The sequence below is a fragment of the Vitis riparia genome, unplaced genomic scaffold, assembly GCF_004353265.1.
Source record: "Vitis riparia cultivar Riparia Gloire de Montpellier isolate 1030 unplaced genomic scaffold, EGFV_Vit.rip_1.0 scaffold756_pilon_pilon, whole genome shotgun sequence".
NCBI classification, from domain to species: domain Eukaryota; kingdom Viridiplantae; phylum Streptophyta; class Magnoliopsida; order Vitales; family Vitaceae; genus Vitis; species Vitis riparia.
In genome coordinates this window covers 16,662-82,707 of record NW_023269770.1, presented here as the reverse complement: position 1 = coordinate 82,707, position 66,046 = coordinate 16,662, and the positions used below count along the sequence as shown (strand labels likewise).

The window sequence follows — 66,046 nt, the reverse complement described above, 5'->3', positions numbered from 1 at the left end:
AATATAATCGTGACCCAATAATTTTTTTACTTTAATGAATGATTTGGTTCTAAAAATGTGACATCATATTTGGATTGAAAAAACATGACATTATATTTTGTATGGACCCATAAACTTTTACACTTATAAATCCAATTTTAAAAATATGATATCATATGTATATAGGATAACATTTTTAGTTTTGCTAGGAAAAAAAAAGTCAAAGATCTTATATTTTAGAAAGGAAAATATTTTACAACATCACATCACATGATAGATCACAGAATAAGATGAAAGCACTTATATTTTAGAAAAGAAAATATTTTACAACATCACATCACATGGTGGATAGGTTCATAGAATAAGGTCAAAATATTTATATTTTTAAAAAGAAAATATTTTAGAAAATGAAAATATTTTACAACATCACATCACATGATGGATGAATTTATAGAATAAGTTAAAACTGTGAAGTCTTACATTGGATATAAGAGAAAGTTTTTTATTTTATATAAATATGAACTCTTATTAATCATGTAAATGCATTTTAAAGTCATGAAGATGCTTTTTGACTTTTTAGGTGGGGGTCCTTATAAAGACATATTTTTTAAAAAAATATTTTATAACATCACATCACATGTTAGATGGATTCATAGAATAAGGTCAAGATATTACATTTTACAAAAGAAAATATTTTTACAAAGGAAAATATTTTACAATATTACATCACATGACGGATGGGTTGATAGTATAAGGTCAAGATAATTATATTTTGGAAAAGAAAATATTTTTCAAAAGGAAAATATTTTACAACATCACATCACATGGTGGATGAGTTCATAGAACATTTATATTTTAAAAAAGAAAATATTTTAGAAAAGGAAAATATTTTACAACATCATATCACATGGTAGATGGGTTCCTAGAATGAGGTCGAGACACTTATATTTAAAAAAATATATATTTTTAAAAAGGAAAATATTTTACAACATCACATCACATTATGGAAGGGTTCATAAAAACAAAATCAAGACACTTATATTTAAAAAAAGAGAATATTTTACAACAGCACATCACATGGTGGTGGATGGGTAATAGAAATATAATAACTTACATTTGAAAATGAAAACATCTTATAATATCCATATAGGAACAAAACAAATTTGAATTTTAAAAACAGGGGAAAAAAATCTTATAAATGACATGTGGGTCCATAAAAATAATTTATTTTTTATAAAGAAGACATTTATAAACTGCACATGACATTAATTTACAACGAAGAGTAAATAAATCAGCAAATGGTTTAACTAAAGAAGGTTCCTAAGTTTAAGACCAATGTTAAAATACATTAGTAGCTTTCTCGTCGCTTAGTACTCCATTTGTGAGGGTTAAAAGGTTTTTTTTCTCTAAGTTTTTTTAATAATGTATTTAATTCAATTGAAAGGGTTATTTAGATTAATGACATTAATTATGACTTAAATTGATTACCAAGAAGTATGAGATTGTGATGAAAAATACCTAAGAGAGAATAGGAGAGAGAGTAATGAAAATAGTTGAAAGAGAATGAGAGAGGAAGGAGGCAACCAAAGACGAATAGAGAATGGAGATGGTTTGGAGACTTGGAAATAAGAAGTCTATCAAATAAAATAATAATTATTTTCAAAGTGGGGTTAGGAACTTATAGAAAAAAAAATCATACAAATCTATCTATCCAAAAGAAAAAGTTAAATTAAATTTTGGGTTAGATTAATACTTGGTGATGTTTTAAATTAGACTCCCACTTTTTTTAGCCATATATTATATAATTTTTATTTATTTATTTAACATAAGAGTAGGTTTTTTGTTATAATTTTTCTAAAAGATATATAAATTTAATTTTAACTCAATTTGAATGAACATAACCAAATCAAACCCAATCCATAATGTTAAATTAAATTGTTTTTGAGTTAATAAATAATCAATTATAATGACTTCAATTTAATTATAACCTACTAATTCCACTCTATTCTCCAAGTCATTAAAGTTGAATGAATTTTAAAATAGTCCAATGCCTAAGTCCTTGTTGAAGAATATTTTTATGATATTTTTTAAAATAAAAGTTTATTTAGAAAAGTAAAATGCTTTTAACTTGTTCTTTATATTTTTAAATGTTTTCTTTTAAAATATTTTTTATTCATAATATTTTATTTTTAATTATTTTCTCTATTTATAAAATTATTTTTAAAAAAGTAAGTAAAACCAATTAAAATATATCCTAAAAAACACACCATTTTTAGAATATGTTCTCAAAAACTGATATTTGTCCAATTTTTTGAGTTTGAAAATTCAAATAATTTTTTATATTTAAAAATAGTTATCAAATGTGTTCAAACCTTGAGCGTCCATTAGATTCCATCTAGACTGTTCCCTCACCAACCGTGGACTGACTTGGAGAGTTGGGCCAAGTCCAACCTATACATACAAGGGCTATTACTTTATGTTACATGGTGGCAATAAAATAATTCCTTTGTGATATTGTCTTTATCCTTATGACAGCTGGTAATCAACTTAGCTCTATTGACTAATGCTTCTTTAAAAATTGTTTATTGAATTGGTGGTGCATGTGATGGTGATAAGAACTAACACCATGTTTGGTATTAGGGATGAAAAATGGAAATAAACATCTCATTTGTTCATGTTTGAATAATTTAAATGATAATATAAAAGGAATAAGAAGAAATGAAATCTCACTCATAAATGAGATTTTAATTTATCTCTAATATAAGGTATTTTGATTTCCTTAATGTAAGAAATGATATAAAATATTTTAAATTACTATTTTACCCTTAAAATTTTATTAGTTTTATATGAGTTTTTATAATTACTTTTTATTTATTATCTTTGTTAGTAAATATTAAAATGAAAACAAATAATCATTCAAACCTTAAATCAATAAACAAACAAATTAAGATCATTATAGCATATCAAACTATTACATTCATACGTTTAGGTCATGCATTAATAAGTCAAACAATTATATCGTAGAATGTTTTAACTTTATGGAATAAGGTAAATAATTTATACCATGTAAGCAATTAATTGATGAAAAAAATATTTAACCTTTTCTCTATTTTTATTTTTTTTTCATTTTTTTCTTTCTCCCTACAAAAAAATTCAACCACATCAAAATAAACAAACACTTGTGAACTAATTAACTCAAAAAATTTCCAAAAAAAAAAAGAAAGAGGAAAACAAAAATAGGTAATAGCAAAGAAATAAAAAAAAACTACACTATGATTAGTATATGAAGAAAATCAGTCATACCTGCCTCTGTTATATTTCTGAGATGAAATTGCTAGCCAAGAAGAATGAGATTGTGGTGAAAATACTTGAGAACAGGAGAGATAGTAATGAAAATGGTTGAAAGAGAATGAGAGAGAAGGGAGGCACCCAAAGATGAATAGAGAATGGGGAGTGGTTTGGAGACTTGGAAATAGAAAGTCTATCAAATAAAATAATAAATATTTTAAAAGTGGGGTTAGGAACTTATAAAAATAAAATAAAATCATACAAATCTATCGATAAAAAAAAAGTTTAATTAAATTTTGGGTTAGTTTAATACATGGTGATGTTTTAAATTAGAGTACCACATGTTTTTGTCATATATTATATAATATATATTTATTTATTTAACGAATAGGTTTTTAGGTTATAATTTTTCTAGAAAATATATAAATTTAATTCTAGCTCAAACTAAATGAATATAACCCAATCAAATCAATTCAATGATGTTAAATCAAATTGATTTGAGTTAATAAATAATCTATTACAATGACCTCAAATTAATTATAATTTACCAATTCCATTCTATTCATCAAGTGGTTAAAAATGGGATGGATTTTAAAATAGGGCAAAGCCTAAGCACTTGTTTAAGAATATTTTCATTATATTTCTTAAAATAAAAGTTTATTTGGAAAAGTAAAATGTTTCTAACTTGTTATCCATATTTTTAAAAAATATTTTTTTAATAATACCTTATTTTCAATTATTTTCTCTATTTATAAAATTATCTTTTTTAAATATTTTTTAAAAAATAAATGAAAACAATTAAAATACATCCTAAAAAAAGGGCCCGTTTTTAGCATATGTTCCCAAAAACTGATTTTTGTCCAATTTTTTTGAGTTTTTCAACAATTTTTTATTATTAAAAACAGTTATCAAAATGTTTAAACCTTGGGCCTCCCTTAGATTCCATCCAGACTGTCCTCACCAACCGTGGACTGACTTGGAGAGTTAGGCCAAATCCAACCTATTCATACAAGGGTTATTACTTTATGTTACATGGTGGCAATAAAGTAGTTCCTTTGCGATATCGTCTTTATCCTTATGACAGCTGGTAATCAACTTAGCTCTATTGACGAATGCTTCTTTAAAAATTAGTTATTGAATTGGTGGTGCATGTGATGGTGGCAGCCATCAATATAAAATAATGAAGGTGATAAGAACAATCAAGGTAATAGCAAAGAAATAAATAAAAACTACACTATGATTAGTATATGAAGAAAATCAGTCATACCTGTCTCTGTTATATTTCTGAGATGAAATTGCTAACCAAGAAGAATGAGATTGTGATGAAAATACTTGAGAATAGGAGAGACAGTAATGAAAATGGTTGAAAGAGAATAAGAGAGAAGGGAGGCACCCAAAGATTAATAGAGAATGGGGAGTGGTTTGGAGACTTGGAAATAGAAAGTCTATCAAATGAAATAATAAATATTTTAAAAGTGGGGTTACGAACTTATAAAAAAAAAATTATACAAATCTATCCATCCAAAAAAAAGTTAAATTAAATTTTGCTTTAGTTTAATACATGGTGATGTTTTAAATTAGAGTACCAGATTTTTTGTCATATATTATATAATTTATATATATTTATTTATTTAACATACGGTTTTTAGGTTATAATTTTTTCTAGAAAATATATAAATTTAATTTTAGTTCAAACTGAATGAACATAATCGAATTAAACCAATTCGATGATGTTAAATCAAATTGAGTTAATAAATAATCGATTACAATGACCTTAGATTAATTATAACATACCAATTTCATTCTATTCTCCAAGTAGTTAAAAATGGGATGGATTTTAAAATAAATAGGGCAAAGCCTACGTACTTGTTTAAGAATATTTTTTAAAATAAAAGTTTGTTTGAAAAAGTAAAATATTTCTAATTATTCATATTTTTAAATATTTTTTAAAAGTAATTTTTTAATAATACTTTATTTTCAATATTTTTTCTATTTATAAAATTACCTTTTTAAATGTTTTTTAAAAAATAAGTGAAAATAATTAAAATACATCTAAAAAAACGCCCCGTTTTTAGCATATGTTCTCAAAAACTGATTTTTGTCCAATTTTTTTGAGTTTGAAAAATAATTTTTTATTATTAAAAACAGTTATCAAAATGTTTAAACCTTGAGCCTCCCTTAGATTCCACCCACACTGTCCCTTCACCAACCGTGGACTGACTTGGAGAGTTGGGCCAAGTACAACCTATACATACAAGGGTTATTACTTTATGTTACATGGTGGCAATAAAATAATTCCTTTGTGATATTGTCTTTATCCTTATGGCAGCTCTATCGACGAATGCTCTTCAAAAATTATTTATTGAATTGGTGGTGCATGTGATGGTGGGAGCCATCAATATAAAATAATGAAGGTAATAAGAACAATGAAGGCTCGAAAATAATGTAACACCATGTTTGATATCAGGAATGAAGAATGGAAATAGATATTGGTGGTGCATGTGATGGTGGCAACCATCAATATAAAATAATGAAGGTGATAACAACAATGAAAGCTCGAAAATAATGTAACACCATGTTTGGTATCAGGGATGAAGAATGGAAATAAACATCTCATTTATTTTCGTGTTTGAATAATTTAAATGATAATATAAAAGAAATAAGAAGAAATGAAATCTAACTCATAAATGAGATTTTAATTTATCTCTAATATAAGGTATTTTGATTTCCTTAATGTAAGAAATGATATAAAACATTTTAAATTACTATTTTACCTTTACAATTTTATTAGTTTTATATGAGTTTTTATAATTACTTTTTATTTATTATCTTTGTTAGTAAATATTCAAATGAAAACAAATAATCATTCAAATCTTAAATCAATAAACAAACAAATTAAGATGATTATAGCATATCAAACTATTGCATTCCTACATTTTAAGTCATGCATTAATAAGTCAAACAATTATATCTAGAATGTTTTAGTTTTATGGAATAAGGTAAATAATTTATACCATGTAAGCAATTAATTGATGAAGAAAATATTTAACCTTTTCTCTATTTTTTTTTTTTTCATTTTTTTCTTCCTCCCTACAAAAAATTCAACCACATCAAAATAAGCAAATACTTGTGAACTAATTAACTCAAAAAATTTCCAGAAAAAAAGAAAGAGGAAAACAAAAACTGGTAATAGCAAAGAAAAAAAAAAAAAAACTACACTATGATTAGTATACGAAGAAAATCAGTCATACCTGCCTCTGTTATATTTCTGAGATGAAATTGCTAGCCAAGAAGAATGAGATTGTGATGAAAATACTTGAGAATAGGAGAGATAGTAATGAAAATGGTTGAAAGAGAATGAGAGAGAAGGGAGGCACCCAAAGATGAACAGAGAATGGGGAGTGGTTTGGAGACTTGGAAATAGAAAGTCTATCAAATGAAATAATAAGTTATTTTAAAAGTGGGGTTAGGAACTTATAAAAAAAAAAGAAAATCATACAAATCTATCGATACAAAAAAAAGTTTAATTAAATTTTGGGTTAGTTTAATACATGGTGATGTTTTAAATTATAGTACCACATTTTTTTGTCATATATTATATAATATATATTTATTTATTTAACGAATAGGTTTTTAGGTTATAATTTTTCTAGAAAATATATAAATTTAATTCTAACTCAAATTAAATGAATATAACCCAATCAAATCAATTCGATGATGTTAAATCAAATTGATTTGAGTTAATAAATAATCTATTACAATGACCTCAAATTAATTATAATTTACCAATTCCATTCTATTCATCGAATGGTTAAAAATGGGATGGATTTTAAAATAGGGCAAAGCCTAAGTACTTGTTTAAGAATATTTTCATTATATTTCTTAAAATAAAAGTTTATTTGGAAAAGTAAAATGTTTCTAACTTGTTATCCATATTTTTAAAAAATAATTTTTTAATAATACTTTATTTTCAATTATTTTCTCTATTTATAAAATTATCTTTTTTAAATATTTTTTTAAAAAATAAATGAAAACAATTAAAATACACCCTAAAAAAAGGGCCCGTTTTTAGCATATGTTCCCAAAAACTGATTTTTGTCCAATTTTTTTGAGTTTGAAAAACAATTTTTTATTATTAAAAACAGTTATCAAAATGTTTAAACCTTGGGCCTCCCTTAGATTCCATCCAGACTGTCCTCACCAACCATGGACTGACTTGGAGAGTCGGGCCAAGTCCAACCTATATAATTATTAATTGAAGTTTTTCCTAACACAATATAATTATTAATATTCAATTATTTCTAAATGTTAAACTCATTTGAAAACCATAGAATACTAGTTTAAATCATTGAAAGTGAGCAAATTAAATAAAAAAGTAATGAAATAAAAAGAAAATAAATCGGACCATGTTCTAGATCGGATGATTGATAGAAGGAAAGAAGCCTAGGACTTTGCATTTCTTTAATTTGAGCAAGAAGAAACAAATACTTTTAGGCTAGGGTTGCTTTGAAGAATTTGAGGGAAAAGAATAGTGAAGGTAAATTAAAAATGATTTTAAAGTTAATAAATTATTTTTATGTATTACTTTAAATTTAATAATTTAAAAATAGATAAATTTATAATTAATTTTAATTATATTTTATTTATTTTAATATTTTTCACGAAAAATCAACATATTTTTTCTTTTTTTAATATTTTTCTTAAATCAAATAAAAGGTGAATGACAATAAAATAATTGACATAAAGAAGAATGAAGTTTTATGATAAAATTTCAAAATAATGATGGAAAAATATATTTAGCCTAAACCACATAAAATGAAATTAATCCCTTCTTGATATCATAAAATGATATATTAATAGAACATAATTTGGTGGGAGGGTTAATGGCAGAAGGCCCAACCTCAAAATCAAAAGCAAACTCGTAGACCAAAAGGCAAAGAGGATATCAAGGTGATATCAAAAAAATTAAAAGTAAAAATTGCATGCCTTATCTAATCCGTAATATGTCATTAAAATTTAGACATATTATGCTGTCATTAAAATTTCATACCTTCTCATTAAAATAATAAAGTTAATAAATAAACGACAAATTTACATCAGTGTAATATATCAAACTATTGCATTCTTACATTTTAACTCACGCGTTAATTACTAAAACTATTATATTATAGAATATTTTAACTTTAGCTAATAAGGTAAAATAAATTATGGGGTGACATGAATTTTTTATTTTTTTGTCACTTCTTCTTCGTCCAACTACCATTTTCAACCTTATCAAGATAATTAGAAAAAATAAAAATAAAAATAAAAATAGTGAAAAATAATAAAATAATAACAAATACAATGAAAGTGGATATTAAACCCCAAACAAGACCCTTTACCATGAACATGACTATATCTAATCTAAATTTGCTAAAAATTCATATAAATTTTAAATTAGTGTTATTATATTGTGTCAAAATTATATTCCTAAAAGCGGAGAATTACATGATAATGATGCTACTCAAAGTGTTGTACCGGTTTAGTCAAGGGTTTTAATTTTTAAAAAATATGTTTAGGTTAAAATAGATTTTCATCAATCTATATTGTTTATAACCCACAAATCAAATTGAAGTTTTCAATCTTTTTTCTAATTTAATCCAATAAAATTTAAAAATTTTGAAAATTTTATTTAATTTAATTCAATTTGACTTTTTTCAAGTTCGTGTTATTTGCCATTCTCCCACGCCTATAAGTTAGTATAAAATAATTACCATTTTATATGATATACTTGCTTACCTCGACATTTCTATAGATTGGCCATTTTTCAATCATCTTTTAACTATCTTTGCTTTTAACTTCTCTACAAAAAAATAATTCTCTTTAAAGTATTTTGTTTATATTATGAACACAAGTTCCTTCAAAAATTAGATACCCTTAATTGTAATTCTTTTGATACTATTTGAGAATTGAACCATCCCAAAACACCTTGAGGTGGTTGCTCTTCTATATATATATATATATATATATATATATATTATTTTTAATTTTGTAGATACATTTTAAAGGTACTAGAATCCTCTTGAACTAATTTAAGACATTGTGTTTGCATGTAGATGTCCTTTTATACCCAAATTAAGTAATATTTACACAGTTGAGAATGAGTTTATTATAACCTCCTCCTATTTCTTAGGTTAATAATTGTTGGAATCCGTGCAACTATTAATAGCAAAAAATAAAAAACTAAAACAAAAAAGAATTTGCAAATTTAACGTGGTTGCTAATTGCTTACGTCCACGGGAACAGAGAAAAGAGGATTTTTCACTATGTATCAAATTAGGGTTACATAAAAGGGTATTTATATTAACTCTTAGGAATAAAAATTTCAAAAATACCCCTAAACTATATCGCAGAGGGCAATACCCCCTCCAACCTATCGTTCACCCACAACAATAGAAGTACAAGTCTGAATAGCAAATGCTTTCACTCTAGCATTTGCTCCCTTTTCTTCATATGTCTTTCACTCAAATATGAGCCACATACTACAACAATAATTAATAATAGATTTAAATAATCATTAAACCTCTTTTACCATTTATTTATTTATTTATTTATTTTTAGACCATTAACATTAAGTTTTAAAATTGCCTAATTATTTCAAATTTGAAATTTAAATTTAATTTAATTACTTTCTAAGTCAAATAATTTTGATGAGATTGGAAAAATAATTTGGTTACTTTCTATAAATAATATGATAGAATTTTATGAAAATTAATTGGTCAAATTTACAAAGTAATTTGATATATTAATTTTGTTTTTCCCTAACTTAACCAATATGAATTTGATTATATTTAATTTTACAAGAACCTTTACCCTTCATTCCTTACGCTAAATTGCAACCCTAATAGTCATATTGATTCATGTTGATAAATTTAAATTTGAAAAAAAAAAACAAAGAAAAAAAACTTGTCCACGACCTGATAGCATGCCCCATATGCATTGGGTATCACCTTCTATTTATTTATCAATTTATCAAGAAATCATTAGTTGTATCAATTGCATACCAATATGTTACTTTCAAATGTTTATTATCTATCTCAAGGTCCTTAAATTAAATTACTTCTTGTTTCCTCAATAATTTTAATTTTGGAGTGGATCCATGCAGTGGCGAATTAGGTTGGGTTATACCGAATCCAGTGGAGGGATCTGAAAATTCAGTGACGTGCAACTGCACCTTCAACAATAACACCGTCTGCCACGTTGTTAGCATGTAACCATATATCCTTTACTTCTCATAACATTTCTATATATCTATACCTACATATCATACTAAATAATATAATATTATATGGTTGTTGATGATTATTAGCTTTGTGTTGTTTCAATTGATCTTGCAGCTCCATGTAAGACAGGTTTTGAGTATGAAAACATAGTTGATAGAGTCAAGGGTTTGACTTGAGTTGGGTTTGGGATGGGCTAGGTTTGGCCCAACATGATGGGTCTATGTTCTATATTTGGGCCTCCAAGCCCATGGCTACTAATGATGGTACCCATGGGAGGAGGATTCTCATATTAGGGTTCATGGTATGTTTTAGTAGGGATTTGAATTTTGTAAGGTCCATTTTCAAATTCCACTATAATGGATTTAAGTTTTTTTCTTGTCACTGGACCATAACAGTTGTTAGGGTTTTAATCATAGTCTACTTGATGTAATATTGACTCATTACTCAATAATTTCAATATTTAGGTTATGTGATAATTTAATAGGACAAAGTCCCATTTTCAAACTGTTTTCTACATTAGAAAATTATATCATTTCTCTATGAGGAGTAAAAATAAAATTGTGTTTGTGTCTACTTTGGTTTGTGTCATGTCAAGTTAAAAGATCCATTCACTTATATATTAGTAAAAAATAATTACAACAAGATTATGACTCATTTCACTAATTCAAAGATTATGACCAATCTCGATGTTTTTATTTGAATTGTTTTTGGGTGAAATATTTTTCTAAAATTGATTTCAGGCAAATCACCATTCAAATTCATCATTAGTAATTTTTTAATTTTTAAAAGTATTTTTTAAATCATTTTTCTTTAGAAACACGTCTTTAGGATAAAGGTACTTTTTAAAAACAAAAATGAGAACCTCGACCATGCAATTCCTTGGATATAATCATATAACTAAGAGAATTTAGATACAAAATGAAACCCTAAAAAGGAACTCCACAAATTGCAGAGTGCTCAAAACTCAGAATCTCCCAGGGACAGTCCCCACAGAACTGGTGAAGCTTCCTTACCTGCAGGAAATGTGAGTATCTTTCTAACTTAATTTTTATGCCAAATTTGCCCTCACCCATTTCTTAAATTGCCCATTTAGGACTTCAACTAACTTTAACTGTAATTCATATTCTTCATGACAGTGACCTCACTCGGAACTACCTTAACGGTTCAATCCCTGAAGAATGGGGTTCCACGAAAATAGTCAACATGTGTGCTTAATTTCTCTCTCTATCTTTGATGGGTTTTCAATAAGAATCTTGAAGCATTAGATTTTTTTTTTTGGGTGAATTCACATGTGGGGTGTGTTGCAGTTCTCTTCTTGGGAACCGGTCAACGGGACCGATCCTGAAAGAGTTGGGAAACATCAGCACTCTTGTAAACTTGTAAACTCCTGATTACCCATTTGTTGCCGTCTTTGTATGTGAAGTTTTTAGGTTTTGTTATTTGAAATTTTGAATGAATTTGATATGTTTAGTACCGTGGAGTTCAATCAGCTTTCGGGTGTTCTTCCTCCAGAGCGGGGGAATCTGCCCAGTAAAGAGAATATGTAAGGCCCTTTTCTTTTGTTTGGTTGTGATTTGAAATTTGTCGATTTTATGAGATAAAATTTGTTTGACATTAGGGTTTTATTCAGAGGGGTTGTGCTTTATTCGTTTGTTTGTTTACTTATTTATTTAATTTTTTTGGGTTATTGAAGGCATCTCACCTCCAACAAGTTTACTGGGGAGTTGCCGGAAACATTTGCAAAGCTTACCACATTGAAGGACTTGTAAGATTCAAAAGTGTCTTTCCCATTTAGGGTTGTTTGTATTCTTGCATTGCCAGCCAGTTTTTTGAATTCTAAAATTGATTGTTGCTTTTCCCATTTAATGCAATGCAGTAGGATTGGTGATAATAATTTCACAGGAACAGTGCCCAAACTCCTCCAGAACGGACAAATCTTAAAAAATTGTGAGAGATTTGATGTGTTTGATGGACCTATCATTAATTCTGGAAGTTTGTTTTTGGTTATTTATTCAAATTAAAATTCGGTATTGACAGAGTGATTCAGGCAAGTGGTATGAGTGGGCCTATTCCTCCTGAGATTGGTGTTTTGGCAAAACTATCTGACTTGTGAGTTGAACCCTCCTATTTTATGGCTATAATCATTTCAAATGGAAGAGAATTTGTTTTGTGTTCAGTCTTTGTTGAATTTCTCGGTGCAGGAGAATCAGTGACTTGAAAGGAACTGAAGCAACTTTTCCACCATTGAGTAATATGACAAACTTGAATATACTGTGAGTTGAATGCTATAATCTGTATTAAAATTGCAATTTTTGGAACATAAATTGGCCACACATGATGATATGTGTTTGATTCATTGGTAGGATATTGAGGAGTTGCAATCTCAGTGGAGCGCTACCTGACTATCTTGGGCAAAGGACAGGCTTGAAAACTTTGTCAGTATATATTTATTTTCTTTTCCTCTTTCCCCTTTTCAGATAAAGTACAAGTTCTTTTTGTTAAATTCTTTTTCAACTCCCAAAGACTATTATGTTCTTTACATCTTACACAACTCAAAATTCTTTATCAAGTTAATGGAGAACTTTCTGTGAATATTCATAAATGACGAATCTATCTACAAAAAATGAATGTAAGTAGTGTGCAGAGGATCGAAACACTTATGACCAAGGATCCAGCCAAGAATTCTTTCTTCTGAGGTGAACTAAACTTATCAAAGCCTTATATCAAACTGTTGAGGTCTACTACATCTTGAGAACCATGCTTTCCATTACATCATTTGCCCTTGTATTTGTTTACAAAGGCTTTCCTTTTTTAATTCCTGTCTCATTGCCTTCCCCTGTTGTTCTAGCACCTTATACTTGAACAATGAAGATCCTTACTGTGGCAATCTTTTGCCCTTGTTGAACTTGAGCAAACCATCCCCAGGGGCTTTCCTAAATGTCCTCAATTGATGGGAACTCCTCTTGCAAATGGGTTCACTTAATTTTCTCCTCTCTTGAACTGTAGACATAGCACCATCTTTGGAAGGTTTGCCTGATTTCATAGACCATGCATATATATTTTGTTTCTGTGCACTTTTGCATATATGTCTATATTGTGAACTTCAACATGGTATACTGCTTTACAGTATTAGATTTACTATTTTCAAGGAAATGTAGTTCTTTTGGGGCATAACAATTTTAATTTTCTTTTGTTTATGATTTCTCTTGCAGAGACGTGAGTTTCAACAAATTAAGTGGAAAAATTCCAAACAGCTATCTTGGTATGTCAAAAATAGACTACATGTAAGCAGTTTGTTTTAAAGTACCCTTCAGGTACCAACTATTGACAGTCAATTTTTTCAATGACTCTTGTGCCATTCAAGCTGATTCAATGGATGAAATTATGCCAAATAAGCCATGATTGAACTGAAGACCAATTTAATTAGCTAGAGATTTTAGGAGCCACTTGATCAAAATGATCAATTAACTAAATTATGTAGGTTGGCATTAAAAAAGCTCTCAAGTGTGTTGAATAAATGCCAACCGAAAGGGCAATTTGATGGCCTAAAGTGAACCAATAAGCAATGGTTGAATGAGAGGCCAATTTAGTGGCTTGAATGAAAACAAGAAATCTTAGAAGCTGGTGAATTGAAATTGAGGGACCAAATTAGATAGGTGGCCTTGAAAGGCCTCAAGTATGTTAAAACAAAGGTCAATCTGATGCCAAAGTCACCTTGATTGACCAAATAATTCTTTCAGAACTTAGATTTGAAATCCAAACGCAACATTAAGGTATAGTTCATAATGTTGTGTTGGGGTGTGGGGTGGTTAACATGTCCTGAGGTTGGTTTAATGTTGAAAGATAGTTAGGGATTTCAGAGATCAACTCCTTAAGCTGAGGTAAACTTGAGAAGACAAAGTATAAATATGTGGAATGTGATAATTAATTGTAAGAACTCATGTTGAACTAGTAAAATAAGAAAGTTGCCAAAGATAGAATAGCTTCCCTTGAGAAGGACCAAGTGGCCACATTTAGTAAATGAGAATTAGAGATTGCAAGATGGATCTATTTGAAGAGCATGGCCTGATTGAAAGACTAATTGAGCTATGGTTGTTCCAAGGAGAAGTCTAGCAAGGAGCATTTCCTCCTTTAAGAACACTCAACCCTATACTTAAAGGCTTTTGTTTTCAACTACTCGGGATTGTCTATATTAATCTAGATTTACTAATCCACCCCATTTGGATGCGTACACTGTAAAACACCACTAGTGACTTGTCTTTTATTGGTTGTTACCTCACTCTAGTAGCACCTTCAACATGATCCATGCCATTCCTTTTCACTAACATAGTTATCAATTTTCATTCTCAATGCTAAACCATCTCAATCATGTTATGTCATCTTATCCTCGATTGGTTTCCTCTCTACTTTTCTCATGAAATTATCCGTGTCTAATTTTGTCATTTTTGTTCTAGTTAGTGAATTTGTCCATTTTAGTATCTTTTTTGTTATCACACTCATTTTACGAGAGAATGTTGTTTTCCAGAAGCCCAACACTTTATTACCCGAACCTTGACTGGTAGTATAATATTTGCATATAAAACTTTTCCTTCAATTTGATTGTATGATGTGAACCACACAAAGCTTCTAAAGTAGTTCACCTCATCCCACCTGCTAGCATCCTTTTAATTTCTTCCCATACCAACACAATCTCCATTTTACCTTTAAATGCAATTCTTTTGGTACAACCTGAGAACTGAACCATCCCAAACCACCTGAGGTAGTTGCTCCTGTCTCAAAAGACATTAATTTATGTAGTGACGTTAGCTAAATTTATTTTCAGTTTTAATGGCATTATGGCATAGAACCCTACCACACCAAGAATGACTCGTTTGTCACATTTCAAGCAACAATGGTTAACCGGCCTGATGTTTTTCATGGGAGTATTTAGGTGTTATTTTCTCCTTCCTCTTTCATTTTTAGGTTACCAAAGGGTCAATAGTACAGTAGTTGATGGTACAATGATTATTTTAAGTTTTCAAAGGAGGAAAACATCTAATGTCAATGAGATACATTCAGGGATGCAATGAAAAACGACTTGTTGATAAACACAGAAAGCTGCTGTCATGACTATTCCTTGTCATGTTTTTTTTCCTTGTTTTCGTTGGTTTTTAATTATGCTCTAGATGAAACTAAAACATTACTGAATTGGTGCTACTGATGTTGTGCAGGTATTTGACCGGAAACTTGCTAACTGGACGCATACCCGATTGGATTCTGCAGAAAGGAGAAAACATGTAACTTCCTCTTTCAAATCCTCTCTGTAATGCCTTGGTTATGTTGGTTTAACTATAGATCACATGGTGAAACATCAGTTTTAGTTTTAATTTTGTGCCTTGACTTCATTGTTAGTTGTAGTGGATGCATAATTGCCTCCATAAGTCAAACATTTGGGACTTGAATATTGACTCTGTATTTGGTCTTGACTTATGGCTATTGGTTTATGTCTCACTCATCTAAGTAGCAAATGTTGTGTTTGATATCTCTGCCCAAAAAATGCACTTCCTGCTACTTCCGTACTAGTTGTTTATACCACTATCTTTAATTTGTAAATTCATCTTTATTTCTCTTCCTGTGAATTTAGATGTTTTATTTGCCTACATTGCTATATTTTTGAAGTACCACATTTTCGTAGTTGAACTTGAAAGAAATATGAAGTTTGTCTTATTCTGTGCTTTCTATAATATAACATGTAATGCCAATAAAAAAATAATAATAATTTAACATGTAATGCCCTTAAAAACACATAACTTGGAACCTGGTGAGCTGATCATGCTGCGTAGTGTCAAAAATGATAAAAAAGAAGGAAAGAATGACATTGGAGGGGAAATGTTCTATTTCCATTTTCTGTTGCATGATTGTTTGAATCCTAGCAGAAGAAAGAGCCATTTTGTAATCCATTTTTAGATTTGAGTAATGATATATGCATTTAGAACTTGAAGTTGTTTATGGTCACTGCCAAATGATGAGCTACTTGCCTTGTGTCGCTAAACTAAGAGGAAATAATACATCTTATCTTGATGGAGATTAAGTAATTAGTAATTATGCAATCTCCTATTATAAACATATATATGAACCATTATAATACAAAATTCTTGTGGTTCATTATGCTGTGTTCAAAAAAATGATGAGCCAAATTGTAACTACTGCATGCAGTGATCTTTCCTACAACAACTTTACGAGTGAAAACTCAGAACACTGTCAGACTCGGACTGTGTAAGGATTATTTTCTTTGATTTTTTATTTTTTAGATATACTGTTTAGAAGCTAAATTTTTTATTTGTCATAATCTCTAGGAACTTGTTTGGAAGCTCTTCAGGGAGCAATAACTCGTGAGTCTCTAATTTACCTCTTTAAGAACTAGTGCCATTTTAATTTAATTTTTTTTTTCTTCTATTTTTCTGAAACCCAACAATCGTTTCCTAAGCACAATGGTGGTTTATTTCGTTGTCATGTTAGACATACTCAATTATGAGATTATGATGCTGACTTGTTCTGTACATCACATTATTCTTTCAGTGGAATCATTTCATGCGTGAGAGGCTTACCTTGTCCAAAAAGTAAGTAAAACAATATCAAATATTATCTTGATACTATTGATGAAGAAGAATAAAAGATGACATACATCAAAAAACATCATCCCGGTTTCTTGTCATTCCTCGTGTGGTACAAGTGAAGAAGGGACCAGTTTGCACTGTACCTCCTTTCATGTCTCACGTTAAAGCATATTATGACCGCAATTACTTTAATTTATCATATGATGCACAATATATTCTTAAAGGGAATTGTGAAAACAAACAAATAGTTGCAAATGTTTTTTCTTGGTGTGGTGTATCTTCTTGTTAATTAAAGTAACTTATTTTTCTTGAACTTTTCATTTGTTTTTGTTCCCTCTTCAATGTTTACACTTTTGTTGTTGCTGATCCCAGATTATTACTCAGTCCATATCAACTGTGGTGGAAAGGAAGTAATTGTTGACAACACAACATACGAAGATAATACATATTCATCTGGAGCTTCCACATATCACAAAAGTGAAACTAACTGGGCGTTTAGCAGCACTGGTTACTTCATGGATGATAGTATTAATACAGACTCCTATATTGCAAACAATAAGTCTATACTCTTGATGAATAATTCTGCACTGTACATGAATGCGCGTCTTTCTGCCCTCTCTCTCACTTATAATGCATTCTGTCTGGGAAACGGAAACTACACGGTAAAACTCCAATTTGCGGAGATTATGTTTACTGACAACAAAACGTATAGCAGCCTTGGAAGACGCATATTCAATGTTTACATTCAGGTTGTGAATTACATTATACTTTCATCTTCAGTAGCCATTTTGATTTTCTAACTTGCCCCTATAGAAATTCAGATACTTCTATTGAGGTTCTGGTAAATTTTGGAATTCATTTCAATTTTTGCCAGCAGGAAATTTCAGTTGTTATTGGATTGTATTATGCAGGGCAACCAGGTTCTGAAGGATTTCAATATTGAGGATGAAGCAGGAGGGGCTGGCCAAGAAATCATAAAAAATTTTACTATAGCCGTGACTAGCAGAACATTGGAGATCCGCTTCTATTGGGCTGGGAAAGGGACGACTGCCATTCCTAGTAGAGGGGTTTACGGTCCTCTTATATCTGCTATTGCTGTGACCCCCAGTAAGTTGGGCTCTCTTTACAGGCTTTCTAGTTTTTATCAGTTTGAATAGTTGGGATACATGAAATTCTTATTTCCTATTTTGCAACTTTCCTACTGGTTAGATTTTCTGTCTTTGTTCATAATTTACTTGAAAGTGGATGCCATCTCATCTCTGCATCTCCACTGTTTTCTTGTTCTCGATGCAGATTTTATACCTCCTGCAGAAAATGGAAGTAGTATATCTGCAGGTGCTGTGGTTGGTATTGTGGCTGTAGTAGCACTTCTTCTGCTTCTGGTTCTAGGTGTCCTTTGGTGGAAAGGCTGTCTAAGACGTAAAAATACAATGGAACGAGGTACCTACAAAGCAGTTTCAGAAAATCCGAATATTACTAATTAAGAATTAACTTCTTATATCCCCATTATTTCTAACTTTGGATCAAACCAAAGAGTTTGTTATGCTCTATAGATTCTCCCTTCTTTTTGTGATTTCTTTAGAAGCTTTTCTGCAACCATATCTGGTTTAACTGGTATTTGGGGATCAGACAAAGTAACTGGGTAAGGATCATGTGGTGGATTTGTTGATTTGATAGGATGTGGAGGGTATTATTTTCATCTCTGAAATCTCTCTCAATGTGTCAAAATTATTGTTATTCTTTTAGGTTTATTCTTATCTTTTTCATCTTCTTCTACAGATTTAAGGGGCCTAAATCTGCAAACTGGTACATTTACCTTACGGCAAATTAAGGCTGCCACAAACAACTTTGATGCTGCTAATAAGATTGGAGAAGGTGGTTTTGGTTCTGTCTATAAGGTGCTCCACAAAAAAACTAATTTCCCCTCTCATTACGCATTTAAGCTCTTCATATTGGTTATTTCCCTTAATTTTTTTGCATTGAGGATGAATGTTATTTTCTCAAATGTAGGGCCTATTATTGGATGGCACAATAATGGCAGTGAAGCAGCTTTCTTCCAAATCAAAACAAGGAAATCGTGAGTTTGTGAAAGAAATAGGCATGATTTCTGCTCTACAACATCCACATCTTGTAAAGCTGTATGGCTGTTGTATCGAAGGAAATCAGTTATTGCTAGTATATGAGTACATGGAAAACAACAGCCTTGCTCGGGCATTGTTTAGTGAGTGTTATCCTCATGTGAAGATGTGCTTTACTTGACTGCAGGCAATGTCTAACATTTCATTGATATGATGATTCATAGGCCAAAAAGATAGCCAATTGAAACTGGATTGGCCAACAAGACACAAGATTTGTGTTGGTATAGCAAGGGGTTTGGCTTATCTACATGAAGAATCGAGGCTGAAGATTGTTCACAGAGACATAAAGGCCACTAATGTGCTGCTCGACAAGGACCTTAACCCCAAAATATCCGACTTTGGCTTGGCCAAACTTGATGAAGAGGAGAATACCCACATTAGCACCCGGATCACTGGAACTTTGTGAGTCACCATGCTCTAATTTCACTAGCAGTTTTCTGAGATCTTACATGGAAATTTATAATGCATAATATTTCAATTTTGCAGTGGATATATGGCACCTGAATATGCAATGAGGGGGCATTTAACTGAAAAGGCAGATGTTTATAGTTTTGGAGTCGTCGCTTTGGAAATCGTTAGTGGGAAGAGCAACACTAGTCACATTCTAAAGGATGGCTGCGTGTATCTTCTCGATTGGGTATAATTTTAAAAGCATCATTTCTTGCATTTGTTGTTTATGATTTTTCTCTGTTTTGAGCAAAGTCCTTGATTTGCTTATAGCTGTAATTCTCCAAAATGATCAAAAATCACTTCAATATAGACAGGTCCAGGAACATCTTCAAGGATAGATTTCTTCCTATCCTCGTTAAAATACTTTTTCATAGCCTAGAGTAGATGTCAATATATCGGTAACTGATCAATGTTATCCTTATTCATCAACTCTTGCTGCAAATAGCTACATTGCAATGGCTTACCATGCTTTTTTTTTTTCCTCTGGGTTTTCCATTTCTAGGCACTCTTGTTAAAAGAGAACGGCAATCTGTTGGAGCTAGTTGACCCAATACTGGAATCAATTTCAAAAAGGAAGAGGTTATGGCGATGATCAACGTAGCTCTTCTATGCACCAGCTTCTCTCCGGTAGTTAGGCCGACCATGTCATCAGTAGTGAGCATACTTGAAGGCAGAGCTCATGTTCAGGAAATCTCTTCGGGTTTAAGCATGTCCAGTGATGAGATTAAGCTCAAGGAACTGCGGCAACAGTATGATCTCTACCATGCAAAGAACACCAGTGAGGGCCAAATTCCATGTTTGTCAACAGATGGGCCATGGACCGCCTCTTCCACCTCTGGTGCGGATCTCTACCCCATCACCATGAATTCTCAGTACTGGGAGAATAGAGATCAGTAAAAAAAAAAAAAGAAAAAAAAAACAGTAATGTAAGTTCTGCCAATCCATAGTATAATTTGCTTTCGATTTTGGGTGATCAAATACATAGTACCTGTTACAAACCGTACGAAGTCTCATGATCTTATAACATATGTGCATATATCAAGGCTTGCCTCTTACAAGGCAGGAGGAACTTCTTTCAAGAGGATATGTGATATTATTGTGTTATTTATCGAATCAATATATGCTTATGCTGAGGAGGTCTGTCATAACTGCTAAATCTTGTAGGAATGAGGATCTTCTTCCTAGAGAACTTGGGGATTTTTGAAAAAAAGCCCGGAATTTTAAATAATATTTGTTAAAATACCAGGTTTTTAGCTATTTCTGAATTTATGACACTTTTTTTCTAAAGTTTAAAAATTATTCCAATGTTGAGAATGTAATTTAAGAATATTGGAATGGAATAATGTTATTACAATTCGATGATTGCTAATTTATTAAATTTGAAAATATTCAATATATATATATATATATATATATATATATATATAATAAATCATATAGTATTTAATTGGTTATAAATGGAAAAATTGTAACCGATAAAAATTTTATTTTAATTGTTTTTTATTGTTTTTAAAATGATTGAAAATAAAATACTACCTCTGAAAGTTAATTTTAAAAAGCAGTTGATTTTTTATTCTACAAAATAAATTTTGGAAACTTTGAACAACATTACATGTAAAGGAGGGCAACATCAGACGGATAGGGTGTATGAGCGTAAGAATGGGAGACTTGTAATTTAAAAGTTACCGTTATGGGAACCATACAATAAACTTTTTAAGTCCATTTGGGAGGGGTTTTCTAGAAACATTTTTTAAATTCTTGAAATTATTTTTCTTTAAAATTAAATGTTTGGTGAAGTTTTATAAATCACTCTTAAAAACACAAAGAATTATTTAATGTGATTTTTGGATTAACATTTGGTATTAAAAACATTTTTGTATAATTAATTTTAGATAAATAATTGTTATTGTAACAATCATAACATTGCTTTATTGATAAAGTGCTTAAAAAATCAACTTTTTTATAATGTGGGAATTAGTTTATGTAGAGTTTCTCCATGAACATTGCTTCATCATTTCAAATTAAAATTATATGATATTATGAAAATAGCAAATACAAGCACAATATGATAAGTAACTGAAAAATAATATTTCAAGAGTAATACAAATAGATAGAAATAGCCTACAATTCGGCTTAAATCACACAATGAAGTTTGGAACTTTCAGTTTTTTGAAGTTGTTCATAAAATGATCAATGTAAAATATTAAGTTTTTGTGCATTTTACTACCATGTTGTCCTTTCCAAGAATCTTCTCGATTAGAATTCATATTGTCTCAGCTATCAACTACATCACACAAAAGATAAAAGTTAGTCCAAGTCAAATAGTTTAAAACTCATTCCCAATATAATGTTATAATCAATAAAATAAAATTGATAAAATGCATTAAGATTGTAAAAACTTAATAAGTGAAACAATATATTAAGGTAATCATGTATTTGAAAGTTTTAAATAATGTCATAATGAAGATAGGGAGATCTCACCGTTGTGATATTTTGTTTGAGAATCTTTGATAAAGCAGTTGACTGGGATGCCTTGTTTAATCCCTGTATCATACAAAAACAAAAATTAATATAATTAAAATAAAAAATCATTTCAATATAAGTATCTTCCAACAATGTCAATGTTTATTATAGTTTTCATGCTGGAGTCGCCTACACTTCTTCAAAAATATCTTCCGATTCTCTTCTCCTATATACGGACTACATGAAACCAAAAGAAAACACAAAAACAAAAAAAAAAAAAAAAGTATTTAGATAATCTTGCCTTGGTATTTGGTCAGATAAATGTCTTCAACAAATCAATATATATAAAATTAATAAAAAATGACACTTACCCAGAGAAGATCTAGAATATAAGAAGGTAGGGGTTGAAAAACAAATTGGGCATGAGGATGTGTATCCCATGCCAAGCTTTCCCACCAGTTTACTTCTCCCATGATTTTTTTGAGGGGCGATGTTGAAGCTCGTCTTTCTCCATCACCATCGGTTATATGCACCGAAAGAGGTAGCCTTCTAAGCTTTGGGCAGTTCCATACTTCAAGTTCTTGCAAAGAATCATGAGTCATTGTTCCCTTCCATATGCTCTTCAATTCTGGTAAATCTAGCAATGTCAACCTCTTTAAGTTGGGGAAATAGAGGAGGAGATTATTCATTTCATCAATTTCTTCCCCTTCTTCTTCAATCTCTGTTGCTACTATTATATCCTCCATTTGCTTGCAACTGTTGACATAGATGGTTTGAAGATTTTGGAGGTGGTGATTCACTAACTCATGTGTGAACAAGTGCTTGAGATTGCCACAACGCTTCACTTCCAAGTGCTTGAGACTGGAACAACTTACAATATTTATTGGTCCGGACTTGAAGAGGACATTTAAGTCTGGCAATCCATCAAGGTACAAACTATTTAATGAGGCAACGCAGTCCTCCATGCACCATAAGTGTTCTACCCCCTTGCATTTTGATATGGAACATACTTTCAAATCTCTGGCAATCTTTAGAGATGGAGAAACATCCAGTAGGCAAGTTGGAAGACTACATTCTGTTATCTCCAATAGCTGGATATTGGTAGGAAGCATAAGTTGGCATTCATCATTGTCTTCTCTTCCTTGATTCAGCTCACATCTAAACAAAGCTATTTCTTTGCCAAGAGAATTTCTAAGTCGCGGACCTCCATCCCATCGTTGGTAGTTGTCTACTTCTCTGCCAGGGGAATTACCAGGTGGCCAAACTCCCCCACATATTTGAAAGTAGTAGTGGGTGAGTCTCTGGTAGTGCTTTGTTCTCATGTAGCTATCAAACTTGTGCAGGCTAGAAAGATTGATACAAAGGATCTCCAACTTTCTTAATCCAATCAGCTCCTCTATTCCTACAATGAAAAATCTCATATCATCAAGTCTTAGACACTGCAGATGAAGAAGATTGGGCAGTGCCCTATTTAGAGACATATCTTTAATGGATAGGCCTCGGAAAGCAAGACATTTAAGGAGGGCCAATTGCTCTATCCCATCAGGTAACTCTGTCATTCCACTCTCACTAAGATCCAACTCCCTCAACTCTTTAAGCTTTGCCAATGAAGGTACATGATTTAATTTGTCGCAATGGAAAAGAAATAGAGCTCGAAGATTCACCAAGTTGGAGATAGAATCTGGTAAAGAAGAAATGTTTGAATATGACAAGTCCAAAACTTTGAGGCTCGGCATATGCACAAAGAAGGCATTTGGAAGACCTTCATCTGGACCAGACTTACTTACAAGTATCATGGTAGAAAGCTTAGGGCAGTTTGGTACTGATTTCAATGAAGAAAGTTGGCTATTCAATAAAGAAACTCTTTCTAGATCTTCTAACCATTGTATCTCACTCGAGAGGTCATTTAGATTTCTACTAGCTCTCACCATGAATCGAGAATTCCTTTTTGAAATGTTGATAACCATGTCTCTAATCAAATCGTGCATCTTTACACATTTTCCATTCTCACATCTTTCTAACAAACACACATTTTCAAGTTTGTTTAGTATTGCATGCCCTCTATCAAACTCTGCTTGCCTTGTTGGGATTTCTCCTACCATCCCCTCACCAATCCAACATTTGATCAAAAACACCCTTCTAATCATATGATCCTCCGGAAATAATGTACAATACAACAAACATTCCCGGAGTGTTTCATCATTCAAGCGATTGTAACTGAATTCCAAGATCTTGAACACATCATTTTCAATGTCAATTGTGAGCCCTTGCGTACGTCCCCTCAATTCATTCAAAGCATTCCTCCATTCACAAATATCATACACACCCCTCATGCTTTTGGCTGTTGTGACGATGGCAAGAGGTAAACCGGCACATTTCTTGACAATATCTTTAGCTATTTCTTCTTCTTCTCCTTTAAGTGCACTGTATCGCCCAAGCGTCTTGTTGAAGAGCTCCCATGATTCCTCTATACAAAACGACTCAACTTTGATAATTTCTTCGCACCCTATTCTTAAGCAGATATTTCTTGACCTGGTGGTTATGATCAGTTTTCCTCCATCAACTCCAAGAGGAATTCCAACCTGTTCAGGTTCATGAACTTCCCACATATCATCAAATATAAGAACAAATTTTTTTAGTTTCTGCAATGCTTTGAATAATAATGCAGACCTTTTATTGTCATCTCCCTCTTCTGAAAAATCTATATTTAACTTTTTAGCAATAGCATCCTGCAAGTCGCGAGTACTTGATTCTTTGGAAACAGTCACCCAATATACATGGCCGAAAGTGCTACTATTTTCCAAGAGGCGATTGTAAATATGGGTAATGATAGTTGTTTTGCCGATCCCCCCCATTCCCCAAACACCAATGCTTCGGATTTCACCTTTCTCTAAGCATGCCCAAATCTTCTCCAAATTTCTTTTGGCTGTAGTTTCACCTATTAGCTGTGTTGTTAACAATGTCATTCCTTCATCTTGATGCACATCAATTAAAATCCCATCAGGAAATTTGCCCAACTCAAGCAGCTCATCTACCTTTTTAATATTGGCTTCAAACTGGCTTAAGAACCTTAATCTTGAGAACCATCTTTTCTTTGTAGCTTCTTGTTCTATCTTCTGTGTGCGATCTTTCATATGTTGCAGTTCAATCAACCAATTTTCAACCTCTTTCTTTTCCTTCTTTCGGTGATCATATTGTGCATCTTCTAATTCAATGTTGATATCATGTTCACGACACTTGAGTCTTTCCATTTTCTCTCTTAGAGTTGTGCAATTCTCATCAAGGATTTTCTGATAATTGAAGCAATCAGAAATAGATGACCACATATCTTTCAATAGCCCAATGCTAGTTAGTATTGCATCCACATATTCCATTGCAAACCTGACTAATTATAAGAAAATTGTGTCATTAATACTTTAACTAACAAAATAAAAGATAGCAAATCAAATACCACAGATCTCTAGTAGTTTGATCTTTGCTAACAAAAATAAATAAATTAACCATTAAATTAATCTTTTATTTGAGACTAAACTTTTTCAATCTCTAATTCATCACATTTCTCTAAATTAATAAAAAAAAAATTGTTTGCATTTTTTCATATTTTATGTCAACAAGCAATACAAATCTAAAAGGACAATATAGAATTAATAAAAATGCGCATGCGGATTCCTTAGTTAATTGAAAAACTATAGAGATTTCTTTTCAAAGATTCTTTCTTGAGGGTTAGTTGCAAAGACAGTATGAAAATCATAAACTCTTCAGGGCATTTCCATATCATATTATAAAATATAATATGTAGCTTAATGAACTAGGATGTGGTTTCCATGGTATCCTATATGAAATTTTTGTATTGGTGACTTAAATGAACCTAAAAGAGAAGGTTGGTGAATAGGTTGCTCCTCCCAATTCTAACCTTTTACTAAACTATTCAACATGAAAACCTTTGAGGAATCAATAGCTTTTAAAGGAAAAACCGTAGGCTTAGGGCCATGGAAAACTACCCAACTGAGTTTTATCTCCTTGGTTTATATAGGATAAAGTATAATTCACTGGATAGATCGTAACTTTGTCATTTGTCAAATACTTATAATTTTTTGCCGTAAAAGATAAGAATGCAACCCTAAAGTTAATTGGATGATGCAACATATACCAATTTTCAAATGTTACTAACAATTTGGTATATAAACATGAAAATTTTTCTTGAGAATATACAAGCTTGCTAAAGCTTTCATTTTCACTTAACATACATAGGGTTGAATTAATTCACAACAATTCTTACACTCTAGTATGTTCAATTCAGTCATTCTAGAAAACTGGTTTTGAAAAGTGTTCAAACTAATTATTTGATTCAAAATCTACAAAGGAAAAAAAAACATATTTCAAAATAAAATATTAAAAGTTGTATTAAGATTGCAAAATGTTTCATAGACAACTAGAGTTAATGAAAATACATGCATGAATGCTATTTATGTATTCAAAGTCCATTAAAAATTTCAAAAAAGTAAATAACGCTACTCTCATAGGTTATGGGTTCTTCCCAAACTAATTTTTAAGGAATTTCAAGTATATATATAATGTATGTATGTATATACGTAAGCATGCATATAATGGCCTAAAATTGACCCCAAAATTGGTCTTGTAATATTGGCCGTGTAACTCAAATGAACCTACATTCATCAAACACCTATAAAATGAGTTCATGGTTCATTGTGCAAATATAAGGAATACGAAAAACATAGAATATTTAAGGATTTACTAGCTGCATATGTTTTTTATTATGTATAATATATATTTTTTATATTACTTATAATAATCTTTATAATATTATAGAACAATTCTCACTAACTCATCCATATATAAAAGCATAATTAATCTATCCATGGTAAAAACTTGCATACTTTTGTGTGAATAATTTAGTGTTTATATTTATATTATTCCATTAGTCCGTAGAATGGAAGTTTCCCCTAACACAACATAATTATTGAGATTCAATGATTTCTAAATGTTAAACTCAATTGAAAACCATAGAATACTAGTTTAAAAAACCGATTGTGAGCAAATTAAACAAAAAAAAATGATGAAATAAAAAGAAAATAAATTAAACCTTGTTCATGGTTGGATGATTGATAGAAGGAGAGAAGCTAGCTTAGGGCAAAGGGTTGGATGGAATGAATTATTTGTGCTATAATATTAAATGATAGATGCTTATGTGAGTTAAGGTAGGGAACACAGGTGGAAAATCTTACAATTGCCCTTGAAATGAAATTTCCAACTTGAAAATGTAAGGATGATTCAGCCTTCCAGATCAAGGACCGATCGAGGGTTACTAAAAAGCTTCTCTCTCTTCCAGTAGCTATGTTTTCCCGATTAAGGGGTAGGTGCTTCCGATTGAGGTTCGATCAAAGATTGATCGAGGCCCAACTGTCACCTGTAGTACACTTAATACCTAACAACTAATCAATCGGTTGAACCAGAGCTCAACTAGACAAGGCTACTTTTCAACATTTTGGGCTTTCGATGGTAAAAACCTATAAATAAAGAGTTCCACTTCATTTATGAGCATGAAAACACTTGTAATCAATTTTCTACCTACCTGTTCTTCACTCAAAGCTCTCATTTCTTTCTTATGGTGTACTAATCATTCACTTGCATATCTTTTAGTGCACATTTGTCATTCATCCTAGTCTTCCATTGTATTTGAGGATTAAGTGAGGTAGGTTGAGAGATTTTTCATCTGTTTTTAGTAAGTGTTTAAAGCCTCAAGTTGGTAGAGACTTGAACTGATTGTGTAAGAGTCCATCAGAGCCGAAATCCAAGTGTAAAAACTTTGGAAGCTTAGTTGAAGCTTCAGAGATAGTGAAACCCTCACTTGGTTAGGAACTTGAGGAGAGTGGATGTAGGCAAGGGGTGTCGAACCACTATAAAATCTATACTTGTTATCTCTATAATTAGGTGTTTTCCTAATTAAGATTAACCTTATTTTCTCAACTTTTATTAGAAATATTTTTATTAAAAAATTACTTACTATTTGGATATAAAGTAGAAAAATATTTTGAAAATATTTTTAGTATCGAAATACATTATTTAAAATAAAATAAAATAAAAACTATCCTTGGAAGAAGCATCTATCAAGTATCTTTTATAGGAATCATTTCAAGTGATTCTTCATATTTTCAAAAGTAAATTTTGAAAATTTTTTGAATGTCTAATTTTTGTAGGGAATAAGTACACTTATAACCCTCTCAACTCAACTCTAAAACACAATTAACCTTCATTCCATAAAACTAAAAGAATATTTTTTCTTACTAATAAAGCCAATCAAAGATCATTTTAGCTATTTTGTAAAATTCAGTGCATCTTTAAACTTTTTCACCACTTTAACTATACCTTGGAAATTTAATCTAAATTTTCTTATGGATAAGTCGGAATCTGCCAAGTTTAGGGGTTTATTTTATAGTTGAAAATTTTTCAAAGAGTTTTCATGATTTTCAAAGCTTGTTCAAATGTTAATATGTTTAAAACTTTAAATATTAAGCTTTAGGATTCAATTTTGCAAAAAGTTTCTTCTATTAGAGATGAAATGGTTGAAACTTTTGATCAAGATTCTTGAATAATTTTAATTTAAAGAAGATTTGACTACAAGTAAAAACTTACACCCTGCAAGTTATTAATTTTTAGAAGAATTTTTCAAACAAATGGATTAATAATTTTATCCTCGTATAAAATTTATAAGATTATAAGTAAAAGAATTTTCCTAAACCAACAGCAAACCTGAAGATTTTTGTGTACAAATATGTAGAGAAATATGAATTTGATAAAAACAAATAAGGCCATAAGGCCATGTTTCCTACATGATAATTTCTGGTTCATCAACACTTTTATATATGATATCAAAAGCTACTTTTATCATAAAAGAATGACATGTTTTAGACACGTAATAGGTCAAAATATATTAATGGAATAATTTGTCTCGAGGACTAATTCCCAAAAGAAATACCTTCAAAATCAAAAGTAACTGCTGCACCCCTTTTTACATTTCTCAGTGTATAGTAAGAAAATAAACATCATGTATCGACCAAGTAATAGAAAAACCAAGGCTATGTTTGGTTCCCAGAAAGTACAAAGGAAAGAAAAAAAATGCTAAGGAAAATTATTTTCTCATGTTTGGTTGTCATATGAAAAATATCAAAGAAAATCAAATATAATTAAAACTAATTAAAAACTTATGTATTTCTAAATTATTTAATCTTTATATTGATGAGTTAAAATAAATAAAATGAGTTTGAAGTAACAAAAAAAATAATTTATCAACTTTTAATCTATTTTTTTATTTTCCTTTAATTTTTCTTTCCTTCTACTTTTCCTTTGTATTTTCTTTCCCTCGCATTTTCCCTCAAATTTTCCGGGAACCAAACATAGCCCAAATGGGAAGAAAAACACTATTAAAGACAGAAAATTAAATAAAATTATTATATAACGAAAAAAAAACTTTAACCTAGTTTGAGTTAAATGCTGAAAAAATGATGTAAAGCTTAAATATAACTTTTACGGGTATTCTAATCAAACTCTTGAACGTAATTTATTTGCATTTTGGAAGTAAAGAGATAATATGGAAAGTAAATATTAAAAAGTGTTTTTAAGTATATAAAGTATCTGCTTATTTGATGTATAAGAATTTTTATATTTTATATAGGAATTTTGGTTTTTTAAAAACCAAAATAGAAAACATTCAATAAAATTTTAAAGTTTTCAATTGTTCAATTCTCCCATGGAATGGGACCTCTCTATCAATAAAAATATAAACAAACTTCAAATTTTTTATGCAATGAAATTTGAAAGAGATTTAAAAATATTATAACTAAATATTATCATTTTTTTCCTAGATAAAGTTTTTATGTGCATTTTCTTTTAACTGACTTCTCAATATGAGCCTAGTTATTAAACTATTTCTAAATTTCTCAAATTTATTTCAAAGTTTTCGTCAACACAACTGTGAATATCTTCTAGGTATTTGTAGGATTCCCAAAAAGTACTCTTAAAATTTCAACTTTTAGCTATATAAGATTTTAAATTATTTTGATTTTTCCTCAATTGTTTCTAATTTTTCTCACAAGGAACATTCAAATTTTAAATTATTCCAAAGTTGAATAATTTCTCCATCCCATATTCTAGATATCTGAGAATAGATTATAATATTTCTATCTAATCCTTTTCACTTGCAGCCTTATATCACTAGTGCAAACTTATATATAATTAATATAGAGGATATTTGATCAAATAAATTACCACCGAAAAGGAGAGCATAACTAAAAATAAAATAGACATAACAAAAAAACCATCGATTAATATTTAAGAATTAATTAAATCCAAAAAAAAAAAATTACAACAACAAACAAATAAAAATACTATATATGAATGAGATAAAAGATGGAAATAAGCTTTACCTTAATTATATGACTCTTCTGAAAGAAGAACTGAATAAGCCAGAAGCATAAGACAACCAGAGCCAGAGAGGCTTGGTAGAAGAGGTAGCTTGAGGATTGTTTGGTAGTGTGGAAATGAGGAACTCCACCCAAGAAGATAATGTTAAAGGCTGAAAGAAATAAATAAAAGACGTGGGGTTAGGCTGTCTCCTCATTTCTCTCTTTGACTTTCTTCTTTTTTTTTATTTAGTAATATTGTGTGTGTGCATGGAATTTACTATCTGTTTAGGCTTTAGTTATGCCAATGATTAAAAGTTAAAATAAATTTCATTTTTAGTTAATAAAGGAAATAAATTTTTTAATATTAATTTTTTAATTAATAAAAATTAATTAATTAGTACATGTTTGCATACACTTTCTATTTTTTTTATGTTTAAAATTATAAAATAAGAGTAGCTTTTGTACAAGATATATGAATTCTTAAAAACTTATGTTGAAATTAAAAACGATCTAAACAATTGAGGTATTAAAGAAATTTTACTCTCTTAAATTTTAAATTTTAAAAAATGACTTTTAAAGAAAGAGGGTAAATTTATAATTTTTGTACAAGAAGTTCCACTTTTACAAAGAAGTTTCTAATTTAAAAAATAAAAAATCATAAATATATCCAAATTGATGCTTAGATATTCGTTTATACAAATTAATTTGATTCAATTCTAATTTATAATAAGTTACCCATTCACATCAACAAATTAATACTTGAGAATTATTTGGTATTAAAAAATTAAAAAGAAAATGACAATCGAATCAAAAGTAGCCATATAATCACATAGGTTTCTATTTTTATTTTTACCCTAACCATCCTTCTTCATTTTTGTTTTTTTTTATACTTTTTATATCTTAGCCTTTTGATTAAAGAATTTTTTTTTTTTTTTATATCCTTATCAAATAATCAAAATCTAGTCATACACATTAAAAACTCAAATTAATCATACAACACGGTGATCTGTAACATGGGCAATTATCCCATTTTCAAAAGGGGTAGCTTTGCTTTACAAGCACCCCAAGGTACATCCAACATCCTTGAAAATTTTTAGCATTTACAATTACAATTCTTTGAAAATGGCTCAACTCAAGAAGAAAAGCCTTTAGATCGTATTTGGTACATAAGAACGAAAAATGAGAACTAACATTTTGTTTTCATTCCAGTTTCTTTTTCATTAGGAATAAAGTTGGTAATTTCTATTCTTTTATTTGAATGCATCTAAGAATATGATATTAGAATAATTATTTGTTTCCATATCAATATATAAATTAAAATAAAAAAGAAAATAATTTAACAATAATATCCTTACACAAAGTTTAAAATAAGTTTTTATGGACATAGCTCTCAATATCTTCTACATATTTGTAGAATTCCCTAAAAATACTCTTAAAATTGAAAATTTTAGGTATAAAAATTTTAAATATTTTAAAATTTATTTTGGGTTTTCCTCAACTCTTCCTAATTTTTCTCATAAGGAACATTGGAATTTTAAATTATTCCAAAATTGAATAATTTTTTTATCCCATATTCTACATATGTAAGAATAGATTGTCAATATTTCTCTAATTGCTTTCACTTGTAAACTTATATCACTAGTGGAAAATTGATTGGTAACTAAAAGAAATCTTAAAATTAAATTCCTTATGAAAAATAATATTAAACATGATTAAAACATAATAAAAGAAATGGAGAATTATGCTTTAGGATTTCCAATATGCATGTAATGGGCATATAAGACAAGAAAGATATATAATTAGGACAAAGATCTAAAAGTTCGAATATAATTAATGTAGATCTAAATATTTTATTTAATTATATAAAAGATATTTGATTTAATAAATTATCATCTTGAAAGGATGTTTAAAAAATCTTATTATATTAAATTTTAAAATTTTTAAAAATGATTTTTAAAGACATAAAATAAATTTATACTTTTTGTATAAAAAATTTCATGTTTACATAGAAGTTTTTAATTTGGAAAAAGAAAAATAAGAAGCATACTCAAATCAAAACTTGATATGTAGTATATCTAAAAGATACGAAAGATATATAATTAAGTACAAGATCTAAAAGTTTATATACAACTGATATAAAGGATATTTGATTGAATAAATTAAGATATGGAGAGGAGACAGAGTTTTAAAGAAAAACATATCTAAACAAAAAATACATATAAAAAGAAATCTAAATTTCTCGAATTCATTTTAACCAACAGCTAGATTAAAAATCAATAAAATAAAAATATGGATTAATATTTAAGAATTAATTAAATCCAAAAAAACAAAACAAAAGGAACAACAAAAAAATAAAAATGCTATATATGAATAGGATAAAAGATGGAAATATACTTTACCTTGATTTTATGATTCTTCTCAAAGGAACGGAATAACCTGAAAGTATAAGATTGTGAAAAAAATACTTGAAAGACAACCAGAACGAGAGAGGCTTGGCATAGGAGTTAGATAAAGATGAACTAAGATTTGTGTGGTAGTGTAGAGATGAGCAATTCCACCCAAGAAGATAACGATAATGAATGTAGAAAGAAATGTGTGGTATTTAATGGGCAATTCCACCCAAGAAGATAATGATAATGACTGTAGAAAGAAATAAAAGATGTGGGGTTAGGTTGTCCCCTCATTTCTCTCTCTCTTTTACTTTCTTCTCTCTTCCCTCTTTGTGTGGAATTTACTATCTGGTTGGGCTTTAGTTATGCTCAGGATTAAAAGTTAAAATAAATTTCTTTTTTAGTTAATAAAGGAAATAAATTTTAAAATTATTATTTTTTATTAATATAAAATCAATTAATTAGTATCTATTTGAATACACTTTCTACTTTCTATTTTTGGAATTATAAAATAATAGTAATTTTTGTACAAAATACAAAAAATTCTTAAAAACTTATATTGAAATTAAAAATGGTAAAAAAAAAAATTGACGTATCAAAAAACATTTATTACCTTAAATTTAAAAATTTTTAAAGACATGGAATAAATCTATATTATTTTGCACAAGAAGTTTCACTTTTACAAAGAAGTTTCTAATTTTAAAAATGAAACATGAAAAATGTATCCAAATCCGTGTGCTTAAATATTTGTTTGTACAAACTAATTTGATTCAATTCTAATTTATAATAAGTCACCCATTCACATCAAGGAATAGAAAGTAAAATAAATTTTCATTTCTATTCATAATCTATATACCCACATCAACACTTAAGAATTATTTGGTACTGAAAAAATAAATAAATAAATAATAATCGATGAAAAGTAGCCATATAGTCACATAGATTTCCTCTTTTTTATTTTATTTTATTTTTTTATACCTTAGTTTTATTTATTTATATTTAAAGAATTGATTTTTTTATCTTTATTAAATAATCAAAATCTAGACATACATATTAAATGCTCAAATTAAAAGTTTCATACAATACATGATAGGTAACATGAAATTGTAAAAAAGGGCAGCTTGACTTCAAAAACACCCGAAAGGTACATCCTGTAACCTTGAAAAATTTTAGCATTTGCAAGGCTGTTTTTGAAAAAGACTCAACTAATGAAGAAAAATCTTTAGGTCATGTTTAAGTATATAGGAACAAAAAAATGAGAATTAATATTTTATTTTCATTCCAATTTCTTATTCATTAAGAATAAATTTAATGATTTCTATTTTTGTATCTAAATGTATCTAAGGTGGTGTTTGTTTTTTGGTTGAATAGAAAAAACCAAAATATTTTACTTTTTTTATTCAGTTAAAAGTAACCTGTCGACATCATCCAATATAATTAAACCGAACTTATTGATAATAAGTTCACTTTAGTTATGTTAGATGATGTCAACAAGTTACTTTTAACTGAATAGAAAAAGTCAAATATTTTGGCTTTGCTATTCAGCCAAAAAACAAACATCACCTAAGAATATGATTATTGAAATGATTATTTGTTTCCATTTCAATATATAAATTAACATGAAAACAAAAATAATTTGAAAATAATATCTTTAAATAAAGTTTAAAATAAGTTTTTATCAACTCTTTCTACCTTTTTTTTTTTTTTTCCCTTTTTTTGTGCGTAGAATTTACTATCTGGTTGGGCTTTAGTTATGTGAAGTATTAAGAATTAAAATAAATTTCATTCTTAGGTGGGGTTTTTTTTTTACTTAATTCTAAATATAACTTTAATGCTTAATAGTGTTAAATATTAGGCTGTTTGTTTTTGTAGTATTTTATTTCTATTAAGTATTAAAAAGTAAAGAAAAATCAATATATTATTTTTCTATTTAAAAAAAGTTACATATTTTGGCTTTTTCTATTTAATAAAAAGTTTATAACAAGTTATGAAAAAGTAGAAAAATAAACAACTTAAATTCTGAAAACAAATTGCTTTCAGCAAAAAGCCAAAAAAACAAACACCACCTTAGTTAATAAATGAAATAAATTATAAAATTAATTTTTTAGTTAATAAAAAGAAATTTAGTCGGCTCCACATCACATGATGTGAACTTCATTACTGTCTCCCTCACGTTCCCCTAATCATGACCCGAATGTGATGGGTCGGGCCCATTGATGAAAAAAAGGTTCTAGGGGGCAGCAGGCAACACATGGCCCTCATGGCCCAAGCCTATTCTTGGCCGCTATAAATTTGGTGATTGGGCTGGGTAGCATCTCTTTAGTTCGGATCTTGGAAATTTTGAGAGCCCAAGCCCAATCCTAGCCTCTAGAATCTTGGGCTTTATTTTTTGGTCTATGTGGTCTTAGCCCAAAATCTTAAATTTTATGTTCAAATGCTTTTAAGGCTGCAACCAAGATGTGTTGGATGGGTTAGAAGTCAATCAAAGCTATGCCCTACTTTAGGACCTAGTGTTGACCCCTCATTTTGGCTGGGTAAGAAGGTTTTTTTTGGGCCAGCTGGGGCTGTTAGGAGCTAGGAAGAGGATATTCTCTTGGGTCCAGAGCAGGACACTTAGCAAAATGGGGATATTTGGTTTGTTGAGGGCAACAGATATTTCCTGCAGGTGCGGACACGTTTCGAAAGGGGATTGCTTCTTCTTTTAGGTTGGTTAGTGAGCTGAAAAGCAAGAAAAACCAGTAGAGTGAGGCAGGGGAACAAGATTTCTTGAGAGAGAAAAATAGGGGACGGTGAGGGAGCCATTTTTTTTAGAGAGAGTGAGCAAGATGTAAGCAGGGTTTTTAGAGATATTGAGGTAGCTGTTTTTTAGGGGGATCATTAGACTAGGAGAGAACCCTTTTTGAAAGTGAGAGGACTGTTATGGAGGTGGAGAACTGAAGAGAAAGGAACTGGTACCTGAGAGAGAAAAACAGAGAAGTAGAAAAAAAGAGCATCGAGAGAAAGAGAGGATAAATAATTCATCAGTTTGCATTTTCTTAGAGGTAAGTTCTTCATTGTAACACCCCTGCTCTTTTCTGGATTTCTTTCGTTTGCTACTTCTGTAATTTGTTGTATGCTTGGGTGTGGCTATCGAAGGCCCACATGTTAATTTCTATATTCTCCATTATCATCCAAACAACAAAAACTGAATGTATATATATTTCAATCATGGAAAACATGCCTTCCTTTTGTTTCTTAGAACATACCTGAGTCCATTATTTCCCGAGATGTATAAGGTATGGATCTTCCAAGGCTGTAGAGGGCACTACCTTTCTTTGAATTCTCTCTAACGATGGGAGCGGGAGAGGGTTTTGTTCTTATTTCAATAGATGTGATGTGAAGAACAGACACTTAGCCTTTATATACCCTCCTGCCTTAGGGACCATACCCTTTGAGCTATTGGGCCTCACAAGTCTTAGGCCCATCATCTAAAGCTCGTGATGGCATTGGGCTCTACACATAAGGTGGTCCATACTCTAGAACGAACGGTAAATAAAATACCGAAAATGCAAATAGCTTAGTCATGAACCATTGTTAAAATATGTGAGTCCATATCTTAACAATCTCCCACTTGGACCACATATATTACAAAACAATGTTCATGATAGTACTTTATTGAGCTTATCTTGCTATTCTATCTTAATATCCTTAAACAATCTGGTTTACTAATTATGTTAACACAGGATTAAACCGACCTTCGTTAATCATAATTATAACTAGACCCATCAATGATCACAACATTAACAAAATTAGCAACATGGATCAAGTATGGATGTGTAGCATGGAAATTACATAGAATGTGATCTTTAATATGTCTATTTCCAATTGGTCCTACTTTATGACTAAAAATAGTCAAATTCTACTTTCAACACTTGATGCTAAACTGCTTCTGAAAGTCATCATTTCAATTCAGAGTATTCAAATACAATAGTCTTTAAAATCAAGGTCTGTACAGATAACACAAACATAATATCACATCAAGTAAACAAACACAAAATCTAAATACAAACTCCCACTATACTAGCACATCATCAATGTGTACAACACCCATATGTGTGACATGGTCATGATATATTTTGGGTGGCAAACCCTTAGTGAGCGGATCCACAATCTTGAAGTTTGTGCTTATATGTTCAATTGATACTTGAAGACTCTGAACTTTTTGTTTTACAACCAAGAACTTAATGTCAATGTGTTTGGACTTCGACGAACTTCGGTTGTTATTGGAATACAATTCTACGACCTTATTATCGCAATTGATTCTCAATGGTTTCTCAATCCCATCAACAATCTGCAACTGAGTGATAAAATTCTGTAGCCATATCCCATGGTTTGATGCCTCGTAGCAGGCTATGAATTCTACCTCCATGGTGGAAGAAGCAATAAGTGTTTGTTTAACACTGTGAAACCAATGTTTGGTTAATCTTGATTTTGATGATAACAAAACAAGGTTTAGAACTAATGATCATATTTCAAGTGTGATTAGGCAAGACAACTTCCAAAGTGGCAATCCAAAGACAAATCAAGCCAAGGAGAAATCATGAAGAAGAAGACCACCTCAAAGAGAAGAGTTTTTCAAGACCAAAGCTTCTTAGAATCTCTTTGTAAGGTTGTTGGTGCACTAGGACTTTCATGCATTTCATTATTTATTTATGCACCAGAATCATCCAAGAGTAATATTGTTTTAAATATCTTAAGAATTGGATGATTTCATGTTTTCAACTAAAACCTTGTATTAAATGATTTTCAAACTTGTGTTAAAAGGTTTTAAGTTGAAAAAGGTTGAGTGTTGAGCCAAAAAAATTGCTCAACCGGTTCAACCGGTCGATCGGTTGTGCTCGTCCGGTCGAGGACCGGTTGAGGGAGGCCAAAAACTTTCTCTCTCTCCCAATGACCTTCTCTTCCCGGTCAAGGTTGAACCTCAACTGGTTGAGGTCCGGTCGAGGTCCGGTTGAGGTTCGGTTGAGGCCCAACGGTCACTTTTCCTAATGGCTAGTCAATCGGTCGACCCTTAGCTCGACCAGTTGAACCCCCAACGGCGTGTATGACTTTTTTCTTCTATAAAAAGGCTCCAAACTTCATTGTTTCATAAGCTAAACCTTCCCAAATCATTCTTGATTATATTTGAGCCTTGGAAGAGTGTTTCTGAGCACCATTGTTTCATTACTTGCATATCTTTAGTGCACCATTCAATCCTAGTTTTTCTTGTATCTTTGAACCTAAAGTTCTATTACTAGGATTTTGAGAGATCATTATTTGTATATCTTTGTGAGGAATTTTCTCAAGTGAGGGGTATCACTTGAGAGGTTGTTCAAGAGAGGGATATCTCTTGAAGAAGTGTAAAGGGTGCTCGGAGCCAAAAGTCTAAGAGGGTGAATTGGAACCATAATCCAATTGTAAAAAGATTGGAAGCTTGGTTGAAGCTTCAAGATAGTGGAACTCTCACTCGGTTAGGAGGTTGAGGAGAGTGGACGTAGGCAAGGAAGTGCCGAACCACTATAAACTCTCGTGTTTGCACTCTCTCTTCTCTAACTCTTTTAAATTATATGCAATTGTGTTTATTTTGTTTATTATATATTTGCATATAATTGTCTCTTATTTTTGCATAGTTTAAATTTGTGAAAAAGAGACCATCACCCTATTTGCCCTCCCCCCCCCCCCCCCCCCCCCTCTAGGGTGATTACCATAGTTTGGATTAGCCTCAAATTCCTAACAAACACTTTTCCATGAAACTGCTCCTCTAGCCAACATGAAGATGTAGCCTAAAGTGGATCTCCTATTGTCAAGACATCCTGCGAAATCGGAGTCTGAATATCCCACGATCTCTAAATGACTAGATCTACGGTATGTGAGCATATAATCTTTAGTTTTTTGTAAATATCGCATAACCCATTTTGCCTTTTTCCAGAGATCTATACCTGGGTTACTTAAATATCTACCTAACATGCCGACAATGTATGCAATATCCGGACGCGTACAAACTTGTGCATACATGAGACTTCCTACTGCTGAGGCATAGAGAAACCTCTCCATATCCTTCTTTTCAAGTTCATTTTTTGGACATTGGTGCAAACTAAATTTATCACATTTTGCCACAGGCGTGTCTCCTGGTGCACAATTGCTCATGCCAAATCTACTCAACACCTTATCGATGTAGGCCTTTTTTGATAGCCCAAGTATACCTCTTGAACGATCCCTATAGATCTGTATACCCAACACCAAAGATGCATTACCAAGATCCTTCATGTCAAATTTACTGGATAGAAATCGCTTGGTTTCATGCAAAAGTCCCATATCACTACTTGCAAGTAGAATATCATCAACATATAGCACCAAGATAATGAATTTGCTCCCACTAAACTTGAGATATATGCATTGATCAATGGTGTTTTCCTTAAAACCAATGAAGTAATCACCTGATCAAACTTTCGATAACTATTGTCTGGATGCTTGCTTTAAACCATATATGGACCTTTTTAATCTGCATACAAGTTGCTTTGAATCATTAGAATCAAAGTTCTTCGGTTGCATCATGTATATTGTCTCATCAATGTTACCATTAAGAAACGCAGTTTTAACGTCCATTTGATGCAGCTCTAAATCATAATGAGCCACAAGTGCCATGATGATTTTAAAGGAGTCTTTTGACGAAACCGGTGAAAAGGTCTCCTTATAATCAATGTCTTCCTTTTGAGTGAAACCTTTTGTGACTAGGTGTGCCTTATACCTAACAATGTTGCCTTTTGAATCCTACTTGGTCTTAAAAATCCATTTACAACCAATCGGTTTTACACCTTCAAGCAACTCTACTAGGTCCCAAACACCATTATTTTTCATTGATTTTATCTCATCATTCATGGCTTCTATCCACTTTTCAGAGTTAGAGCTTTATTTGACTTGACTAACTGAAATTGGATCATTTTACAGACCCGTGTCAAACTTATGTTCTTGGAGATATACAACATAATCATCTGAAATTGTATTTCTCCTTTCTCTAGTGGATCTCCTTAGTGACACTTGTATTTGAGGTTCTTGAGGTTGTTGAGTTACCTCTTCATGAACTTGAACTGGTTCCATAACTTGAATAGGAGGGATCTCAGGTGTGTCTTCAATCTCTGTTATTGGTTGTACATTCTGGATAGTGTCATCAAACATAATATGACCATGTCCAGTTGTAATAATAGGAATACTAATAGACTTCTCTTCAAAGACCACCTTTCTTAATGGCTCTCTTCCACTTAACTCAACATCCTCAATGAACTTAACATTGCCCGTTTCGAAGAAGGATCTAGTTGAGGGGTCATAAAATTTGAAACCTCTCGACCTTTCAGAATACCCTACAAAGTAGCAGCTCACTGTTCTGGAGTCCAATTTCTTTTCATTTGGCTTGTAAGGCCTAGCCTCAGTTGGACAACCCCAGACATGCAGTGCCTAATACTAGGTTTCTTGCTAGTTCATAACTCATATGGGGTTTTGGCTACTGCTTTGCTTAGGGCTCTATTCAAAATGTAAACTGCAGTTTTGACAGCTTCGCCCCAAAGTGATTCTAGTAAGGTGGAATGACTGATCATACTTCTTACCATATCTTTAAGAGTACGGTTTCGCCTCTCTGCTACACCATTTTGGCTTGGAGTCCTTGGCATGGTGTATTGAGGAACGATACCACACTCCATCAAACATTTGGCGAATGGTCTTGGACGTTGTTCACCGGATCCGTCATATCTACCATAATATTCACCTCCACAGTCAGATCTAACGACCTTTATTTTCTTACTTAGTTGGTTCTCAACTTCAGCTTTGAAATTCTTGAACACATCCAATGACTAAGACTTCTCATGAATGAAATAAAGATAGCTATAGCGCGAGTAATCGTCAATGAAAGTGATAAAATATTGTTGTTCATTCCAAGAAGGGGTAGGAAATGGACCACAACTATCCGTATGTATCAATTCCAAGACATCACTACACCTATTGGTATCATTTTTCCTCATATTTGTTTGTTTACCCTTAATACACTCTATACAGACTTGAAAGTCTGAGAAATCAAGTGGATCAAGAATTCCTTCTGACACAAGCCTTTGAATACGTTGATTTGAAATATGACCTAAACGCCTATGCCATAACATTGATGAATTCTCATTTATTAATTTTCGCTTTAATGCCATAATTACTTGAATGCAAGGTTTCATTTCCATTAGAGGCCTTTATATTCAATTTGTATAATTTGTCTGTTAGACTACCTGTACCAATAACATTTGAATTTAGATAAAGACTAACCATTCCATTTCTAAATGAACAACAAGATCCACATTTGTCCAAACATGAAACAAAAATTAAATTCCGTCTAAACGATGGTACTACAAAACTTTCTTCCAGATCCAAAGTACATCCAGAGTCTAACTGTAAGCTAAAAAGACCAATAGCCTTGACTGTAGCCTTGTTGCCATTTCCCACATAGATGTATCTTTCACCATCAGTTAGCATTTGGCTCCTTAGGCAACCCTACATAGTGACACTTATGTGAGTAGTTGCACCCGTATCTATCCACCAAGTGTCAATAGGCACTACAACTAAATTAATTTCTGAACAAACAAAGTTGAGAAGTGTACCTTTCTTTTCACGCCAAGCAGCATATTTTGTACATGTCTTTTTCATATGACCAGCCTTCTTGCAAAAGAAACAAGTGATTTCCTTATCTTGTTTCTTCTGCACCTTTTGCTTTGATGTCATAGAAACTATAGTTTGTTTTCCTTTATTGTCCCCCTTTCTTTTCTTGATGGTACCAAATCCCTGAGATGTGGAAACCAAGTGAGCACGTTCTATCTTTTCTTGTTTCAATCTCTCTTCTTCTTGTACACACTGAGCAATAAGCTCATTCAAAGTCCATTTTTCCTTTTGTGTGATGTAATTGATTTTAATGGACTGAATTGTGTAGGCAGAGAGATCAAGACCAAGTGCACGAGTATGTCTTCCAACAACTATAACTTTAGTGTCTTGAGTCTAGTCACAAGATTAGACATTTCCATAATGTACTCCCTTATATTCTCTTTTCTTTTGTACCGCATGGAGACAAGCTTACTAAGAATAGTGTTTTTCTCAACCTTTTTATTTGCAGCGAATTGGTTTGCTATTTGGTTTAAGAATGTCTTGGCTCGGGTTTCCTCAGGTATTGCACCCCTTATAGCTTCTGGAATTGAGTGCTTCATTATCATTAGACTCATGCGATTAGATCGCTCCTATTTTTCCATAGTAGACCTTTGCTCAGCAGTGCTGGCACTAGTAAGGTCTAGAAGGCGATCCTCTCGTAATGCATAGTCTATATCCATGCACCCGAGCACAATTATAATGTGCTCCTTCCATTTCTTGAAGTTTGTGTCATTAAGCACAAGAATGTTATTGGCATTTGCAGATATAGAAGATGCTGAATTCATAATAATAAAGCTCACAATCAGGCACATAAACATCATACATACATGAATAAATAAAATTTAACATACATATGTATGAGAAAACAAAGGCTATGTTTAGTTAAGAAAAACACCCAAAAGGGAGGAGGGGGGGGGAGGGGGGGGTTGAATTGGGTTTTTAAAATCTTTTCAATCACAACAAATTTAAACAAAATATAAGCAAAGTAAATAGATAGAGTTTAGAGAATTCAAACATGGGTTTATAGTGATTCGGCACTTCCTTGCTTACGTCCACTTTCCTCAACCTCCTAACTTAGTGAGGGTTCCACTAACTTGAAGCTTCAACCAAGCTTCCAATCTTCTTACACTTGGATTCCGGCTCCAATGGGCTCTTACACAATCTCTTCAAGATTCAACCCTCTTGAAGGCTTTAACACTCAGATTGTTACAAGATATAATCACTCAACCTAGCTTAAAGATGGTTCAAATACAAGATAAAGCTAAGATGACAAACAAGAGTGCACTAAAGGATATGCAAGTGGTGATTTAATGCACAATGAAAGAAATGAGAGCGTTTTGATCAATAACAGGTAGGCAGGCTTTGAATGCAAGTCTTCTCTTGTCAATAAATGAAGTGGAGCTCTCAATTTATAGGTTTCTAAGCTCGGGAGTCAAAAACAGCAAAAGACAACCTCATCCGGTCGAGATAGGGGTCAACCAGTTCACTAGCCGTTGGAGCATTTAATGCATGACGGGTTACCGTTGCCTCAACCGGACCTCGATCATCCTCGACCGGACTTCGATCGGTAAAGGAATCACTTCGACCGGGAAGAGAAGGCTACTGAGAGAGAGAAAAGGTTTTTGACCTTTCTCGACCGGACGACCTCAACCGATTGACCGGTTCCTCAACCGGTTGACCGGTTGGCCATAGCCTCGACTGGTTGAGCCTTTTTGGCCCCGAAAAACCTATTTTTTGATTCCTTTCTTTTCTAACACTTAGGCAAGGTCTTTAGGTAAATTATTAAACCAATTTTGAAACATTTTGCCTAAGGTAAATTAGTTAAAAACTTGGGTTTTAATGAAATCGACGTTTTAAAGAATAAACCGAGTTTTCTAAGATGCTTGAAACGTATGAAAATCCTAAGTACACTCATGCATTCATCTTACATTTGTTTCCTATGATCACAAGTCTTCCAAGCGTCTCGATCTTGTATCCATTTGGTCCTTTGATGAATTTTCAAATTTATACCTGAGATTCTTAAATATTAAACCAATTAGTTACTTAACCATGGTTTGTTATCATCAAAACCCGATTAGGAGAACCCTTGGGCTAACAATGTATATGCATGTGGGCCTATTACAAGATTCCTAGCACAAACATCAATATTCAATCTTTGGACAAAAATATCAACTTGTAATCGATATCATCTTCAGAATTAATTCATAAATATTGACAATAAAGCTGAAGCAATATGTCTATCTTTGGACTAACATACAGCATGCAAGATAAACTTTATATGTCACATATTTATGACTACTTTATTTATTATTATATTAAAATAATCTTCCTTTGGGCAGATTATTTTAAATAATAATAACATGTTTACATATTATAAAATAAATAAATTATATAATATAAGTTACTTCGGCAACAAATACACATAATTCATTTATTTTAAAATATTAAACACAAATATAGCATGAAATAATTCAATTAAAATTATTTATTTATATATTTAAGCATAAACCCATGTATATATGTATACCAATTGAAGCATAAAACCATATGTATATATATATATATATATATATATATATATATATATATATATATATATATATCAATTGAAGCATATATACAAGCCTTGGTCTAATGGTTTAGGCATGGCCCTGATTTTAAAGGAACATGCCATGGTCATGGGTTCAAGCCAACTAGCCCCCCCACGCATTCTCTCATGGCCCAACGACCACTTGTGGTAACTTACAAGCCAAGCCCCTTCCCTAGCAAGTTATGTTATTATATATAATAAAGCCTAGTCACAGGTAAAATGGTGTACTTTGCTAGGAATTCCTCCTTAGACCATAAAGATTAGGCTGAAATATTATGGCATTACTAAGAGAGAAATAAGAAACTGTTGCATGCAAAGAACTAATGTCTTAGCATGTGGAATCTATTAAATATTTTATATATATATATTTACTGTAGCCCAAAAAAAAGCACCAGTTTTCCAATGTGACTGGTATATATATTCGATTGAATATATATATATATATATATATATATACAAATTCCTACAAACTGGGCTGCCAGGATTAAGGCTACCCTCATGATGATGGGCTTCAAAGATTGAGGCCCATTTAACTAGGTGGTTTTCTTTCCTTTTTTTCATTTTTATTTTATCTTATTAACTGCAGCCCCAAACCACCGTCCCCTGCAGCGGCGCCTAAATGACACCTAAAGTGCGCCTGAAATGGCGCTGTGAACAGTGTCAGGTATGATGCCTAAATGACGCCTGAAGTGCATCTGGAATGGCGCTGCAAACGATGCCCGAAGTGCGTCTGGAACGGCGCTGCAAATGACGCCTGGTATGGCGCTTGAACGGCGCTTGAAATGCTCCTGAACGGTGCCTGAAATGCGCTTGAACGGTGCCTGAAATGCGCCTAAAATGGAAGCTTGCAGCGCCCAAAACGGCCCCTAAATGACGCCTGGAACGGCCCCTGAAGGATGCCTGGAATGGCGCCTGAAGCATGCCTTGAATGGCGCCTGAAGCACACCTAAAATGGCCTTGAATGCGCAGCCGACTGGAGTAGTGAAGCACGCCTTGAATGGTTCCTGAAAGACACCTGAAATTACACCTGAACGGCGTCCTAACGGCGCCCAAAAAAATGTTGTCGTTCAAAGCAATTGTTTTATTGGCCCAGATTTATTTTCTGTTGTTTCCCTCCCATTGGATCTTTTGTTTGTGTTTTTAAAAATGTTTTGGTGAAAATGGAACCGCAACAAGGCTCTGATACCAATTGTTAATTTCTATATTCTACATTATCACCCAAACAACAGAAACTAAATGTATATATATTTCAATCATGGAAAACATGCCTTCCTTTTGTTTCTTAGAACATACCTGAGGCCATTATTTCCCGAGATGTATAAGGTATGGATTTTCCAAGGCTGTAGAGGGCACCGCCTTTCTCTAAATTCTCTCTAACGATGGGAGAAGGAGAGAACAGGTTCTATTCTTATTTCAAAAAATGTGATGTGAAGAACAGACACTTAGCCTTTATATACCCTCCTACCTTAGGGACCATACCCTTTGGGCTATTGGGTCTCATGAGTCTTAGGTCCATCATCTAAGGTCCGTAATGGCATTGGGCTCTACACATAAGGTGGCCCATACTCTAGAACGAATAGTAAATAAAATACCAAAAATGCAAATAGCTTAGTCATGAACCATTGTTAAAATATGTGAGTCCATATCTTAACACCACATGCTCGTTGTTGATTTTGGGTATGAATATCAGAGGATCCTATATTTATTTCGGTTGATTTCTTAGATTGTTATTTGTTTCATCTCCCATTTCTCTGATTCCTTTTATGCATAAGCTAATTTTACCTCTAATCTGTTGTGTCATATTGTAAGCTTTGTTGTATTCTCTGTTTCTCTCTTAAAACCACTTTGGATTCACACACTGATTTTCAGCCCACTGATGAGATGATGAAATGGGGTTTCACCTTATGACATTTTTTCTCTTATGCTCTGTTTCTATTGAAGTCTTTTCTATGTTTTTCCCGTCTTTGGTGGAATGGATCACAAGAATACCATGATTTAGATTGGGTTGGTGGATTGGTTGCTACTGTATTTGAGATAACAAATAAAGTTGAGAATAAGAATGAATCTATGGAGAAATGAAATCTGGAATGTCAAATGCAAAGAGGGTCCCACAAGATTAATTTGAATTTGATACTGCATGTGAAATATACATTGAAGTGATTGAGCATGCATGGCCACTTTGGTGTACATATGGCCAGTTTTTGCTTCTTCCCAGCCTTGATACCTTGGCAGTCTCCATAGCCCTCCACCAGAATACCTCATCTATCGAATTTGAATCCCAAGCCACACAACTCCGCATCTTGAAAAAAAAAAAAAAAAACCTTATAGCCAGCTCACCATCGCCTCAATCCTTCGTACCCACCGAACCGATCACCACACCACACTCGGTTTATCTCCCATACCATACCACCATCAACCTAACCCCATCACCATGCCTACCATTCACTCCCCATTTTCACACGATATTCGCCACTGTCAGACATGGGCTCCATTTGAGTTTGTTTTTTTTTGCTTGAGAAAAAAACTGCTATGATTTGAGATTGGGTTTAGTGGAGATTTCTTCTGAGTCACCACCACTGGGCGTGGAATCTAAGTTGGGCAAGGGCCGCAAGGGCATCGTCGCTACATTTTCATGTAAGTGAGTTGTTGATTCTCAAGAACCTTAGATTTTCTATCTTCCAGAACTTTTTAGCTTCGGAAGCTCAAGCCTGATGAGTCTTCAATCAAATGCCAATCTTCATACATCCACGTTGACACTTAAGGTGGGATTTGAAGGTTAATGCTTTAGCAAAACTTTGAAATTGGGATTAAAGGCAACTAACTAGACAGAAATGGGATTAAAAGTTCTGATGGGAAGAGCCAAGTGAAGAATTCAAGTGCAAGAGATTTGCTCCCCTCAACAAATCCGTGAAAAATATCACTAAGTTCTTAAAAAGGATTACAATTGGTTTGTCATCTGTTTTGATGAGCTTAGGTGTCCGTTAACTCTCCAACAAACTGAAATTTGCCAAGTATTTTTTTCTCTAGACTCAACTTACTTTTGGTCGAAGACTAGATACAGCTCTGATAATGGTGAATCATTAGGTGAAGAAAATTAAAGGCAACAATCGGCCTTCTACATGCAAAATGTTAGAGTGATTCTCTATGATTGAGAGCACTGTATTCGCACCCATACATGCTGAAGCCTGTGAAAAATAAAAAAGGAAGATGTAGCTTTATAAAAGAGATTTCCTACAATCATGCTAATCTATTCTTAGTAGTCTAAGTATAAAAGGCAACTAATCAAATATACAACTAATTCAATATATTTGTTAATGAATGGTTGGATATTTTATCAATGAAAGGGACTAAGTGTGGTTGGCGTCTAAAGCGGCCAATTCAGATTGCATTGCTTCTTGCCAATAGGGATGAGAAGCTGCTTCGGTATAAGATTTAGGCTCAATATCTTGACTGATAGTAGCAATAAAGGAGCAATGTTATGGTGAGTAACGATGATAAGAGGCAAAATGGCAAAGGGATATCGTGTACCTTTTTATAGACTTGATGACAAATGCGGCAAATAGTTGGGAAACATCACTTGGTTGCAGACATAATCACGTAAAGCCGTTGGAGGGTGATGAGGTCGTTAAGAACGATGTAAAATTGGTTCGTGAGGAGGACTAGTAGGAGATGACAGAAGCGAAATTGGATTCGATGGTGTGGGTTGTTAGATAAGAGAAACTGGTTCTGGTGGTGAGGAATCGAATACAAAAAAAGAACCACAGGGCCTGAATTTGAGGAAATATATGAAATGGACTCATAGGGAAAAATAGTTTCATGAAAAACAACATCACGACTAGTGAACATTTTATGGGTAGCAAGGTTATAGAGCTTATAAGCTTTCTAACCAATTGGATAGCCAAGAAAAATACAAAGTTTGGCTCGATGAGCGAATTTATGGGGGATGTGCACATCAATAGCATATGCTAGGCACCCAAAAACTCGAAGCTGGGAATAAGAAGGAAGTTTTCCATAGAATCGTTCAAAAGGAGTTTGATGAGAAATGAGTGGTATGGGCAAACGATTAATGATATGAACAACAGTAGAAACACATTCTGCCCAAAAATATAAAGAAAAGTGGGCTTGAAAACGAAAAGCTCGAGTTGTCTCAAGAATATGGCAATGCTTGCACTTTACAACCCCATTTTGTTGAGGGATATAGACACAAGAATGTTTATAAGTGGTCCCTTTTTGTTTAAAAAATTCTCGTATAGAGAATAATTCTCCACCATTATCAACCCGAATGTTGGTGATAGAAACATAGAATTGTGTTTGGACAAATGAAAAAAAATAGACAAGTAAATGTTGTGTTTCACTTTTGTGATGCATAAAAAATACCCATGTGAATCTAGAATAATCATCCACAATAGTCAAAAAATAATTTGCACCAAAAAGAGAGGCAATTTTATGGGGGCCCCAAATGTCACAATGAATTAATTCAAAAGGTCTAACAGACAAAATTGAACTAACAGAAAATGGAAGTCGATTTTGTTTTGCAAGGGCACAAACATCACAAGCATTATTAGACTGGAAAGGGAAACTTAACAAATGTTTTGCCATAAAATGTAATCTAGAGGAATACAAATGCCCTAATTGGCTATGCCACAAAGTGGTGGAAGAGGTGATCTGAGGAATGGGTGAATGGCAAGAAGTAACTGCTATGGATGGAGTTTGAGGTTTTGGCTTCTGTGATGCCAATGCAACTAAGTAATAAAGTTTGTCTCGTTGTTCACCCAAACCAATCGTCGTCCTCGTCATCAAGTCCTGTAAAATACACCAATGAGGGAAAAAAAGCTATTGAACAATTGAGATCTCTAGTAACGCGACTCATAGACATTAAATCCACCTTGAAAGAAGGCACACCAAGCACATTTTTTAAAGTAATATTGGAATTCAAAGGTAGATTTCCAATGGATGTAATCAGAGCCTGTTCTCCACTTGGCATAGCAAATGGTGGCAAATGGGCGTTCTTACTACTGTTGACAAGCAAAGTTGGAGATGAGGTAATGTGGTCTATTACACCACTATCGATAATTAATTAATGAAGGCACAACAATGTTTGTAACAAACCTATATGTTTGTAACAAACCTAAAGAAGTACCAACAACATCAGCTTTAGAATTGGCATGTTGTGTTGTTCCTTTACCCTGTATGATGGATAAGATTTGCTGAATTTGTAAATCAGAGAGCCTATTTGTCACCAATGGCACTTCCTGCATCATTGAACCCTCCTTGACATTGTTCACTGAAGGTTGATGGCTATTGTTGATCTTAAGATGAGTGGTTCTTTTATTGGACCTGTTTAATGCATGTTTAGGGTGTCTTGGCAAGTACCCATTCATCTTCTATCATGTTTCTCGCACATGATGGTCACAGTCACAATAAGAGCAATGCAAAGGTTTTCGATTAGACAAGTTGGAACGAGAAGAAGAACCTTGTCCATGTTGAACTGTCAGAGCCACTGGTTCAGTCCTTTGAACAACCATGGCTGAGTTATTCATCGTCTCACGTGCAACCCCTAGGTTTCGCTGCTTCTCTTCTTGTACAATGGAAGAGTAAGCCTTTGCAACATCAGGTAATGGATTCATCAATAGAATCTGTCCTCGGATTGCACTGTAGGACTCATTAAGTCCCATGAGAAATTGCATCAATTTGCGTCTCTTATGATCTACCCCACAAGAGCAAATGGTGTCATTATAGGATCCTAGTTCATCCCATAATTTTTTTAGCCTTGTGTAATAAGCCTCAACAGTCATTTGATCTTGAGCAAGACAAGTAATGTCTCTCTCAATCTGAAAAATACGAGAGACATTGCTTTGAGCAAAATGATCCTGAAGGTCTTCCCATACCTCCTGGGTGATGGTTGAAAAAATGATATTGTTTGCAAGATCCTGTGTGAGTGAATTAAGAATCCAAGAGAGGACCATATCATTGCATTTTTTCCACGAAGCATAGTCGTCTGGTTTGGTTGTGGCAGACGACATTGTGTGGTCCCGTCTATGAACCTAACTTAGATTTGGCATTCAAAGAAATCATCATGGCTCTACACCATGTTGAATAATTATCCCCATTGAGAGGCTTGGAAACAAGCATCATTCCTGGATAATCGGAATGGTGAAAAAAATATGGATTGATAGCATCAAGCTTGCCTTCATCTGAATGTTGCTCATTTGCCATGATAATAAAAAACAACGATAAAAAAAAAGGCAAAAAAAAAAAAAAAACTAGGGTATAATTTCCTTCTCTGATACCATGTAAAAAAGAAAGGGAAAAGAATATTTTCCTTTTTGAATAAATATTTTCCTTTTTGAATAAATATATTGAATCAGGAGACATAGCTTTATACAAGAGATTTCCTACAATCATGCTAATCTATTCTTAGTAATCTAAGTATAAAAGACAACTAATCAAATATATAACTAATACAATATATTTGTTAATGAATGGTTGGATATTTTGTCAATGAAAAGCCAAATATCATTGACATTCTCAACAAAGCCGCTGGTGGAAATACCCATGGTTGACGTGGCCCCAAGAGTGCCAAAGAAGAGAACATTCAGGAAGTTAAACTTCAGGGATGTCAATTTGGATGCACTTCTCAGCATGTCCACTGATGAGCTGGTCAAGTTCTTTCACTCCCGCGCTCTAAGAAGACTCTAGGGTGGATTGAAGCGAAAACCCATGTTCTAATACAATCATAATACCTGAAATAATTAGAAGCATTATTGGCGTGTACAATAGGGAAGATCTTCAGCCAGGTTGAAATCAAGCCAGAAATGATTAGACATTATTTGGTTGAGTTCTCAATCTCATACAAGCCAATAAAGCACCGAAGACTTGGTATTAGTGCTACCCACTCATCAAGATTCATTCCTCAAGTGAGATCTTTACCAGTAACTTGGGCATTTATGCTCGTTATTTCCAAGAAACAGCCTAGTTGTGGGGATGACCAAGAGAATGGTAAATTGTAATATCTTCCCCACTTTGCCTTTTGAGACATGTCATTGTGGTGAACCTATGAATAATTGGTGATTGAGAGTTAATGCCTAAAGTACTTAAGCCATGTTGTCCTAAGTACACTAAATATGCACCGTATTGGGGTTTACGTGAAAGAGTTGGAAATCATCCTTACAGTGCCAACAAAGAAGGACCATTTCCAGGAAGGACCATCTTCAGTGCATAGTCCTAGACTATGCATTAATCCACCGCTTCCAACATGCTTGGCTTGCATGGCTACCCCTTTTGTGCATTTCTCTGTTTTCTGCAGTGTAGCTATGCATGGCTACCCTCCAGTGTACCATTCTAGGGCTCACGCGTCTCCTCTCCCTAATTCTTCATTTTTTCCTTACAAAATTTGATTTTCAAATTCTAGTTTTTAAATAATTTTCAAAAATCCAGTTTTCAAATAATTTAACTCCACAACTTTTCATCATTCTTTAAATTTTTTTTTTTTAGGTCCCAAAAATCTCATTTTCAATAAAATTTGCTACTATTTTCTTTCTAGCAAGCACCTTCACAAATTCTCCTTGATTTTTAATAATTTTTTATTTTCACATTTTGAATAAACATGAATAAAATTCTATAATTCCAAATAATGGAATTTATGGAATTAATTCATGCTAAAATAAATCGAGCTTTGGTGGGGCCCAACATATGGGGTTTTCTCGTTCGTTGATTGATTGTTATGCTTGATTGACTTGTTTTGCTTCGTGACACATGCGATTATTATGTATTCGTTTACTAACCTTTGTTTTCCATGAAGCAATCAGCTCACTACTCAGGTACACACTTTGTCTTTCATTTGATTATTTCTAGATTGGTTTTCTTTTGATATCCATGTTTAATCTATCAATTGTCATACTTGCTTTAATAGAAACCTAATTCTTAGGGCTTAGAGGGGTGCTGCGGTCTATCACCATACCTTCCTAATAGGTAACCCGACCCCTGGACCCAAACTCGGTTTTTCACAAACCTGTTTTTCCTTCAAAGTCACATTTAGGGATTTTTCTTTCTTATTTTGTTTTTCCATTTAAAAAAAAAAAATAAGTGGCGACTCCAAAAAACTTTTCAAAAATAATTTTTCAAAATAAAAAAGCGAGTTGCGCCATTCGGGTGGAAACACATGTGGAAAAATGTAGGGTCCACACCTAGGTTAGACATTTTATCGATAAAATTATTTTTTTTGTTTTATGTCATAAGTATATAAAATAAAGATAACGAACGGTCATATGGTGAACAAAAATGTCAAATGCTTATGCCTAAAAAAATAATGATTTAAAAATTTTATTAAAAAAATTGAAATATTAAGAAAATTTTGTGATATGAAAATTTAAATTTTGTAAGGATATAAGGTAAATCTACTCTTTGTGTAGAATTTATTACTATTTTTATTTATAAATAAATAAATAAATAATGTATCCAAACAAATACTAATATATATAACATTTTTTAATTACATTCCATGAAAAAAAATGTATGCATAATTTGATTTTTCTTTTTTAATTTGTTTTTATGATTGGAGCAAAATTACATGCTATTTAATTGTTTTATTTATCTTTACAAATTTATAATGTTTTTATATTTAAATAGGAAAATCATAAAATATGCACAAAAAAAAAATTGAAATTTATAACCAATAAATCATTTCAATTTTTTTTTTCTCAATTTAATCCAATAAAATTTAAAAATTTTGAAAAAAATTATTTAATTTAATTCAATTTGACTTTTTTAAGGTTCTTCATTATTTGGCTTCTTCCACACCTATTTACTTTTTCTACTTCATATGAGCCCGTGGTTTCATTATTAATTTTCAATCTATAATTAGATCACTGTCTCTTAGTGGGCCCTTTAAGTAGGGTCACTATATTTCATTAATAAATTTAATAGAATTAAATTAATTAGAATTTTAAATTATTAAATTAATCATATATTTTCTTTTATGCTGTGGTTGGAATAAAACCCAAAATAAAAATATTTTAATTAATAGAATTTGAAATGAACTCAAAAGATTTTTTTTTTTTTTTTTTTGACTCATTCAACCATATCCAATATTAAATATATGCATGCCTTAGATATTAAGTCTTCACACTTAAAATCAAACTAATAAATAAATTTAACTGTGAAAAAATTAAAAACGTTCTTTATAAAAATGTTAATTAACAAAATCATTTATTAAAAAATTAAATCAATAACCATTATTAATTATTTGAACTTAAATTTAACTTCTTAATATATAATATAAAATGAAATTTAATTCTTAAATTCATAAATATATATGATTTTTAGCATAGGAACATTTTTCATGACAACTAATACATATTTTGGTGGAGCTTCCACGTTTTATAGATGTAAAGCTCACTTGGCATTTCAACCTACAATGACCAACCACTAATAAAGCCCTATATATGAAAGGATTAGAGTTTCTTTCTGTTGTGACATGCAATGACTAAAAATATTGCATTGTACTGAGTTAAATGGATATACAATTCTTGAAAATTGTCTTGTATAACTCACGATAAGAGTAGAAAAAAGTTTATTATAATTAATTTTAGATAAATAATTATTATTGTAACAATCATACCATTACTTTATTGATAAAGTGCTTAAAAAATCAACTTTTTCAGAACGTGGGAATTACTTTATTAATAAAACGTCATTACAAAAAAAATAAATAAAGAATTAAATAAACTTTTTCAAGAGATGGTGTTTGTTGAGGCCCCGCGTCCCTGGTGATCCACGTAGTTGCCAAATGGATGAACGCACGATCTCAACCAATATAGGTTCTTGACTTAATCGTTCCTGCAAAAGGCGTCCGGACACACCCTCCGATGGTTTTGTCAGCCATGGAAAGAGAGATAAAATCAGTTGGCACAATTGGCCTTTTACTAGGTATAGCAAGCTTACCTTTCTCTTTGTGCGAAGGTTCATATATATAGTACTAGAAGTTCTCTCTCCTCCTTTAATGATGGAAGACTTTTTGGTTTACCATGATGCCACTAGGTGGTGGCAGGGACATCCTTGCCCTACGGGCGGCTGTCAAAGATCGTGGGAGGCACCTTGATTGTCAGAGATCGTGGGAAGTGACTTGTCGTCACTTCATTCCAGTCCTTTCACTCTGCAGGTGGCGGAAAGTGGGCCATGGCAGGCTGTTGTGATTATGTGCAAGACTTGCTTACTCCAGTCAGGGATCCGGACAAATATATATCCGGATAGGATATGACGGTCGTCCGGATGCGATATGGCGGTGGTCCGGATGTGATGTTTGCGAGTGCCGTGTGCTTCTCTCTCAGGGAGTTCGGATAGGAGAAGTGCGCCACGTGTACTCTTGGGGAGATCCGGATGGGTTAAATCCGGATAAGACTGCGTGCCACGTGTCATCAGGGGGAGGGTCCCTACAATGCCCCCCTTCTTAACTTGTCGATTTTGCCTGAGCAAAAATGGGTGGGTTAAAAAATAATTGCTTTTTTGAAACTGATGTTGCTTCTTGCGCTCATTGGGCCATGTGGCGAGCGGGGGTGAAGAGAAAGAGGAGCATTTATGATGAGTCGTCGTCTCTGGGTATTCTGAGGCAGCATGTCGTTTCAAATGATGGCGTAGCTGATCGTTTGGGATACCGAGGGGCTGTCTCCCTATAAATAGCAGACTGTTCCTTCCTTTTGCATTTTTTCTACTGCGTTTTTTCTGTTTATTGCTTCTTCTATCCTCTGCGCACTTTCGTTTTTTGAGTGAAGCTTCTAGGGTTTTCTGCCGGCAATACTTCGCGTTGTGACGGTGACTGCATTTTTCAACCCTATTTTTCCAGTTTCCCCTCGGTACGTTCGCTTTGCTTGTTTCTTGTGTTTTGTTTTGTTGGTTTGTTTTTGGCTTGCTTTGGGCAAGTTGGTTGTGACTGAGGTTGATAGTGGTTGCTAGGGTTTTTTGGGGGTTTTTTGTCTGTGTTTTGGGTGTGTTTAAGGTTTCTGTTGCCCCCCTGCGCTTTTTGTGGGGTATTGAATCTTCTTTGGGGTAGGGTTTAAGGTTTGTGAGGTTGGCTTATTGTGTTTAACTATTGGCATTCTTCCATGCAGATTCCATTTCAGCCCCAAGGTAAAAAATGTCTACAAACAAGGAAGTTACCTCACCTGGTTCGTCCGGTGGTGCTCATGCTGAGAAGCCTATGGATAAGTTGAATGTAAAGGAGTTCTGCGAACGTTTCTTCATCCCAAATAGCGTGCTCGTGGAATTTTTGGATGGAGAAGCCGTATCGGCTGAGGAGTCGGAGGATCATGCCATCGTGTTTACCAAGGAGCAGTTTAATGCTGGGCTCCGGTTCCCCCTGCCGTCTCTGTTCAAGGAATTCCTTCATTTCACTCAGATTCCACCAGCCTACATCCACCCCAATATAGTCCGAGTGTTGATGGGATGTAGCATTCTGCGTATGCTTTTCAGCCTAGACCTCTCGCTGCTGGAGGTTCTTTTCGTCTACTCCCTGAAGAAAGGAAAAAATGATATTTTTAGCATGGTTGCCCATCCGCCTTCCCTTCAGCTGGTGACTGAGCTGCCGGATTCGACGAAGGGAGGAGCGAAGGGACATGTGCTGGTCTGGGGTGCCTGGGCGGGGCTACTGGAGCATCCGGAGAGGCCATTTTCCCCCAACCACTTGTTGGTGCTTCTGGGTAAGACAGCTTGCAGGGTTTGTCCGGCATTCATTTTGTTGTTTTTCTTGCTGGGGTTTATTAGATGGCTTAATGCCTTTGTTTGTTGATAATGCAGGTCCGGACAAGAGGGGTCGCGTAGTCGAGTGGGTAGAAAAAGCGTCATTCGCTCGTCTGAACAAGTTATTTGAGATTACTGCCACTGAGAGGCATCACGAGACGCTGCTTACAGCGCGGAACCTGCTGTCCGTTGTCCGGGAGCCCCAACCATACATTGTCAATATTCTCCCCAGGAAGCTGCCAAAGAAGGTAGTGCCTGGGGAGCACTATGTTTTAAAAGACCTTCCATTCTATGCAGAGATGCGGAAGGCAGACGCCCGGACACGCAAAGCCCGTCTCACTAAGCGGGAGAAGAAAAGACAAGAAGGGCTCCTGCGAAAGGCTCCGGGTGGCAAGCGGCCCGCGTCTGCCCCACTTGCTTGTGCTCCAGCGAAAAAGAAGAGGAAGCTGGTCCTTAATAAAGGAAAAGAAATAAAAGTCCCAACTCCCCCGAAGGAGTTTGTACCACCCTCTCCAACTTATGTAAAAAAAATAACAATAAGAGAGCCAGAAAACCCCCTCCCGCCTTCTATTTCAAGCGGCTCCGGACATCTTGCGGGTCTGAACCATTCGGGGCCTTCACTGACAGTGACTGGGCGTCTGACTGTTCTGGCTGAGGAGGCTACTTCAATAAATCAGCCCGGCTCTCCCCATCCGGATGCGGATGCAGCCAGGACCCCTTGTGCTACAACCTTGCCTCCCTCAGCACCCCATCGGTAGAAATGGGGGCAGAAAGTCAGGGGTTGCCTGCTTGCGAGCCAAGCCCACATGCCCTTGTGCTGGTGAAGGGACCAGCCACAAGGAGGTCGCGTCCGGCGCGTGACTTGAAGTCTGGCCTCATCGGGCGGCTTCAGGATCGGTTCTTGGAAACCATCGAAGTCAGCTGCTCGTCCATCCAGGAGGCTCACCCGGAGGACAGTGAGACGGAGGTGGCGAAAGAGAACCCAGCCGCCCCGGTGTTGGTCCCGGATGGGGGTTCACCCGGAGAGACCCAGTCGGCCGAGAAGAATGGGGCCGTGGACCCGGAGGAGGAGTCACTCTCCAATGCCTCGCTAGGGGAAAATCCTGTTGATGATGCAGCTTGCATCTCCGCTAGCCCTTACAGCTATGCGGAGATGGAAGAGAAGCTGAAACGGATTCCATCCGGCTCAGATGTTGCTACGCCTTCAGGCCAGATGTTCGAAGCGGTGGAAATGGTATAGTCTACTTGTTTTGATTTTTCTCACCATACTGATGTGTTTGTTGCATGGTTTGTAACTTTGCTTTTTTTTTTGTGTGCTTTTCTGCAGCTGGTGAGTGGCATTCGCGGCATGGCTCGTCAACGTGATCTTTTTTCTGACTTGCTGTGAACTGCTGACTATAGAAAGGCCTTCGTCTCTCAACACAAAAATGATGAAGAGAAGCTACGCTTGAGACTGGAGCAGGCCGAGGCCAGCTTATCTGCTGCTCGAGAAGACAACGAGGCTCTCCAGGAAGAGCTTGCTGAGGCGAAGAGTCGGGAGGAATCTATGGATGCCCGCCTGCTTGAGGCGGAGGATGAGGTGACTCATCTGAGGGGGGAAGTAAGGCAACTCCGAACGGAGGTATCTATTGAAAAAAAGCAGAGAGAATATTTGCAGTTGCGCTTATCAGCGCAAAAAGAAGAGCTGGAGGCTGAGTTTGCTGTAGAAAGGGAAGAACTTGAAGCGGATTACCAAAAACAAGTAGATGAAATGTACTTCTTCGGCTACCGTTGCTGTATGAAGAAACATGGAATCAAACGGGACGTCCCTTCAATTCCCCCGGGTGAAGAGGAGAAGCTGCGCGACAAGCCTGCTCAATGATGGCTTTTGTAATTTTTTACTGCTATCCTCTCTCTGTATTTTGTAGTCCGGAGACCTCTTTGTACACAATTTTTCACAAGTATCAATAAAATATACTTATTCAAATTGTGTTTCTTTCTTTTGGCTCTTCTTTCATTGGTAACATTGCTTTAGATTGGATACATTCCATGGTCTGAGTAGTGGGGTTCCGTCTAGCTTTTGTAGATGATAAGCTCCACTTTCACTTGCCTTAGATACTATATAGGGGCCTTTCCAGTTGGCTTGAAATTTTTCAGCTCCTATTTCAGCAGTATTTTCAAAAATTTTCCTAAGGACCAGCATACCATTTTTGAAGCTTCTGGGCCTTACTTTGCGATTGTAATGAGTTGATGCCCTTTGTTGATAGTCAGCCATCCGGATAGATGCAGTTTCTCTTATTTTGTCTGCCCAGTCCAAGTTTCTTCCTAGTTCTTCATTTGCATCATCCTGCCTTCCAACCTCGGTCCGGATAGTGGGTAGCCCAATTTCAGTAGGAATGATTGCGTCCATACCATATGTGATGGCGAAGGGAGTATTTCCTGTTGGACGTCCGGGTGTGGTTCGATAAGCCCATAGGACGCCAGGTAGCTCCTCAACCCATTTTCCTTTGGCTTGCTCGAGCCTTTTCTTCAAGGCAGTGATTAGAGTCTTGTTTGTGGCCTCTGCTTGCCCATTACTTTAAGGATAACGCGGTGTGGAGTATGAATTCTGGATGTTTAGTTCCGAACAGAAATTTCGGAATGCGATGCTATCAAACTGTGGACCATTGTCGGCTATGATGGTTTGGGGGATTCCGAAGCGGCAGATGATGTTTTTCCATACGAATCTGGTGACATCTTTATCTTTGATGCTAGCATATGCTTCGGCTTCTACCCATTTACTGAAGTAATCCGTGGCGACGAGTAGGAATTTTTTCTGGGCGGGTGCGGCTGGTAGAGGTCCTACTATGTCCATGCCCCATTGTGCGAAGGGCCAGGGGCCTGCAATTGGTTTCAATGTCTCGGCTGGTACATGTGGTATGGGAGCATGCCTTTGACACTTGTCACATTTTTTGACATATGCCGCCGCATCATTTTTCATCGTGGGCCAGTAATAACCTTGTGAATGGGCCCTGTGCGCCAAAGACCAACCTCCGGAATGATTTCCACATACTCCATCGTGCAATTCAGCTAATATATACAGCACCTCTGAATGGTTTAGACATCTGAGGTAGGGACCTGTAAAGGATCGCTTGTACAGGTACCCCCCAATCAGGGTGAAGCGGGTGGCTTGTACCCGGATCTTGTGTGCTTGCTTGGGTTCTTCAGACAGGGTGCCTGTCCGGAGGTATTCGATGATGGTTTTCATCCAGCCTTTGTCGTCTGTTTCGTTTGCCTTAATAGCGTTGCAAGTGGAGGCTTCTGTGGCGGAAGGTTTGGCTTGCACATATATAGGCAATAATATAGCTTCTTTGATGGGAAGGGAAACAGCTATACCCGCCAGGGCGTCGACACGTGAGTTTTCAGTCCACCTGATTTTTTCAATCGTCCATTCGGTGAATTCCTGCAAGGTGTCTCTTACTTTGTTTAAGTATCGCGCCATGCGCTCATCCTTGGCTTCGTATTCCTTCTAGACATGTCTTACCACGAGTTGGGAATCACTATAGATCCGGAGTTTGGAGACGAATAGAGCTAGGGCAAGGTCCATTCCGGATATGATGGCCTCATATTCCGCTTCATTGTTAGAGGCGGGGAATCCTAGCCGGATGGCTTGCTCCAGATATTCTCTGGTTGGGGATTGCAGCAGGAGCCCTACCCCGGATCCTGACGATCGGGAGACTCCATCAACTCGCAAAGTCCACCATTCTTCTTCGCTTGGTTCCTTATATTGGATGGGCCTTCGGGAGTACTCCAGCACGAAGTCAGCCATCACTTGGCCTTTCATGGACAATCTGGGTTGGAACTCGATTCCAAATTCGCTCAATTCTATGGCCCATTGAAGCATTCTGCCGGTTAAATCTGGTTTGTGTAAAATGTTGCGAAGGGGTTGGTCAGTTAGCACGACCACCGGGTGGGCTTGGAAGTAGGGGCGAAGTTTCTGGGCGGCACTTCGAAGCGCTAAAGCCGTTAGTTCCATTTTTGAATATCTGGTTTCTACGTCCACTAATGCTCTGCTGACGTAGTAGATAGGCTTCTGTTCCTTGGGTGATGGGCAGCGGAATAGAACAGCGCTAATTGCCCACTCTGATACAGCCAGATACATGTACAATCTTTCTTCAGAGAGGGGGCTACTCAGGATGGGCGGTTGCATGAGGCAGTGTTTAATTTTTTCAAAAGCGTTTTGACAACTGTCCGTCCATCCGCTTGCTCCGGCCTTTCGTATGGCTAGGAAGAAAGGTCGCAGTTCATCAGTGAAGTTGCCTATAAAACGCCTTAGGGCGACAAGCTTGCCTATGAGGCGCTGCAATTCCTTCTTGTTCCTGGGAGGCGGTGTTTCCATAACTGCCTTGACTTGATCTGGGCTAACCTCTATCCCCCTTTAGCTTACCATAAATCCCAGGAATTTGCTAGCACTTACGCCAAAGGCGCATTTAGAAGGATTCAACTTCATGTCATATTTCCTTAAGAGGTGAAAAACTTCTTGCAAGTGGAGAACATGTTCCTCTCGGGTTTTGCTTTTAACCACGATATCATCAATATATACCTCTACTGTGCGGCCGACTAGAGGTTTGAATATCTTTGTCATCAGTCTCTGATAAGTAGCGCCAGCGTTTTTTAGGCCAAATGGCATGACTTTGTAACAATAAAGTCCATGTGGCGTTATGAAGGCTGTCTTCTCTTGGTCATCCGGGGCCATGAGGATTTGGTGGTATCCGGAGAAAGCATCCAGGAAGGAGAGCATTCCTTGCCCAGCAGTGGAATCCACAATTTGATCTATCCGTGGCAAAGAGAAACTGTCTTTTGGGCACGCTTTATTGAGGTTGGTGTAGTCGACGCACACCCGTCATTTGCCTTCCTTTTTGGGTACCACTACTACATTTGCCAACCAGTCCGGATATTCTACTTCTTCGATGAATCCGGCTTCCAACAACTTGTCAATCTCATCCCGGATGATTCTTTGCCTGTCCGGGTGGAAACGTCTAACCCTCTGCCGGATAGGTTTTGCTATTGGCAAGACGTTAAGTCTATGAGAGGTGATGGAGGGGTGAATTCCCTTCATATCAGAATGCGCCCATGAGAAAACGTCATGGTTTTGTTGGAGGGCGTTTTGAATATTCTGGGCCTCTTCCGGTGTTAAGAGGGAATTGATATATGTAGAGTGAGTGCCTTCCTCCGAAATTTGGATTGTTTGCAAGGGATCCGCTACCGGGGAATCTTTGTCCGCCGGACACAGTGATTGCTATTGATCAAGTGCGTGGGTGGACTCGGGGAGGGGCTTATCCTCCTGACTGGTCCCTGCTTCTCTTGCTATCTGGTAGCATTGGCGAGCGGCTAGCTGGCTGTCATACAGGTTGATTTACCCATCCTCTGTGAGGAAACTTACCATTTGATGGTACGTGGAAGGGATGGCTTTCATGCAGTGCAGCCATATGCACCCCAAGATAACGTTGAAGGGTGATAAATCTTGTACCACCGAAAACTGAACGTTGAGAGTGATTGGACCAGCTTGGACTGGTAGCACAATGTCTCCCAAGGAAATAGTTGATGCCCCGTTGAATCCGGACAAGATTCTTCCAGGGTTTTCGATACCAACTAAATTGTGTCCCATGTGGCTTATGACCGATGCTTGTACCAGATCGGCTGAGCTACCTGGGTCAATTAAGATGCGTCTTACGTCGAATTTGTCCATCCCCAAGGATAGAATGAGGGCATCACGGTGCGGACGCAATATCCTTGTGGGGTCTACTGGTGGGAAAGTGATTGTCCCGTCTATGAGGCGAGGGCCCCCTTCGGTTATCCCAGGCCGGATGGAGTTGACACGCTCACGCACCATTGCTTCCCGTAACAATTTCTACCTTTTTCGTTTGGAGTTGAGTTCCTCATCCGATGGGCCTCCATTGATGTAGTTTATGACGGCTTTGGGGGCGGCTGGAACTGTGAGGGTTCCAGAGTTGTGATTCTGGGAAGCACCTCTACCTCCGGCGTCTGAGCGACAGTATTGCCTCAAGTGTCCCGCCTTTATAAGCCTTTCCACCAAATACTGAAGGCTTCTGCATGTTTCCATTGTGTGGCCATGCTCCTTGTGGTAGGCGCATTTTTTGTTATGATCTCTTCTGGACGGGTCTGATTCGAGGGGTCTAGGCCACCTGAAATCGGACATGCCTTGGATCATAGGGAGAAGCTTTTCATAAGTTATGGAAAGGGGTGTGAGGGGTGGCATCTCCGGGCGACTTGGCCCTTCCTGCCTTCGATCGGATGGCCTTGGCCTGTCCGGAAGTTTGGCACTTCTTTATGTACTACCCTTGGACGGTTGTCCGGTAACCAAGACTTGCTGGGTGGCTGCCTGCACGTCATCTTCGAGCATTGAATATTTGTTCGCACGTCGAAACAAGTCGTCCATCGTCGTAGGAGGCTTCTTAGCGAGTGACTCAAAAAATGGAGTGCCTGGACAGATGCTTCGCTTGAAGATCTGTAGGACAGCGTTCATGCTGCAAGCCTCCACTTGTAGGACAACTTGGCCAAATCGCTTCACGAATTCCCTCAAGGATTCATTATCCTTCATTTTTATGTTTTGCAGGGTGCTGATGTTCTGTTTATGCCGAGCGGAGCATAGGTATTGTCCCACTAAGGCTTCTGAAAGGTCTTTGAAATTATCGACAGAGTTGGGAGGTAAGCGATGGAACCATGAGAGGGCCTGCCCTTGTAGGCTGGCGGGGAATACTTTGCATAGCACTGGGTCGTTGCCTATATCGAGAGTCATGAGCTGTCGATAATGCATGATATGGTCGAAGGGGTCGCTGGACCCATCGTATGTGGAGAATTTTGGTACGAGGAATCCCCTTGGGGGCTCGTAATGAATGATATGAGAGCAGAAAGGAGTGGAGAGCATGTCGTCCAGCCTTTTGCTAATGGAGCCAATGGGTGGCTCGTTTGAGGGATTTCTCCCAGTTTGTCGTACTACTTGGTACGGGGGAACGTTCTGCACCATAGGGGTGACCAAGGGGTCAAGGTGCGGGAGAACGTTCTGTGGTATAGGGGTGACCGTAGGATCATGGTGCACTCCCCATGCGGTGGCTATCGGCGACCTGGGCCTGCCAGGCTCTTGGGGACCCAGTCTCACACACATCACGCCCGACAACTAGGATCTTCTGTCACGTTGTCTCTTAGATGAGAAACGAGTAGAGTTCGAGCTTTCCTCACGGGGAGCTCGAGGCATGGGAGTGTGTGGCTCATGTGGCCCAGCGTTGCGCGTTTTAGGGATTACTCCCGCTGTTCCGGGGTATATCGACTCTAGGTGAGGCCTTGAGTTGGCTACTTGCCCTCTTGAATGTTGACGACGGGGAGGCCCCGTCGATGATGCCTGAATACGTAATATTACGTTTTCCTCTCTTAATCTTGTCGTCTCTTGGATGAGGGCTTGCAGTTGTCGCTCACTTGCTAACTGTCTTCTTTCGATGGCTTCGCACCATTCAGAATTATCTTTCTCTCCTCTAGGAGATAAATGGCTTCTGGAAGGTGTGACCATCTTTACCAGTGACTGAATCAGCGAAAAAGTTCCCACAGACGGCGCCAATGTTGAAGCCCCTCGTCCCTGGTGATCCACGTAGTTGCCAAATGGATGAACGCACGATCTCAACCAATATAGGTTCTTGACTCAATCGTTCCTGCAAAAGGCGTCCGGACAGGGTGTCCGGACACACCCTCCGATGGTTTTGTTAGCCATGGAAAGAGAGATAAAATCAGTTGGCACAGTTGGCCTTTTACTAGGTATAGCAAGCTTACCTTCCTCTTTGTGCGAAGGTTCATATATATAGTACCAGAAGTTCTCTCTCCTCCTTTAATGATGGAAGACTTTTTGGTTTACCATGATGCCACTAGGTGGTGGCAGGGACATCCTTGCCCTACGGGCGGCTGTCAGAGATCGTGGGAGGCACCTTGATTGTCAGAGATCGTGGGAAGTGACTTGCCGTCACTTCATTCCAGTCCTTTCACTCTGCAGGTGGCAGAAAGTGGGCCATGGCAGGCTGTTGTGATTACGTGCAAGACTTGCTTACTCCAGTCAGGGATCCGGACAAATATATCCGGATAGGATATGACGGTCGTCCGGATGCGATATGGTGGTGGTCCGGATGTGATATTTGCGAGTGCCGTGTGCTTCTCTCTCAGGGAGTCCGGATAGGAGAAGTGCGCCACGTGTACTCTTGGGGATATCCGGATGGGTTAAATCTGGATAAGACTGCGTGCCACGTGTCATCAGGGGGAGGGTCCCTACAGTGTTGATTAATTTATTAATACAATCCCATTACAAAAAAATAAAGTATTAATATTTTGGTAAGTGGGAGTTGGTGTGAAGCTGGATGCTAATCAACTTACCCGACCTTCTATTCCCCCTATATCAAGTGTCAACTCCGTTTTCAACAATATGATTAGTAAATGACACATCTACAAAATTCCTTTTTTTTAAAAAAAAAAAACAGTATTATTTTTAGGAAAAATACCTAAACACATCTGATGACTAGGTCGGTACAGGGCTAGTGCCTTGTTGCAGGAGAAAAATAAGAACCATTTTACCATAACCATAGGTAATTTTTCTTGAAAGTTGTTATAATAACTAATCTTAGATAAGAAAAAAAAATAAATAGTTAAATAATAACTATTACTAACTAGTTAGAAAGATATAAATGAAAATTGAGATATGTCATTTATGTAGAGTTTCTCCTTGAATATTGCTTTGTCATTTCAAATTCAAATTATATGATATTATGAAAATACCAACATTACAAGCACAATGTTATAAATAACTGAAAAATAATATTTCAAGAGTAGTACAAATAAATAGAAATCGCCTACAATTTAGTTTAAATCATACAATGAAGTTTGGAACTTTTAGTTTCTTGAAATTGTTCATAAAATGATCGATGTAAAATACTGAGTTTTTGTGCATTTTACTACCATGTTGTCCTTTCCAAGAATCTTCCCGATCTGATTTCATATTGTCTCAACTATCAACTATAGCACATAAAAGATAAAAGTTGTTCCAAGTCAAATAATTTGAAACTCATTCCTAATATAATTGATAAAATGTATTAAGATATTAAAAACTTAATAACTGGAATAATATATTAAGGTAATCATGTATTTGAAAGCTTGAAATAATGTCATTATGAAGATAGGGGGGATCTTACCATTGTGTTATTCACTTGGGAATCTTTGATAAATCAATTGACTTGGGGTGCCTTGTTTAATCCTTGTATCATACAAAAACAAAAATTAATATAATTAAAATAAATAATCATTTCAATATAAGTATCTTCCAACCATGTCCATGCTTATAATAGTTTTCATGTTGGAGTCACCTACACTTCTTAAAAAATATCTTCCAAATTGTTTCTCCAACTAGAAGTATCAGGGGTTGCTTTGTATCGCATGAACTACATGAAACCAAAAGAAAAACACAAAAAAATAGAACTATTTAGATAATCTTGCCTTGGTATTCGGTCAAATAAATATATTCATCAAATCAATAGATATACATATATATAATTACTTAAAAAAAATGACACTTACATCAGAAATAGATAGTTCGAGAGACTTTTTTGGTAGAAATCGGGGTTGAAAAACAGATTTGGCATGAGGATGTGTGTCCCATTCCACCCCATTCCACTACTCTTCATGTACTATGATTTTTTTTAGAGGCGATGTTGAAGCTCGTCTTTCTGCTTCACCATCGGTTATACACACCGAAAAAGGTAGCCTTCTAAGCTTTGGGCAATCCAATGCTATAAATTGTTGCAGAAGATTACAAGTCATTGTTCCCTTCCATATGCTCTACAATTCTAGTAGATTTATCAATTCCAAACTTTGTAAGTTGGGGAAATAGAGGAGGAGATTATTCATTTCATTAATGTCTTCCTCTTCTTCTTCAACCTCTGTTGCTACAATTATATCATCCATTTGACTGCAATAATGGAGATAGATGATTTGAAGGTTTTGGAGGTGGTACTTCACTAACTCAGGCACGAACAAGTGCT

General features: G+C 34.5%; 2 protein-coding genes and 2 pseudogenes across 4 annotated transcripts; 2 read left to right on the top strand and 2 right to left on the bottom strand.

The window, feature by feature from the left end:
• Positions 1 to 11,475: 11,475 nt before the first annotated feature.
• LOC117910488 lies at positions 11,476 to 20,861 on the top strand (annotated as a pseudogene).
• An 898-nt stretch (positions 20,862 to 21,759) lies between these two features.
• LOC117910480 (probable disease resistance protein At4g27220) lies at positions 21,760 to 33,150 on the bottom strand. Of its 3 annotated transcripts, XR_004650686.1 has the most exons (6): positions 32,999 to 33,150; positions 30,621 to 30,769; positions 22,548 to 25,561; positions 22,370 to 22,413; positions 22,195 to 22,257; positions 21,969 to 21,997 (listed from the first exon to the last, which is right to left on the bottom strand). XR_004650686.1 is itself a non-coding variant. In XM_034824552.1 (5 exons), exons 3-5 carry the CDS (start codon positions 25,548 to 25,550, stop codon positions 21,977 to 21,979), a joined length of 3,087 nt encoding a protein of 1,028 aa, XP_034680443.1. In that variant the 5' UTR covers positions 25,551 to 25,561; positions 30,621 to 30,769; positions 32,999 to 33,150; the 3' UTR covers positions 21,760 to 21,976. The 3 variants fall into 3 exon arrangements, 2 of the variants coding, with proteins under 2 accessions (XP_034680443.1, XP_034680444.1); XM_034824552.1 differs by lacking the exon at positions 22,370 to 22,413 and having other exon boundaries at positions 21,760 to 21,997; XM_034824553.1 differs by lacking the exon at positions 22,370 to 22,413 and having other exon boundaries at positions 21,760 to 21,997; positions 22,548 to 25,557.
• Positions 33,151 to 50,819: 17,669 nt separating this feature from the next.
• On the top strand, positions 50,820 to 54,457 carry LOC117910484 (annotated as a pseudogene).
• Positions 54,458 to 61,371: 6,914 nt separating this feature from the next.
• On the bottom strand, positions 61,372 to 61,848 carry LOC117910483. Its single transcript, XM_034824554.1, has one exon. The coding sequence runs from the start codon at positions 61,846 to 61,848 to the stop codon at positions 61,372 to 61,374; it is 477 nt and encodes a 158-aa protein (XP_034680445.1).
• Between the last annotated feature and the right edge of the window lie 4,198 nt (positions 61,849 to 66,046).

Bases quoted from the DNA above. Each gene is read 5' to 3' on its own strand.
- LOC117910483 (XM_034824554.1), bottom strand. From the start codon at position 61,848: ATGGTGCGTGAGCGTGTCAACTCCATCCGGCCTGGGATAACCGAAGGG.
- LOC117910480 (XM_034824552.1), bottom strand. From the start codon at position 25,550: ATGGAATATGTGGATGCAATACTAACTAGCATTGGGCTATTGAAAGAT. The intron at 22,258-22,547 runs GTAAGTGTCATT...TGTATGATACAG, and splicing joins ATATTCTAGATCTTCTCTGG to GGATTAAACAAGGCATCCCA. The intron at 21,998-22,194 runs GTGAGATCTCCC...TGTGTGATGTAG, and splicing joins TCAAACAAAATATCACAACG to TTGATAGCTGAGACAATATG.